At 38.3% G+C, this 72,089-nt stretch overlaps 1 protein-coding gene and 1 non-coding gene across 2 annotated transcripts; both read left to right on the top strand.

Annotated features, from left to right (window-relative positions):
* The first annotated feature begins 30,856 nt into the window (after positions 1-30,856).
* On the top strand, positions 30,857-30,937 carry LOC116739364. The gene has a single exon (XR_004345546.1). It is a non-coding gene; the product is annotated as a small nucleolar RNA SNORD65 (small nucleolar RNA).
* LOC116765005 (heterogeneous nuclear ribonucleoprotein A1-like) lies at positions 30,862-31,754 on the top strand. Its single transcript, XM_032654046.1, has one exon. The coding sequence runs from the start codon at positions 30,862-30,864 to the stop codon at positions 31,549-31,551; it is 690 nt and encodes a 229-aa protein (XP_032509937.1). The 3' UTR covers positions 31,552-31,754.
* The last annotated feature ends 40,335 nt before the right edge of the window (positions 31,755-72,089 follow it).

A 72,089-nucleotide genomic window follows, 5' to 3' on the forward strand; every position in this document is an offset into this window, starting at 1 on the left:
GGAGATCTCTGGGAGGTTTTTGCCATTTGATATTACGTGGAGCTGGGAGGTCTCTTGTGGACCTGAACTTGTGTCTCCCACCTCAGTGGCACAGCCCTGATGCCTGGCTGGAGCACCAAAAGCCTGTCCTCCACATGGCTCAAAATAAAAGATATAAAAAAAAAAAAAGGAGAAGACGAAGATAAAACAAAAATAAAAATAATTATTAAGAAAAAATTTTTTGAGTAATAAAAAAGAAAAACAACAACAAAAAAAACCCGGACAGACAGAACCCTAGGACAAATGGTAAAAGCAAAGCTATACAGGCAAAATCACACAGAGAAGCATACACATACACACTCACAAAAAGAAAGAAAGGGAAAAAAGTATATATATCGGTGCTCCCAAAGTCTACCTTCTCAATTTGGGATGATTCGTTGTGAATTCAGGTATTCCACAGATGCAGGCTACATCAAGTTGACTGTGGAGATTTAATCCGCTGCTTCTGAGGCTGCTGGGAGAGCTTTCCCTTTCTCTCCTTAGTTCGCTCAGCTCCTGGGTTCTGCTTTGAATTTGGACCCGCCTCTGCGTGTAGGTCGCCTGAGGGCATCAGTTCTTCACTCAGACAGGATGGGGTTAAAGGAGCAGCTGATTCTGGGGCTCTGGCTCACTCAGGCCGGGGGGGAGGGAGGGGTACAGATGCGGGGCGAGCCTGAGGTGGCAGAGGCCGGCGTGACATTGCTCCAGCCTGAGGTGCACCGTGCGTTCTCCTGGGGAAGTTGTTCCTGCATCACGGGACCCTGGTAGTGGCGGGCTGCACAGGCTCCCGGGAGGGGAGGTGTGGAGAGTGACATGTGCTTGCACACAGGCTTCTTGGTGGCTGCAGTAGCAGCCTTAGGGTCTCATGCCCGTCTCTGGGGTCCACGCTGATAGCCATGGCTCGAGCCCGTCTCTGGAGCTCCTTTAAGCGTTGCTCTTAATCCCCTCTCCTCGCGCACAGGAAACAAAGAGGCACGAAAAAGTCTTTTGTCTCTTTGGCAGCTCCAGACCTTTTCCTGGGCTCCCTCCCGGCTAGGCGTGGTGCACTAACCCCTTCAGGCTGTGTTCACGCTGCCAACCCCAGGCCTCTCCCAGCGCTCTGACTGTAGCCCGAGCCTCAGCTCCCAGCCCCGCCTGTCCCGGCGGCTGAGCAGACAAGCCTCTCGGGCTGGCGAGTGCTGGACGGCACCGATCCTCTGTGCGGGAATCTCTCCGCTTTGCCCTCTGCACCCCTGTGTCTGCACTCTCCTCCATGGCTCCAAAGCTTCCCCCTGTCCTACAACCGCAGTCTCTGCCCTCGAAGGGCCTTCCTAGTTTGTGGAAACCTTTCCTCCTTCACAGCTCCCTCCCACTACTGCAGGTCCCGTCCCTATTCTTTTGTCTCTGTTTTTCTTTTGCCCTACCCAGGTATATGGGGAGTTTCTTGCCTTTTGGGAGGTCTGAGGCCTTCTGCCAGCCTTCAGTAGGTGTTCTGTAGGAGTTGTTCCAGATGTAGTTGTATTTCTGATGTATTTGTGGGGAGGAAGGTGATCTCTGCGTCTTAACTCTTCCACCATCTTGAAGCTGCCTCCAGATTCTTACTGTACAATTATGTATCAGTCAAGAAGTCTGGTTTTAAAGTGGTGGATGCATGCTTACTCCGTTTTGTTTTTGTTTACTTGCTTCTTTATTTTTCTTTATGCTCTTTATTGGAATTCTGAGAATCTTGACTTCTACACCAACTTCTATACCAACTAGAGTAGTTTGTGAGTTTTATGCAGCAGATATGCCCATCTGTGACATAGCACAACTGTCCTAATAACGTCATCCAACTTGGGCTCACTCAGGAAAATAAAAGGAAAACAAAGGTAATAAATTCAACTTTCTTTCCCAGATATGGCCCTATGGCCCTTGACTGTTCAAGAGTTTGAATTTTCTTTACATAAAGACTGAACTAACTTTTGGTTCTAAATTGTATCAACTTAATTATATCTCTTTATTCATCTCCAGTATTTGACTGCTGACTAATTCATGGTCATATTTGCTGCAGATAATAGTAGCTAACTTTGATATACCACTTAAAATTTCATTTGGTTTTTCCAACAACTTTTTGAGATAGGAATTATTATAAAGTCCATTTTTCATAAGCAAAGAAACTGAGGTTTTAGTACAGTACATTTAGATAACTTGACTAGGTACACCAACAGCAAATTGTAGGGTCAGTATTCAGAATCATGTCTTTTACTCTACTTTAAAGTACCTCATAGACATTTTTTTTCTGTCAGAATACAAGAATAATGGGGAATAAATTGCAGTCAGAGCAAGAGAGACAATATATGCATCCAGATTGGAAAGAAAGTAGTTAACACTTTATTCACAGGTGATATGAGTGTGTAGAAATGTCCAAGGAAATCTATTTAAAAATCTAGTAATACTGTTAAAATAATTAGTAAGAGGATAGCATACAAGCTCAATATACAGAAGTCAACTGTATTTCTAGATACAAATAATCATGTATGAAAATTTTTAGAGTAGTATTTAGTATAGTATCAAACATGAAATACATATGGTTAAGTCTGAAAAAAAGATGTTAAAGACTTGCACACTGAAAAATTCTAAAGCTCTACTGAGAGGAAGTAAAGATCTAAATAAATGGAGAGATGTACCATCTATGGATTGGAAGACAGTATTGTTGAGTTGTAAATTCTCCCCAGATTGAGGTAAAGATTTAACACAATTCTATTCACATACTAGCAGGCATTTTTGTGAAACTTGACAAACTGATTGAAAATTAATGTGGAACTGAAAAGGACCTAGATGGCCAAAATAAATTAGTAAGAGGAAGAACAAAGTTGGAGAACTAATACTACCTAATGTCAAGAGTTATTATAAAGCTACAGCAATCGAGACAGTTTTAATATTGGCAGAGATAGATAAATAGATAAAAACGAACAGAACAGAAAGTCTGGAAATAGACACACACATATATGGACAACTGACTTTTGAAAAGGTGCAAAGTCAATTCAGTGGAGAAAGAACAGCTTTCATCAAAAGTGCTCAAAAAGTTGTATAAACATATGCAAATAAAAGGAAAGAAAACAAAACAAATATGATCCATAACTTACACCATATGTAATAATTTAACTAAAAATGAATTATTGGCCTAAGTATAAAATTTTAAAGCATAAAACTTCTAGCAGAAAAAGTAGAAAAACTCTTGTGACTTTGGGTTAGCAAAGAATTCTTAGATATGACAAGAAAAACACATACATAAGAGAAAAAATGATAAATTAGATTTCATGAAAATTAAGAGTTTCTGTTCTTCAAAAGATGCCGTTAAGTGAATGAAAACATAAGCCACAGCGTGATAGAAAACATTTGCAAAACATATATGTGATAAGGGACTTGTATTTAGAATCTGCAAAGGACACTCAAAACTTAAGAAGAAATCATGCAAACTAAAAAAAAAAAAACTGGGCAAAATATTTGAATAGACACTTTAGTAAAGCATCAGTGGTTGCCAGAGAATGGAATAGAAATTACACAGATGCAGGAAGAAACTTTTGGGAGTGATGAATATGTTTATTACCAATTGTAGTCATGATTTCAAGGGAGTATACATATATATATATATATATATATATATATATATATATAAAGTTATACACTTTAAATACATGCAGTTTATTGTATATAAATTATATTCCAATAAAGCTGTTAAAAATAGAATATTCAAGTCCATAGTTTATTTTGAGGGCTCAAATAAAAGGAGAAAATTATAAATGACTCTAGATGCTACATTTTTATTCTAAGCAAATATTTTCTTCACGTAACATTGCTTATTTTTTATGCCTCGTGATGAGCAGGATTTAGTTTCTGACTTGAAAGATCAATCAAGAGAATTATTATAGCTCTTTCAGGGAAAGAGTACTATATTTTTAGTTCAAAATTACCTTCAGAGAGCTAGGAGTAACCTATCCCAATGACACCTTACACACTGATAGAGAAGCTGATCTGATAGATGTCAAAAACAGGAGGAATTGTGTTGGAAGCATGATTCTACTAGCATGATTTACTTGGGGAGAAAAAAATAAGCCTTCAGTTTCAGCTGAAGTTGCTCATGTATTGTGCTCGCCTATGGGAAGAACATAAGTACTTAGGATAGTTAACACTGATTTATAGATTTCTTCTCTATGTGGGAAGACAGACTCCTCTCCACTGCAGAAAATAAATACTGTAAACTCAGAAGGCATTTCAAGAGCTGGAGTGAATTAAGTAGAAAATAATTTCCATTGGTTCTTTATATAAGGTAAAGAAGAAATATTTACAACATGTAAAGGACAGAAATTTTTAATAGTAATACTGCATGAAGAACATATGAAAGTCCATTAAAAAAGATGAACAGGGCTTCCCTGGTGGCGCAGTGGTTGAGAGTCTGCCTGCCAATGCAGGGGACATGGGTTCAAGCCCTGGTCTGGGAAGATCCCACGTGCCGCGGAGCAGCTGGGCCCGTGAGCTACAAATACTGAGCTCTGCGCGTATGGAGCCTGTGCTCTGCAGCAAGAGAGGCCGCGACAGTGAGAGGCCCGCGCACCGCGATGAAGAGTGGCCCCCGCTTGCCACAACTAGAGAAAGCCCTCGCACAGAAACGAAGCCAAAAATAAATAAATGAATAAATAAATTTAAAAAAAAAAAAAAAAGATGAACAACCAAACAAGAAAAAGATAAAAAGTGTATACATTATATGATTTCTATTAAAGAAGAAATACAAGTAGCTGATACATATATGAGAAAATTCTAAATTTCAAGGGTATATAAATAAAACAATTATATACTCTTTTCTCCTATCTGGCAGAAGGTGAACACAGACACATGCATCGGTGCATATGCGCGCGCGCACACACACACACACACACACACACACACACACACACACACACACAGAGGTGCTGCATTGGCAACAACTGCAATAATCTTTTGTCCGAATGTTACACTCCCCACTGTGCTGTTCAGTTCTGTTGCATGGCTGTCTTTCTTGGACCTATTGCCCCTGTCATGAATAGTAGCCACTGTATCCTGAATCATCTTTTACTAGAATCTGGGAAGGGTTCAATCATGAGGAAACTATGTGTCAAGGCAGAAATCTAGCCTGAAAGTCTCCCTTATTCAGAAAGAATCCTTGATTCCTAAACTGAGGAATATGATTGTTCAAAGTTCTCTACTCTTTAGCAGAGGAGAGCTGCCAGAAAATAAATGCCATTTTTTAAATGATTATAAAAGAGTCTTGCTCTTTACTGCAAGCTTGCCAGATTTGGGAAATAGATGAGAGTGTTCAATGTCCTCTGTGAAATAAGACAAAGGCCAGAATGGGATTTGGGCATGGCCAAAAGCGGTATTAAGCACCTTGATCAGTGTTGCATCTTACGCACCATCATTGACAAGATAAATTCTAAACACTATTTTGGGCTCATGTGGTAATAAAAAGTATTTCTCTACTTTGTAAGCAGTTAAAACATTATAGGATGACTTTCGTTATGGTATAAATCTCCTTTTTGCTCATTTTCTGCTGATTGAGCAGACTTTGATTTTATAAGTGAAAATGTACTGTGTCTTTAGCTAAAAAGATGGAAGTTGAGATGTCAGAAAACATAAGATTATCAAATCATTTCTAATTAATCTTGAGAGTAAAGTTATAAAGGAATAAACAAATAACTTTAAAAAAAATAGTTCAAAAAATCTTTCCATTGCCCTGTATTCCTGATAGTTTCTAAGAAATTGCTCTCTTGAGATTCAATGCAAATGTTGTTTTCAGTTAAGAATTAGTCTCTGTTACATACTAATTCTTTCTCATTAACTTGCCATTCTGTAGCCAGCCAGTCCCCAGTTATTATTTTGTGCTGTTAATTGTACACTAAACTACAATTTGTAACTCACATTTTGATTACTTGTTACACATTTTAGACTTACTTGAGGTTTTACCAGCTTCAAACTAATTTTTTTGTAAATGAAAATAAAGATGAAAACTCCAAACAGTTCTAAGATAATTAAGATTTTTTCCACATTTTTTTGTAAATTAGCTTAAGTAGTTTATTTTTATGAATGTGTTAAGAAAGTAATAATAATTTATTGCTACATGCAAAGCTTACTAACATTGAAGTCCACAGTGCTTTACCTGTTTCCCATTAGTTCACAAAGAATGTTAAATCTTTGAAAAATCATGGATATACACTAACATTAAGCTGGGGAAAGACTGATTGGGGAGAGAAAAGCATATAGGAAGAATTGGAATATCCAAGAGTTAAAATCTGAAATGACTTCTGGACTGACCATCTTCATTCACTCCCCTGTTTCCATCATCTTTACAAATATATCAGATACTTTCAGACTTTTCTTAAGAATGCAGAGAATGCTATCATGAAGAATTGTGAACTGTTTTTAGTTGATTAACAGGGTGATAAAGGGGTGCTTGATCATCTGATCAATAGAAGGGTGTTGAAGACTTTTGTAGAATGGCAACCCTCAAATACTGGTTTTGGAGTCCAGACCAGGATGGTGACATCATGGATACTAGGGAAGTTACATGAAACATAGATTTCTCAGGCTTACTATAAAAGATTTTGAAAGTCTAAGATGGGCCTCATGGATCTCTATTTTTTAAATGTATCCAGGTTACTCTGATCTTTAGAATGCTAATTTTGAGAGATGTTAAACTTCTTTTTAAAACCATATGTTTGTTCAGATACTTCACATAATTTTTCTAAACTTATTTGTCCATAACCTCCTTCATCTCGAAGAATTGATATTTTATGGGACGCATTTTGAGAAAGGCTTCTACGGGGTTAAAAGCCTTTTGTTGTGACTATGAGATTTGGTGGAAAATTGGGAAGTTATAAACAGGTTTGAATATAATAGAGAAGGGGCGTATATGTATGGATACTATTCTTTATATAGTCTAAGGAAAAGAGACCCAGGCAGAACATGAGCAATTAGAAGAATGTGAAGTCAAATAAGGGCCAGAATAGGAATCTGTCTATGAGGCTGACACAATTACAGTCTAGACTTAAAACTAGAATAGGTCATTCCCTCTAGAAGTAATCTCAGGAGGCAACCGATTGAAAGATTCCTCTCCATGCAATAGACTCTGTAGGGATAAATGGAAATCTGTCCCCACTGAGTTTGGAGTAACAGCAGGGGCAGGTGAATTCCAAGTGCAATGGGCAGTACTGGCAAAGCACTGTTGGAATCAAAGGGAAGGAGCCTCAGTCATTGCCGCTCAGCTTGTTTAGAAAGTGCTTCAAGGAAGACCCAGTGTCCAATCATATAAAAATTGCACATATTGTGAAGATAACATTACCATGAGGCAGTATGAAGGGAAGGAGATTGTAGAGCTACATGGTAGAGATTGAGCAGCGGTCCAGTTATTCCAGGAGTTTCCCAAGAAAGCAGGTTCTGGGTTTTGTTTCCTTTTCCTTTCCTTTCATTTTCTCTTCTTTCTTGCCTTCTCCTCTCCTTGTCTCTCCTGCCTTTTGTTTTCTTTCCTTTTTTTTTTTTTACCCCTTTTCTCTTCTTGGTTGTTTTATGTGCCAGAAATATCCCTGAAGTGACCAGGAGAAAATCCACAGGCTGCTACCTCAAGTAAAAGATTCCTTCACGAGGTCTGACTTCTTTTCTGTGGTGTGCCTTCTCCAAACAGGCGGCTGATCTGCCATTTGTTCTCCCAGCCAAGCCCACCACTAAGCACACTTCTCTGCATTCTCACGATGCCCTGTGAAACCTCTGTCTTTGTATTTGCAAATTTGAATTATGATTACACTGTGCATGTTTCCTCCCAAATAGATTTTTAGTGCCTTTAAAACAAGGACTTCACTCTTTCATATTTTATTCCCAGGACAGTGTTTGATACATAATATGTACTCAAAAACTGTAATCGATCAGAACTTGGATACATAAATAAAAAGAATTAAAAGAAAAAATTTTGTGAAGACAGTTCATCCAGATTCTTAGACCAGGAATATATGTCCACAATCAATTATCCATCACTTAGCACATACCTGGTAATGGTTTACTGGGCAGATACATCAGTGTCCCTAGAGAGTCTCAGGTCACTGAATTACGGGGATGATTCTCCTAAAGTATTAGCAGCCCCGAAGAGTAACCTAATTCAGCTTGAAAGCAAACTGCAGAAAACAAGCCTGGCTGAAAAACTGGATGGCAATGGAAGGGTATATATACATGTATATAAATATATTTAAAACAATGAAGCATTCTACTCAGGGTTATTTAAATCCTCTTTTGAGTGTATCTACCTCCACATTAGGACCTCATAACTGAAACAAGATGTGGCCTAACCAGTAGTCTAGAGGAGATCAACTGAGTCCATTTAATGCAATAAATATTTACCAATGACCTATTATGTGCAAGGAGTATAGGTGAATGATTGAAAGATTGAAAATAAGGGAAAAGCTAGAGAAACCTGGGTTACTTTACATGGAGCCAAGTCGACCTCAGGGTTGGAGAACCAAGTAATAGATTTCCAGTCTCTAAAGGGCTGTCATTTGTAAGGAGGACCCGCACGCATTTCCACAGACAAATGGAAAGAAAGAGGGTTTCAGAAGGAAGGGTTTTAGCTTAGAATAACCTTCTAGGTGTCCTTTACCAAATGGGGCTAGGAGGGCTATTTCTTGGGAGATGTTTTTTAAGGTTAAAGTAACTCTTTAGCTGCAATCCTTTCAATAAGTAAGAGGCTAGGTGCCTGGAGCTCTCTTCTGTCTGTGTAATTCTGGGATATTTTAGTTCCTTCTTATGTCTCTCCTTCAGTGACCTTAATTCCTTTCATCAATTTAAAGTTTAAAGCATTTACAAGAAACATGTATCTATTTACAAGAATGAGAAATTCAAAACTTCCCCAGGCAAATCTATTTTCATGAAAATCTCCAATTTTAAGTGACCTCGCGAGTTTCTTCCGAGTAGGCACAGCCATTAAAAGATGTAGTTTCACAGGGTTTCTCTTTGAAGGAGATGATATGAAATACAAAAACACACCTCCCTTTTATAGTGTGTACAGTCATTGTCTTTCTGTGAAAAAGGAAAAAGAAAACATTGGCGATGATGCACAGGCTTCAGAAGCAAAAATAGTTCAAATAACCTTCTCAAGTGTTATCACTGAACGCTGGTTAAAAACTCTCATAAACTTTATATGTGGACATCTATACTTAGTGTTAAACAGCTAACATTGGGAATGGCTGTCAATGGCCTTGATCCTTTTCCCTTGAGGGTTTCTACAGCATTAGGTACCCTCAGATACAACCAGTGTCTAGCTGCTTCTGGAAGATTTGCACGCACGGTGTCTGCTAAATTCATACGTACTCCTTCCCACCTCTTCTATACGCGCTGCTGCTGATACCCCATTACCACTCATTGCACATGTGCTGTGTCTGATGATAATATGCGCTTCGTAATAGTTAGTTATATTTGTGAGTGGCGGCCCTACCCAGACTATGGGAGTGGATATTGTAGTTCTCAGAGAGGTAGAACGAGGAAAGCTTGAGGAACCATTGCCATTTTCCATCAAGCAGATACAGTAGACACAAGATCATGCCATTCACTTGAACATTTTAACTTTCCGTGTATATATTAGGTCCAGATTGTCAATTCTATAATATTTTTATAATTTACACAGTTTTTGCACATATGTAACCCAATAATCCTCAAAACAACCCAGTAAATGAAATGGAGCAGGTTCTTACTATACATTTAAAACTTTTGGTCTTCCTCGTGTGCCGAGATTCTGTAGATTGTGAATTCCTGTTTATGCCTTTCTTCTTTGATCATTTGTTCAAAAACTTGGCCATGCAAATGAGTCTTACACAAACACACAGCTGTGTGCATGCACACACACACACACACACACACACACACACACAGATTGTCAAACCCCATCCATCTTTAGGAACTGTGGTGCATTATGTCTGGGAAGGGGCACCACTCAGGTGGTTCTCATATGTTGGCAAATTTAGGATCTATTGTCCTGGGTCAGTGCTCCTGAACTATGATTGCACATTAGTGAAATTTGAAAATTATGAGTATGTTCTGGCCCCAGGGAAAAAGTAAACAAATGAAGGTCCCTGGGGTGGGAACAGAGCATGAGTGTATTTTTACAGGTGATTCCAGGGTTACAGCCAAAGTTCGGGATCACTGGCCCAGAGGGGCCCCTCTCAAACTTGAATGTGCAAGAAACACCTGGGGATCTTGTTCAAATGCAGATTCTGACTCAGTAGGTCTGGAGTAGGGCCAGAGATTCTGCATTTTACATTTCTTACCAGCTTCCTGATGATGCTGGAGGACAGTGCTTTGAGAAGTTTTAACATAAAGAAGAAATGGCCACCAGTCCCAGTTGCTCAGTAGGTTCATTGCAAACTTCACCACAGAGAGGACCATTCATGCTTAAGGCTTGGACTTCAGTAGCATCTCCTGCCATTGAGCCACAGGGAGACTGTGTTATTCCTACTGGCACCATTATACTTGCAAATCCTCTGTCCAATCAGCTCCTCCTTTATCCCCCTGGCAAGTTTCTAGTTATCTTTGCTTCTCTGCTCAGGTCACATATTCTCTGAAGATCCTTCCAGTTAGCTGCTCTATTTCCAGGACACCATGGACTCTCTACCTGCTTGTGTGCAACTTTAAAACAGGGATTTTGCCTAAATGACCTTTGTATTCCTAACATCTTCAGTATTGCCTGGTAGATAATAATCATTCAATAAATGTGTGTTGTATGAATGAGCACAGCTCTTACAGCATGTAGCCAATTTTTAGCTCCTCTCAACAGATCTCCAAACTCTTTGAAAGTAAAGCTTATGTCTTTTAATATTTGTAGTCCCAGTGCCTGGTACAGGGTAGGCCGTTAATAAATATATGCTATATGTGATGAAAGAATTTATACCTTGGTACTTACAGAGAAAATCACCGTATTACAGAACCATTCAACAATTAATGCTGAGCAAGACTCTTAAATTATTTAGATAATATTAACTCATATTCATCATTCTCTGGGGGAAAACACTGATATTTGTATATATATGTGTATAATAGATACATATAAATGCACACATATATCAGAGCCTGATTAGTATCTTAAAAGATTTCTTAAGAATAAATTGTAAAATTTTGTTATTAGAGGGGTCAATACCCAGTGTCCTTGTCCTCCCCCAACCTAAACTTATGTATTTGGATCATCTCCTTCCTCGCCCACGCTAGATATTCATATAAGGTATCGCTGTGATTGTATCTGATGTAAGCACATGACATTGCTTTGGAGGAACTATGAAATTATTCATTTCGATTCCTTTCTAAGCCTTCTGTGTAATCATTTGTGCAGACTGCCGTGACACTGTTGGCAGGGCCGGTCAGACGTCAGCACCGGAAGCCTCCTGAAGAGGCCTATTGACAGTTCTTGAAGATTATTACACAGTTTTTGCTTCTATTTTTAATGCTTTGGTGAATAACAGGATTGGTTCTGCATTGTTTCCTGACACAGCCAACAGTAGAATATCAACCCCTTGTCTTCTTAACTCATTTGCAGCAGATTTCATTACAAGAAAGACTCAGTGATGAGCTTACTCAGGAGAAACTGCCCCACTGGTTGGACCTATTAATTGAGAGTGTGGGCAATGGAGTGAAAAATGGATGCTTTCAAACCTGCTTTTACCACTTCCTAATATAACATTGGACAAGTCACTTACTTGCTCTGAGCTTCTGTTTACTCACTTGCAAAGTGGAAATAAAAATAGTATACACTTCATGACATAATGAAGTTTGTAATTAATTCATGCCTAAGGCAATGACTGCCATATAAAAAGTACACATTAATACTATCTATTATTTTTTGTTTTATTATTTCTACTGTTTTATTTCTGAGCATTTCAAGGTTTACATGGTGAATTTTTTATCAGTAGCAAGGTAGAATAATGATTATCCTTAAATAGCTCATATGTTGTCAAGCAATTCATTAACCAGTGTATTAATGTTGATCATATGCCTTGATTGATTTCAGAAAAGAGAAAATCAAATTCAGGAAAAATGACTTAATCTATGATCCAGTTGATACCAAGTGACTAGGTTGACTCCCTTTTTTCCAGCAAGTTGCTTAGACTTTGGGTACTACAAGCTAGTCATGTGAGAGATGAAGCCTGTATCTCACCACAAAATGGGGTAAAACCATTCTGTTTGCTAACACTCAGAGAGGCAGTCAGTGATGGTGGGATGAGGAGGTGGGAAGTTCAAGAATGTTGTCATCAGGCTGGCCTGGGTTTGAATGTCAGTTCCATCACCTCACTGGCTGGTGGACTGAATTCCTTTGAAACAGAGGTTCCCAGACTTTGTCTTACGGTTCTTAAGATTCTCAGTGTTTCCTAAGGGACTATTACTTATCACTTTTTTTTTTTATTTCTATGTAGATTGTTAAAGCAATTTCTCTCTGTAGATAATAAGGCAAAAGAGATAGAGGAGACTAAGTCAGGGTGTGAGATGGTTTGAGAGGAGAAAAGCAGGATTTAAGGGAGAGAATTCCAGATTGGACGATTACCTGTGGGGTTTGTTCTAGCACAATTGAAAAGTTAACCAAATGCATCTTGGAAATTGCCTTTTCTAGCCATACTTCTCCCTGATGCTGGGATAACTTACAAAACTCTTCTTGAAGCCTAGAGCCACACATTTCTCCATCTTCTAATAATTCTTAATTGGTATTTTCTCTAGGGTTTTTTTTTTTTTTTTTAAACTGGAAACAAGGTCTATTCCACTTGTCAGGGTTTTTATTTATTTGTTACCTTAGACTGATAAAGGCAACCTTGGAAGTCTTTTCTTTGTTCCTGGAGATATCCAATGTGAGTAGCCTTCACTAGCCCATTTCTACAGTAGTTCCAAGGTTTTTTAAAAATGGAAATTAAAATGTTTTACATTGAGACTATATTCTGGAAAGTAAATTGTTTGATGAGAGTGTGTTTCTTAAAGCAAACAGATGATAGAAGAATGCTAATTAGTGTCTATATTGTTCCATAGAACATGGTGTTCCATTCGCCTCTTGCAAATAAAAAACATAGGATAAAGTAAATGATCAGTTTCTTTTCTTTTCAAAATTGGATTTTGATGGCTTATTTGGGTCTCAATTTCCTTATGCCTCATTTTAGTTAACAGTAGCACTCTGGATCCTAGTAATATATTTTAACCAAAATTTGAATAAAATTGGAAAAGCCATAACTGAACATGTTTGATCTCCTGATTTCTAAGGTCAATCAAAGCTGATTGTTTCAATTAGAAGTTGTATGCCCTTTATTTTTCAAGAGTTAGTGCAAGCTTGCTAGGACTTAGTTGGGATTAATTAAAAGTTGCATTTATTGGGCTTCCCTGGTGGCGCAGTGGTTGAGAGTCCACCTGCCGATGCAGGGGACACGGGTTCGTGCCCCGGTCCGGGCAGATCCCACATGCCGCGGAGCGGCTGGGCCCGTGAGCCATGGCCGCTGAGCCTGTGCATCCGGAGCCTGTGCTCCACAACGGGAGAGGCCACAACAGTGAGAGGCCCACGTACCGCAAAAAAAAAAAAAAAAATAGTTGCATTTATTTGTTTTTTATTTCAGGGTTTCTCAGTGTATGGTCTGCTTTCTATTTCATTAATATTACTTGGGAATGTTTATTAAAACATTTCAGATTCCTGGGCTCCACTCAACACTTACTGATTCAGAATGTCTGGAGGCGGAGCCAAGGAATCCACATTTTTTAAAAAAGGCGTCCCATGTAACACTAAAATTTGATCAGTAACACTATAAATAACCAATGGAGGGACTTCCCTGGGAGTCCAGTGGTTAAGAATCCGCTTGACAATGCATGGGACGTGAGTTCGATCCCTGGTCCGGGAACTAAGATCCCACATGTCCTGGGGCAACTAAGCCCACGCACCACAACTACTGAGCTCGCGTGCCTCAACTAGAGCTCGTGCGCTGCAAACTACAGAGCCCATGCACCCTGGACCCTTTGCACCACAACTAGAGAAGAGAAAACTCGCACACCACAACTAGGGAGAAGCCTGCGCACCACAACGAAGAGCCCACATGCCGCAACTAAGACCCGATGCAGGCAAAAATAAATAATAAAAAATTTTTAAATAAATCTTAAAAAAAAAAAAAGAATCAGTGGAGAGGCCAGCAGCCATTAAATGAGATGTTTTAGAGAGAAGAAAGAAAGAAAAAGGGCAAGGAAAATTCAGGCTGGATTATCGGTGTATAAATGATGGAAAGTCAAATGCTATTTTCTTCCTTTTCATTTGAAAATCTTTTATTTTGTATGAACCACTGATATTCATTAAAATACATAAGAACGAGTCACTTCTTAATTCACGCTAAAGAGATGACTGCAGAAAAGGAGAATGTTTAAAGAGGATCAGTGGATGAGATGTACATATCCACAGGAGACAGCAAAACTGGCAGTAAGGTTGATAAGAAAGACAGATTAAAGGAATGGGACAGAGTGTCATTTCCACTTCCTGTTATAGACTTAGTCCCTTGTCCATTAAAAAATCCTGAAGTCAAGGTTAGTTCCAGCTGATTTATCCCCATCTGTTTATATCGATTTGTTAAAATTGTATACTAAAATGAAACAAACACTTCTGACAGGCATACAAACCTTAAATTTTATTCAGTTAATTGCAAATAGGACTATAGAATCTTCAACATTTGGATTGAAATGACCTCCTTCGTTTTGCGAAATAGTTCTTATCAAATAATCTCCTTTTGGGGAAGATTTCTTTCTATCTCAGTTTTCCTTTGCATTTAATTAAGAAGTTTGTCCGCATTCTCTAAATATTTTTCTCCTAAGAAAGGGAGAAAATAAAAGAATTACCCTTTCAATTTTTGATATACATAAATGGTAAAATATTTGATATAAAGCCAACTTGAGATGATAAATAATTAATGCAGTCTATTGGTAATTGGCAATGTGAGATGGGAACCACGTAAATGAAATGTATCTCTTTGCTATCATTTGCCCAATGTAATGTATTTTACAGACACTAATGATACACAAACAGTAAAGTTTAATGATATTTTGAATGCCGATTATACCTAAAAGGTGCTTCAAATCATACAAATATTCCAGAAGTGATCACACAGTGAGATATTTGTTGAAATAAACATTACAGGAAGGCTTAAGGTCAATTTAATTAAATATATATGGAAATCTTTTAGTAGTTGATGTATCTAGCCATTGCTCAGTCATTTACGTCTGTTTACTTCTCAAATAATCAGTTCTAGAAAAATAGTAAAATACAGCGTGTCACCAATTAGTGCAACTGTTCCTCAGTTAATTAACCTTTGATTCAATCAAAGAACACACTGGCAAGTTTCCATTTATTTGGGGAGTGTTGCTATTTCCCAGTAACTCTGTTAGGACTTAGAACCTTCTAAGCAGGTGCTTAGACAAGGTATATCAGAGAGAACTCAGCTTATCAGAGTAAAAGTAGATAATGGATTAATTAATGAAATTAATGACACTTGAAAAAATGTCACTTTTCCCCTAAACACTTAATTGTACTTAGAGTGCTCTTACACTGTATTGAACATTTAGGAAGAGTTTTTGTTACCACTCAAATTCCTGCTGTTGTTTCATGGAAAAATAGCGACTAGATAAGATAGAATACATTTTAGAAAAGGACAGTTGATTATGCCTTCTCCATAAGTAGAATATTTTAATTTATTCATCTGGTTTGTGGTAAGTCATAACCTTATGAAGTAAAGATTGTTAGATCTCAGCATAGCAAGAAAATATCCATTTTTTATTGGTAAAACTGAATGACGCTGCTTCACTGAAAGGATCTGAGCAGGTTGCTTGTAATACTCAGGGTATTATCATCCAGCTGCAGTTACAGTGACAATCTGAACAGGAAGTGGGATTTCAAAAGCCTTTCACCAGATGGGAGATTTTATTTATTCCTGGCAACCAGATGCCACCAACTTCTCTTTCTGATGAGACTATTTACTTATTTTACAGGGAGAGGTGGTAGTTGTTCCAGGACATGTTTATTGAGAATTTCAACTCCCTGTTGAACAGCTAATTAACACAAAAGCAACTGTGTGTGTGTGTGTGTGTGTGTGTGTGTGTGTGATTTAAGAGAATTATTCAGTGGACTCTTCTTTCCCTGTTTCATTAGCAAACTGCCCTGACTTTGGTTCTCGAGTGTTGGTGGTGAAAGTGCAGAGATGAAGAGGCAGCACCTTAACTGGTCTTACCTACTTGACTCTGGAGCCAACTTAGGGCTCAGAATATGACCCCAGCATAGGGTATAGCTAAAAGGGGGCCATTCAGTCCACAGCAGCCCCAATCCTAGGATCCCACAAGCCTTGGTATAAAGTCCTTATCAGAAGTACTGGAATTCAGTTAAATTGTAGGATTGACAACAGGATCAGTCCGAGAGCTATCTGTCCTGGAGTGGGCTGGGGTGTCGGAGGCTTCCAGTGTTCTCTCAGAGGACAAGTCTCTGAGTATATTTCACTTCTTTCCTGTCTGGCCTGACTCCACATATTATAGCTTATATAAGGTTCTTCTGCCGTCAATCTCTTGGTCAGTGAAGCATTTATTGGGTATTTATGTCTGACCACCTTCTTTATATATGGCTATTTTGCTCACCATCCTCCCTTAAACCAGTCTTATTTGTTAAACAGGATTGGGATAACTGAGTTCACTGTTACTTCATAATTGCTGTCATTGTAGTTCTTATTTTCACATTATTTTCATATTGGTTTGGGTTTCTCACTGATCATTTAAAAGTAATTAAGCTAGTCTACTACATTATGCACAATCTATGATGCCTAAGGTTTTTGCGAATTAGTCTGTTTATATACAAAATAACACCAAGCTGAAACTAATTTATCTACCATGGTTCTTCAGGGGATCAATGATCACTTTTAACACAATTGGAACCAAGCTGCTCAAGAGAATGACACAGAAGGCATCTAATTTGCACTTGCTTAATGTTGATGGAACTGCAGAGGATCCTGGTGTCCTTTTCTATGTGGTCGTCTTGAATGTGGTCATCTGGATGCTTGGCCGCATTGATTATGTGCACTTGTGGGTCTTCTTTGATTACAATCATGTTGTCAAGATTCAATTATGTTTCAATGGTAAAACAAGACATCGCAATTATAACCCGAATTATTTTAGAGCTGGAGTTTGCAACCACTTGAGCAAATTTCTGCTCCTATTATGTTGTGGACAAAAGTTTATACCATAAGCTGTAATTGAACTTCTAATTATATATGGAAAAGCAAATGATGACCCTGATATTGGATTCTTACAGACACTCAGGATTTCAGACTGAAGAACTTTAGGTGGTCAGGAAATACTCTCCAGGGGGTTGATATGTGAGCTGAGGTCTGAACAACAAGAATAAAGCAGCCCTGTCAGAATTTGGGATAGAATATTCCTGGCAGAGGGACAGCAAGGGAAACATCCTAAGGCTAAAATGAACATATTTTTAAGAAACAGAAAGGAGTCCAGGTGTGGCCAGAGCCTAGTGAGCACAGATGAGGGGGATGTAAGATGAGAATGGTGAGACTAAGTGGACAAGACTGTAAGCACAGTGGAACCAACAAAGGGTTTTGTTAGAGAAGGAGCGATATGATTCTACCTGCATTTTGAAAGGATGACTTTGGCTACTGTGTGAAGAATGGACCATGAGGACCAGAAATAGAAGCAGGAAGACAAGAAGGGAAGTTGTGCAGGAAGAAGATGATGACATCTGGACTAGAGTGATAGCAGTAGATACGGACAAAGATGGGGAGAGTCTAGATAAATATGAGAGATGAAGTTGACAGTACTTGGTTGTGATGAGTAAGGACAATAATAGTTTGAAAGATGACTCCTGGAGGTTTGGCTTAAATAACAGTCTGGGTGGACAGTGTGGCCATTTACAGAAATAGGGAGGATTAACAAAGAGGCAGATTTATGTCTTTTTTTGAACATGTGAATTTTGAGAAGCCTGTCAGCTGCAGATATCAGGTCAGCAATAAATAATTAAGACCATCACTTCATGGGGAGGTCTGCGCTAGACCTAACAAAGTTTTAACTATCAGCACGTAGATAGCATTTAAAGCCACAGCAAGAAGTGAAATTAAAATTTAAAAGATAAATTGAAGGAGACATTGAAAACAAATGAGGCACTGGATAACTCCTGAGAGATTCCAATGCTTAGAGTTCTGGTAGGAGGAGTGGAGCAAGTAAGAGATAGGTAAAAAGTGAAAAGTGGGGCTTCCCTGGTGGTGCAGTGGTTGAGAGTCCGCCTGCCGATGCAGGGGGCACGGGTTCGTGCCCCGGTCCGGGAGGATCCCACGTGCCGCGGAGCGGCTGGGCCCGTGAGCCATGGCTGCTGAGCCTGCGCGTCTGGAGCCTGTGCTCCGCAACGGGGGGGAGTGGGGGGGGCACAACAGTGAGAGGCCCGCATACCGCAAAAAAAAAAGTGAAAAGTGGCCAGGTGAAAAGTGAGAAAGTTTCACAGAATGCGAGAGATAAGAGGGAAGTATGGGAGAGCGGACAAGAGTGTTTAACAAGATGAGTACTAGAAAGCCTCCATCTGAATTAACAATAGGGTAGTGGATGTGATGTTGGCCGGAACATCTTTGATTGATGGGGATTAAATTCCAATCGGAGTGTGTAGGAGAGTGATTGGGAGGTGAGGCAGTAGAAAAAGAGTTTTTTAAAAAAAACTGCATCCAAAACTTCAGGAAGGGAAGCAGATTAATGGTGGAGTAGCTAGAAAAAGATATGGAGGCAAGTAAGCTATATTTAAATGTGAAAAATTATGCAGTGGATTTCTACTCTCATTGCAATGATCCAGTTGAAACAGTAGTAATGCAGGAGAAGAGATAACCAAGGAAGTAGAGCCCTGGAAAGGTGAGATAAGGATGATAAGGGGAACAGAGGAAGGCATGAACATTTGCAGGGTATTTCTCCTTTGAAAGAGGAGGAAGGAGAAGATGGGGACAGATTCAGGTTAGGTTTATAGATTTGACCATGAAAATTTGTAGCACATTAGTTTGTGAGGACTAATATTTCAGTGGAATATGATATTAGTGGAATAGTAACTAAAAGTGGAAAGGAGATTAATGAAGGCAGGAGATTAGAAACGATAGAAGAGACGTGAAATCTTTCTTGCTGAGAGTAGGAAAGTACTCGTACTTTAAAAGAAAAAAAACAGCACAGGGTTTCTAGGAAGTACTGAGAACCCCTTTGAAGATCAAGAATTTGTAGTGATACCAAACTGGCCAGTTATAAGGTTTTGTTCTTGCAAAACTTAATTGCATGAATGTAGACACAAAAAAGGATAAACCTTTGGATCTCAGCCTGTGGATTTTCTGGGTGAGTGTAATGGGAGCATAAAGCGTTTGCTGGTTGATGCAAAGGAGTGATTACCTTGATGGATCTTTAAATTAAAGCTGGATCAAGAGGATGTAAAATCTAGAGTAAGTGGTAGAGCCAATGGATTGAGGGTCTAAAAGAGGTGAAAGTCTTGTTTCTATAAGACTACTTGACAAAACCAGCAGTAGCAATAGGACTTTGTATTTTGAGGTAAGATGGTTTCTGGTGAGAGCTAGATCTAGAATGTAACCACCAGAGAATATGGCTGATGTGCCGTGAAACTGAATTTAGGAAACTTATTAATTCATTCAACAAACATGTTTTCAGTGCTTCCTATGTGCCATGCACTGTTTTAAGGCACAAGTTTACAGCAGTGACCAAAACAGCCAAAAACTCCCTGTGCCAAAATGTTTTACAAGCTAGTGGGTAAGAGAGATGACAAATCGAGACATATCATAAAGTGTCAGGTGTGGTGAATGGCAAGGGTGGAGGAAGAACAAGGTGGCCAGAGGCCTGGCCAGGGAGAAGTCCTCATCAGTCATGATAAAGTGTTGGAATTTTCTCTGTAGTGTGATGGGATAGCACTGGAGGATTTTGAGGTGTGCGTGTTTGGGGCGGGAGTGGAGAGAACATAATCAAATTTACATTTGTAAATGGATCTCTAGGGCTACCATCTGGGGAATAGACCTCTTGTGGGCAAGAGAAGAGACCGGCTAAAAAGCTCTGCCCTGATCCAGGCAAGAGAGAAAGGTTCTTCCTATATGAGGGGTGCTGTGGTGGAGGTGAGCAAAAGGGGTTGAATTCAGGGTATATTTTGAAGGTGGAATGTCAAATTCTCAGGTTCTAGAGCAAAAATCTTTGAGAGGTGGCTCCTTGTGATTTGCTCAGCTCATTCAACCCCAAGAGACCACATTTGCACAAAAGCCTGGCATGGTCAAAATTCAAATTTGGCAATTCTCTTCACACGATTGCACTTAGTCATTACAAGAGATTTATGAGGTAGGTTTCATTAACCACCTTGCAAATTACTGTACATCGTGGATGTTGTAGATTCTATAGGAGGTATTCAATTTATAGATACCAAGAGAGTACTGTACTTATTTTCTATTACTTAGCTCTCTTTGATTTATTGGCAGCCCAGAGTTGAATTCTGTTTTGAGAAATTCACAAAAGAGAATACACATTTTTGGTTAAAATTCATAACAGTCTGTAGTTTTGTTCCATGAGAAATTCAAGAGATAAATATGACTTATTTAAAACCTCACAAAATGTTTTCTACCCATGGAAAGGCGCCACTTTTGTTCCACAGGTCAGTGTTTTCCTGTGTCCCCAGTTCTTGATCTTGTACCCAGATTGTAAGACCTGTCAAAAATAGAATAGTTGTAGTTGAGCCAAGTAGTCTTGTTTTGAAATTACTTTTGAAATATTCTTCTGCATTTAACACATGCAATTTTGGCACAAAGCAATCACTGTTATTAGCTCTCATCCCTGTTTCCCCAAGCACTAGCCTCTCTTCTGGCTGAGCCACAGGAGCAATTAAAAGCATCCTGAGAGATTAATCAAAATGATGTTGGAAGAAGATCAAGGGCTCAAGGAGCTGAGAAGTCAGGGTATTAGAGCTGTTCTTATAAATATTAAAGTTACTTAAAATACTGTCAGGAAAGGTGTGAGGAGATTGTGACCCAGGTCTTGAAGAATCAATAAAGGAAGGGAATTGACAAGGAGGTCAGTAGAAGCCAGTGATGTTGAGAGCAAAGTGCTAAATGCTAATGGCATGGATAGACCTCCTAGTAAGAAGGGCTCTTAGAAGAGCAAGGGGAGGAGGCAATGGTATGGTAGTGTCTGGATAGGAGGAAGCTGGTCACCCACTATCCAGGTGTGAGCTTAAAGAATATGTGAAAATAGATACCTCTACCTGATAGCAAGTATTCCTGGGAGATGGCCAGCATTCAGTTAGAGTAAGGAGGTGGAGGGACCTTTCAGAAAAAATACTGAGAAAATAGGAGAGTGTGCTGGTCATGGAGTAGGAATTCAGAGGACACAGTGCAAATTGTTATTACCCTTATCTACAGTGTTCAGCTAAACTGAAACTCAGAAAGGCTCATTTATCCAGTCACAGGGCTTCTAAGTGGCAGTGGAATTTGGCTCCTTATACAATTTTATGACTCCAAAACCTATGTTCTTTATAGGGTATATGAAGCTAATTCAATATACTGTCAGAGAAATGTTATTATTTACCATGTTTTAGCCAGCAAAGCATTGCAACACAGACACGTAACAATGCTTTTGATGGTAATAGAGAGATAAATTCTCTACCCGCACTTATGAGAGGTCTCAGTGTTCTGAAAGATATGTTGATCACCTCTAAGAAGTTTGTTCAAGTGCTGATAAGGGTGAGCTCTGGACTTGATAGCCTCTAATGCCTGCTTTAGAACAGACCTGGAAAACAAGCAAGAAAAAATGAATTTGGTTGTTGAATAATGTTTGGCCAATTCACAGTGTGATTAAGGGCCAACTATGCACCCAGCTCTGAAAATATGCTCTGCAGAGCCATGAAAAATAGAGCTTCCTATCATTTATGTCTTTCCTGTATCAATTTTCATTTTTCAGTTTTGCTCTTCTTATTCAACCATCCAAGTATTTAAATGTTAATTTTTACCATAACATAAAATAAAAATTTTCCTTTTAAAAAATGTTATCTGGTCAAAGGATGGTTGATAGAGTGGGTAGGGTTCCCTTAGCAACTACCACATACAACAATAAGTAGAAATCTCTATGCATTTTGGGGGCAAAGGTTTTCTATGGTTCAGAATATAAATTATTTTTGAAAACACACCTGTGACCTCTTTCTCCAACTATTTGAAAAAAAGAAATAATTTATATAGTAGTTCTTATTTTAATAACTTTTTATTCCCCAACTAGTAGAACAGAGAAAGCTAAAACCTAAGTGCCTGGAGGGAGGAATAAAGATAAAGTCATGATTTACTCCAGAGGGTCCCAGAACAGCTTGAAATTTGGATGCATCAGAGGCGTGTGAGGTGGGCTGAGTCTTGGACCTAAGACCCAAGTGGGGACTGATTGTCTACAGTGAAGGTGAAACCTTGGATCTCTTCCTCATCAAGCAAAGCACCAAGAGACTCTCCTTTCCCCAACCCTAGCAGGTAGAAGATGTCTGTTCTCTGAAGAAATTAAACTCAAGGCTTGGAATGTGGTGGTGAGGCTTATTGAAGATGCAGGGAGTAAGTGAAAAGGTGCACAAGAATCACGAGACTGTTGGGCTCACTTGTCATCCCTGCTCCAAGAACAGAGGCCATCAAATATGTGCCCTTCCAGTCACCAAAGCAAGAAAATGAAGTATTATTTTTCTGGAGTGACTGCTCTAGAAAAAGACATTTCTCACTTTTGAGGTGGCGGACATTTGGGGTCACCTCAGGAAAGAGGTACCTCTGCTAGATCACGTTGCAATGCTGTCTATCCACTTGCTAAAAAGTTGTGTCATGCACCTGAATCTCCTGCGTGACTGTTAGTGCCTCACTCAAATGGGAATTTAAAGGCTGGGGTCTCAGGATATTTCAAAAAACCTCCAAAATCAAGGTCAAAGCCTAAATTAACAGGAAGAAATGGAGATAACGCTATTTTAAATGATGTAATCAAGAGGTTCCATAATTGAAGGAGGGAAGTTTTCAAATTTAAATTTTGTTTGCCCAGATCAGTATGAAAGACATCCATCAAACCACCTCATCTTGAGATTTTACAATAAAGAAAAAAAGATTAGATTAAAAAATCTCCCAGAAAGAAAAGATGGTACGCAGTTAAACAAATGGGAGTAAGAATGACCAATAGCAACATACTGTATGTAAACATGAAAAAAAGAAAATGCAAGCTTTCAAACCAGCCTCAGTGTCTGGCCCTGAGCCAAATTCTTAATCTCTGTGTTCATTTTTATTACCTGTAACCTGCAGATAATAATACTCCCTTCATGAGGTTGTTGAGAGAATTAAATGAGATAAAGCCCAGAGTGAGTTCTCAATACTAGCTGTTTTTATACTGATAATATGACTACCATACTTTACAACAAGCTCTTCTGACTAGGAAGAAATGTCTGGGAAACCATAGGTGCAGAACATCATCTTTTAAGTTATTATGAAATGAATAAGGACTTTCTAAGCATGGGATAATAATGGAGGAAAGATTGAAATGTTTAATTTAGATATTTGAATGTATAAAAATCAAAGCCACACATAATAATTGCAAATATTATCCTCAAAAGATAAATTGGCAAACTAAAATATAATTGCTGCAATCATGTGACAAAAGGTAATGTCATTAATATATAAGGAACAAATTTAGTCAATCAAAAATCTATATATTCTATATATAGGATTCTATCTATAAAGGATCTGAACAAATTATAGGGGAGATTTAAAAAATATGTGAAACCAATGATTAGCTATAAAAATAATCCAAATAAAAAAATAATGAGCTGAAAGTACGGAGAATAGTATAGAGATTCCTTAAAAAACTAAAAATAGAACTACCATACGACCCAGCAATCCCACTACTGGGCATATACCCTGAGAAAACCATAATTCAAGAAGACTCATGTACCACAATGTTCATTGCAACTCTATTTACAATAGCCAGGACATGGAAGCAACCTAAGTGTCCATCGACAGATGAATGGATAAAGAAGATGTGGCACATATATATACAATGGAATATTACTCAGCCATACAAAGAAACGAAATTGAGTTATTTGCAGTGAGGTGGATGGACCTAGAGACTGTCATACAGAGTGAAGTAAGTCAGAAAGAGAAAAACAAATACCGTATGCTAACACATATATATGTAATCTAAAAAAAACCCAAAAAACAAAAAGGTCTGAAGAACCTAGGGGCAGGACAGGAATAAAGACGCAGATGTAGAGAATTGACTTGAGGACACAGGGAGGGGGGCAGGGTAAGGATGAAGTAAGAGAGTAGCATGGACTTATATATATTAACAAATGTAAAATAGATAGCTAGCGGGAAGCAGCTGCATAGCACAGGGAGATCAGTTTGGTGCTTTGTGACCACGTAGAGGGGTGGGATAGGGAGGGTGAGAGGGAGACGCAAGAGGGAGGAGATATGGGGATATATGTATATGTATAGCTGATTTACTTTGTTACGAAGCAGAAAGTGACACACCATTGTAAAGCAGTTATACTCCAATGGAGTTGTTAAAAAAAAATAATAATGAGCTGATATTTTTGGTCTAGGAATTTGGCAAAAACAACATCAGCAACTTATTACTTTCCTAATTATATCTTCATTATACTTTATTTTATTATTTGCTTCATATGTCTCTTTGTTTTATACATACCATCCCAATTAGGCTCTAGGCGTTGTTAGAACAGAGACCTTGATTGTTTTGTTCGATGCATCTTTCTCAGTGTAGTGGAATCTGGAGTCGAACTGCCTGCCCCAGACTCAGTTCCCTCAGTCCTGTGACATGAATGGGAGTTCAGCCTGAGGGCTGATTTGCAACCCTGCCCAAGAAAGGCTAGGTAGCAGGCAGGGTAGTGAGGGGTCCAGTGCAAGGCAGAGGTTCCAGGCAACAGGAGTGATGGTGGCTGAGTGAGAGGCTGCAGTGAGTTGACCCCTAGTGCCAGGGACAGGGAGGTGTGGCTACCACGCAGATGCTTCTCAGCAGGTAGAAGGCTATTTGGGGGACACAGACCACCCCAGAGGGTTAACACAGCCCAGCACATAGATGTACATTAGGTGCTTAGTAAGTATTTGGTGAGGAAATGCAATTGTAGGGCACAGAGCAGTCAATCAGTATTGTTTGTGTTTGGTCTTTAAAACATTTTGGAAATCTGTAAGTCTATATATCGAAAACCATTCATAACCTTTGGAACAACAATTTTTTCTTGTTTGAATCTATCCCAACAATATCATCAAACATTTATCTATAAGTGTGTTCACTTCAGGTTTTTAATAATAATCAAAATATAAAAATCACTTAAATGACTAACAACAGGGGAAAAATTAAAGAAATTATGTTAGGGTAGAATATTATGTAGCTGTTAAAATCAACAATTTCAAAAACTACTGAATGATTGGGAACGTACTAATGAGATTAAATGAAATTTGCAAAATGTGAAATTATACAGTGAGGCAAATGTTTAAAAACACAAGCATTTTAGTAAGGAATGGCACTAAATTTGTTAGTAGTAATTGTCGCTAGATGTTGGAATGATGGTTGATTTAATTTCTGTATTTTATAAAGCACTGTAAACGATTAAAAAAAAATTAGAGCCATACAGTAAGAAGTATTAACTCAGTAGGAGACAGATAAAGACAATAAGTTATAAACATGGTTTTCACTATGGATGGGTGAATAAACATGGTTTTCACCATGGATCCCCTCTGGGGATCTTTAGGTTTTAAATTGTTTATGTAACAAGCAAGGGACAAATGTTTTCCTAATAGAAATGGTAATGTGCCTGTCAGCAGCCCAGTGCTTGGGCACCTGCAGCTGTTCTCCTAGAAGAGGGAAGACTGGCTGGTTCCCACGCAGCTAAGCCAGCTCCTGGGACTGCTTGCAGACAGAGCAAAGCCCCCCTCTTTAATGGCACAAGGGTGGCCTCGAGCAGAGAGGGAGGTCTGCCCACCATTCTTGTTCAATCAGAATGTAGCAGTGGCCAGCTCTCCAGCAGTCACCAGATTCTAGCAAGGAAGACAAGAAAGTGAAATTCAGAAGAAGCAAGGCTAGCATGAAGTCAGTTGCTAACTGTAGAATTCTATGGAGTTGCCATGAACAGTAAGACAGGCTCATGCACAGCACAGATGAGATAGTACAAGGTAATTCAAGGACAAAACTTTATATTCCAACCATTTAAAATTCCTGAAACCATCAGGCTAGGCATTCTCTGGTTAATTCACTGTCTAGGCTCTTGAGTCCCCAAATGTCACTAAATAGTTACCAAAAATGTGGTGTTCAAATAAGTTTGGTAAGCACTGGGCTTCAAAACTATTAACGCTTCTAGGAGCCCTTCATATGCTAAAGGGTCTTATAGATCCTTATAGAAGTCTTATAGAAGCCAAAGCTGGATCATAAAGAACAAGTAAACAAAATGTCGGAGAAGGTCATTCAAAGCAGAGGAACCAAACAAAATAGAGGTACCCAGCTGAGAAAAAACATGCCATAGTTATTCACTGATTCAACAAATATTTAATGGGAACCACTATGTGTCAGGCACTAAAAGAGTTACTGGGGAGATAGGGCTGAAGGAAACAAACATATCCCCCTAAAATCCAAATCCATGGGTACCAGACATTGAGCATGGAATTACAATGTGATAAATGACATAAAGGAGAATACTGTAGGAGACTTAATCTTGTGTAAATGGGGTGAGATATGACAAAAGCTTTTTTGATAAATTTTCTTAAGCAGATTTCTATGATAAATAGGAATTCATGAGGGGTGAGATGGGGAGTAAGGAGAAAAAAGTGGAGGGAAGTCAAAAATAGCTGTTTGACTAGAATAGCTCCCATGAAGAGTGGGGAGAACTGTACAACTCTGATGCAGTACAGAATATGGTACATTTGAGAAGCCTAAATAAGTAAAGTATGGCTTCAGAGTAGAGTGCAAATTAAGGTTAGAGAGGCAGGCAGGGGCCTGATTTTGCAAGGCTTTTTTGTTTGTTTGTTTTTCCCTAAAAACAATTAGATGACAAAAACAGAGTCTAGAATAGATGTACCCGTATATAAAATAAGTGTTATATATGAGATTCTAGAAATATATCTAGGTAGATAGTTAAATATAGGTAGATAGAAGATAGATAGGTAGTGACAGATAGATGACACTTACATAGGCACCTGGATAGATAGATAGACACCTAAAGACAGACCCTAGAGCATAGAAAAGAAAGTGGGCATGTCCACCTTTTTTGGGATGGGGGTTATGTCATTATGGATTCACATAAAAAACTTGCTGAGGATTTGAGTCTTGAAAGAGAAGGTATCTTCTAGGAGTCAAGCAGTTCATTCCTTACCATTTTAATTTGGCTATTCTCTACCACTCCTGGAGAAAAACTACTCCTTCTGCTAGTCTATCATCAGCTGCATGCCTCTTTGTAAGTTAATTTGATGCTCATTTGATATTCCTTTTCCCAAAACAATGACACAAAATAATGAGCCCATGTTCAGCAGGAGCTGTCAAATTAGCAATATCACAAAACAATAATCAGAGAAAATGGATTGTGGTGTTCATGCTCTAGTAATGACTATTCCTCTGTGGAGCTATTAGCAAAACCAAGGGATTGGATCAGTATGCAATTTTAATGAAGTCAAGAGTACACAAATGGAAAATTACGTGGACGGTGTTTTATTTCCTTTTTGCCCTTCTTTTTTACAACCACTAAACCCTTTACCACAGTGAGTGTTTGGAGTCAAGTCACAGAAATCATTAGCACTAGAATTTTTGGAAGGTGATATTTGCCAGTGATCCCACAGGACAGATCACCTACAGTTGTCACAGATCAGCACCCCTGGCTTATTTTAATTTTATTTTTAAATAAAAAAGGAACAACTTAGTTAACCAAAAGAAAAGGTAATACTTAATTTCCCAGGCATGAATTAGGAGCAATCCCAGCATTTGCTTTTAAGGGACATGCATAACCTCGCTTTTTTTCAGTTTCCTCACATGTAAAAAGGGCTGGATGAAGGATTAAAATATATGATTCTTTCATAGTGCTGTATTTTTAAAGCCTGCTATAAAATACAGATAAACTGATTCATTAAACCTAAGGGAATGCATGTTTATTACTCTTTCTTTCCTTTTTTAGTGTGAGGTCTTGCACATCAATCCTTGAAAACTTCCACTAAACAGAGCATCAACCTCTTTCATCATTAAATAGAACTGGAACCAAAGTGCTTTCTAGGCATCAAACTGTCAATAACTATTTATTTGAAACTAACAAGTGGCAGGCACTTTTCCAGGTTCTGCAGATATTTCAGTAAATGAGACACACTGATTCTATCTCCATTATATGAGAAAACCAATGGGAAAACAAAACAAAAGAAACAAAGACATGAATTGATTCTTGAAAAAGGAAGGAAAAAGAAAGAGAATAATGGAAAAAAATAGAACATATAGAAAATAGCAAGGAAGGCTATATAATCGAGTCCAAATATACTAATAATCACAATAAATGTAAATGGACTAAATTGGCTAGTTGAAAGATTTTCAGATTGGATAAAAAGAAAATCCAGCAACATGACATTTAAAAAGGACATGACTGGTGGCGCAGTAGTTGAGAGTCCGCCTGCCGATGCAGGGGACACAGGTTCGTGCCCTGGTCTGGCAAAATCCCACATGCCGCGGAGCGGCTGGGCCCGTGAGCCATGGCCGCTGAGCCTGCGTGTCCAGAGCCTGTGCTCCGCAACGGGAGAGGCCACAACAGTGAGAGGCCCGCGTACCGCAAAAAAAAAAAAAAAAAAAAAAAAAAAAAAGGACATGACTAAAATATAAGGATACAGAAAGGTTGAAATTAAAAGGACGAAAAAAGATTTTCCAGATAAATATAAAATCTTTAATAAAGTGTGAGTCACCATTTGCATCAAACCATATAGTCTGTGATAACAAAAAGCATCATTAAGGATAGAGAGGGAAACTATACAAGTAGTACTTTAGTTCAATAGGAAGATATAAAAATTCCAAATTAGTACACATATAACAAAATCTCAAATTTTGCTAGGACAATTGGACAGCCACAGGCAAAAGAATGAACCCTTATCTAAGACTACAAAGAAAAATTAAATAAGAAGGGATCAAAGACCTAAATGTAAGAGCAAAAACTATAAACCTCTTGGAAGAAAGCATAGGAGTAAATATTCATGATCTGAATTTGGCAAAAGATTCATACAAGTGATACCAAAAAGCATGAGTAACAGAAGAAAAAACAAGTTGGATTCAATCAAAATTTAAGGTTTTTATGCTTCAAAGCATTCCATCAAGAGAGTAAAATGACAACCCACAGAATTGGAAAAAATACTTGCAAATTATCTTAAGTAAGTGAGACAGGATGAGCACTAATGGGCAAGTGGAAGACTTGGCTTTGGATAGATGTCCCTACTAAAGTGCAGAAAGAGGATATGGATACAGATGTGGAGGTGGGAGTGTGTATTTCTTTTTTGATTGCTTCATTTTTCTTTACAAGGAAGTGTGTGTGTGAGTGTGTGTGTCTGTGTCTGTGTGTGTGCTGTTTTTATTAGGAAGCTAAGGATATTTAAGCCATATGTTGGTAAAACAAGACCATTCTCAGTCTGGATATGAGTGAGTATTAGAGAAGACTATCCTCAAAAAAGGTTGATTCTTGAATATAAAATACTTTTATTTGGGTAGTTAGGCTTGTTTCTAAGTGCTCTTTGGAATCTTTCTCACAGAGAAAGTTTCACACCTTCTTTTTAAAGCTCAGTGCCACATGTGACTACATGGTACAGGGGTTAAGAGCAAAGAGTGAAGTCAGACTTATTTGAATTCGACAGTTTGCAACTCACTGGTTGAGAAAAAAATCTTTGGAATAGTGGAAGAGTCCAGTAACTTCACTTAGCTCATTTAAAAAGCACCTACCCTATAGGGCTGCTGGAAATATTAGACAATGTTCAATCAGGAAACAGAAGCCATACTATGTATGTACTATGTATGTAGGAGTTTAACATATATAATGGGGGTTAATGACTTGTGGAAATGCTGGGGAAGTAGTGGTCAGAGAAGCTGCTTCTGAAATTAGTAAAGTTGATACCAAAGATCTCAGGTGTAAATGCCAAACTAGATGTTTCTCTCCATCTCACCAGGAAGCTGCTGTAATTCTTGAGATTCTCTGATATGATGTTACCAATTGTTTCAGTCTTCTGTGGCAAAGTGGGTGGGAAAAGCTACTATGGATTTCCTGTCCTTCTTTATTTTCACTTTGCAAATCTCCTGGGAGTTCCTCTCACTGATAAACTCTAAGCCAAAACACTACAGGGAAGGAGATTCTGGGAAACATAATTCACAGTCTTAGAAGAGGTGGTGGTGGTGCTAGCCCAGTGCTTACTTAACATTGTAAATTATAAAAGAAAAATTTACAAAGAAACTGGATATAAAATAAATTGCTGAATATATAGTATCTCCCTTATAATTCCCATGTTTTGTCTGTTTCACAACTTCATTGTACACTCAATTTCAATTAGTGAAATTAAGAAAAAGGATTGTAATATATAGTCGTGTCAAGTTTAAGAGTTTGAGAGATTCCATTCAGACCATTAGCCTGTTTTTATGTGCCAGAGAAAATCACCTCTGATCATGATTACTATATGACGGTCTACTGCACACGTTAAAGGTTTGATTCTTAAAGTGTTTACTGTGCATCCAGTGTATAAGCATTGCATTATATGACTGGAGGAATACTGAGATAAATGTAAAACACAGTCCTTTCAAATGATGAAATCACCTAAAAAAGCTGGAATTACCGGCAGATTGTGTGGTGGTGAACCTACGGTTAAAGAAGACACTGAAGAACATCATCTAAGAGATTATTTTGAACAGTGTGGGGGGAAAATTGAAGTGATTGAAATCATGACTGATCGAGGCAGTGGCAAGAAGAGAGGCTTTGCTTTCGTAACCTTTGATGACCATGACTCTGTAGACAAGATTGTCATTCAGAAATACCACACTGTGAATAGCCACAACTGTGAAGTAAGGAAAGTCCTATCTAAGCAAGAGATGGCTAGTGCCTCATCCAGCCAAAGAGGTCAAAGTGGTTCTGGAAACTTTGGTGGTGGTCGTGGAGGTGGTTTTGGTGGGAATGGCAGCTTTGGTCGTGGAAGAAACTTTAGTGGTCGAGGTGGCTTTGGTGGTAGCCGCAGTGGTGGTGGATATGGTGGCAGTGGGGATGGCTATAATGGATTTGGTAATGACGGAAGCAATTTTGGAGGTGGTGGAAGCTACAATGATTCTGGCAGTTACAACAATCAATCTTCAAATTTTGGACCCATGAAAGGAGGAAGCTTTGGAGGCAGAAATTCTGGCCCCTATGGCGGTGGAGGCCAATACTTTGCCAAACCCCGAAACCAAGGTGGCTGTGGTGGTTCCAGTAGCAGCAGTAGCTATGGCAGTGGCAGAAGGTTTTGATTACTGCCAGGAAACAAAGCTTAGCGGGAGAAGAGAGCCAGAGAAGTGACAGGGAAGCTACAGGTTACAACAGATTTGTGAACTCAGCCAAGCACAGTGGTGTCAGGGCCTAGCTGCTACAAAGAAGACATGTTTTAGACAATACTCATGTGTATGGGCAAAAAAACCTCGAGGACTGTATTTGTGACTAATTGTATAACAGGTTATTTGTTTCTGTTCTGTGGAAAGTGTAAAGCATTCCAACAAAGGGTTTTAATGTAGATTTTTTTTTCTGCACCCATGCTGTTGATTGCTAAATGTAATAGTCTGATCATGACGCTGAATAAATGTGTCTTTTTAAAAAATGTGCTGTGTAAAGTTAGTCTACTCTGAAGCCATTTTGGTAAACTACCCCAACAGTGTGAAGTTAGTATTCCTTCAGGGTGATGCCAGGTTCCATTCAAAATTTATTTACAACCTGCTTTGGTGGAGAAGCTACTGTCTTCTGAAACCTTGGTGTAGTTGAACTGACAGTTACTGTGTTGTGACCTGGAGTTCACCGTGAAAAGGGTCACCCAAGCCAAGTCATGGAGTTTTTTGATTATTAATATATGATTGTTGGCACATCCTATGCAATATATCTAAATTGGATTATGGTACCAGATATAGATGGGAATGAAGCTTGTGTATCATCCATTATCGTGTGTAATAAATAAGCAATTTAATACCCTCTTTAAAAAAAAAAAAACCACAGTCCTTGCCATCAAGAAACTTGCAGACTTAACAGAGGGCAAATGGCTAAATGATAAGGACAAATTCAATTGCTAATTTCTGTTGGCATTCCAGTATCAATCTGTTTATTCTCATTTTCCTCTTGAGTCCTCTTAATTTATCTGTATTTTTAGTTTGGAGATCTTATAGTCAGGGTATAAAATGCCAAACATGCTTAGATGAATTCACATATGTGAAGTAAGCATTCCTGCCATATCGTGATGAGAACTTGAATGTTCCATAAAACTTCTATTTAAATAAAGATAACATTTTCTCCCTAAACTACCTCTAACAGTTATAAAAACTTTTGGCTCCTTTATTTCTAGAATATTGAGACTTGCTAAACAAATTCTTATTCACTCGAATATGGATTTTCCAGTCTGAGTGCTTTGATTTTTGCAGGCATTTGGTCTCTCAGCCTGGAATGAATTTCCCTCTTTTGTCTGCCAGGCAGGACCCTACCCATCTTTTGAGACTTATCTTGAGCATTGTCTTTTGTAAGGGAACCCACTTCATCTCTCCCAGCTAGAATTAGATGCTTCCTTTACTGGGTCAGAGTCTATTTCTATCACACTGTTACAGTTGTGCATGCTTTTCAAACAGTGTGTTGTCACTGTGTAATCCACATCACCACCACTGCACACTGATCTCCTTAATCTATTGATGGGGTCTGATTCATCTTTGTGTCCTCCGTGCTTACTTCATTACAGTCCCTGTATTAGTTTCCCGTTGCTATAGAAGAAAATTACCTCAAGTTTAATGGCTCAAAACAACACAGACTGGGCTTCCCGGGTGGCGCAGTGATTGAGAGTCCGCCTGCCGATGCAGGGGACACGGGCTCGTGCCCCGGTCTGGGAAGATCCCACATGCCGCGGAGCGGCTGGGCCCGTGAGCCATGGCCGCTGAGCCTGCGCGTCCGGAGCCTGTGCTGCGCAAGGGGAAAGGCCACAACAGTGAGAGGCCCACGCACCACAAAAAAAACCCCCAAAAAAACCAAACAAAAAAAACCCACAGACTTATTATTTTATAGTTCTGGAAGTCAGAAGTTTGAAATGGATCTGACTAGGCTAAAAATCAGCAGTGCTGTGTTCCTTCTAAAGCCTCCAGGGGAGAATCTGTTTTCTTGCCTTTTCCAGCTTCCACAGGCTGTGTCCATTCCTGCAGTCCTGGCTCTTTCTCCATCTTCAAAACCAGAGTAGCTCTTCAATCTCCCTCTACCTCTTACAAGGATCCTGGTGGTTACATTAATCCAGGATGATCTCCCAAATCAAAATCCTTAACTTAATCCTATCTGCCAGGTCTCTTTGCTATGTTCACAGGTTCTGAGGATTAGGATGTAGACATCTTTGGTTGTTGAGGGGGTACCTTGTGCTGCTTATCACAGTGTCCAAACAACATCTGCTCAATTAGCGAGGCATCCACATATCTGAGCGCCATCCATTCCCTGAATAATGATTTCTTTGCACTCCCTGGACCTCTTTCAGCTCTGTACAATCTTGTGGCATGGAGTACAGACCTTTGTATTTTTCTGTGTGTGTATGCTCTGTATTTTTTTAGATACATTCCTATAGGTGATGATTTCAATTATGCTTCCGATAGAAACAGTGCCATTTGACTCACCTAAGGAATAAAAATATTGTAAAGTTTAGATTTTTATTTTTTTATAAAACTATTAGGCTTTCTCAAATCCCATTTTTTACACAGCCCCTCTCCTGTAGTACAACGTGGAAATACTTTGTCTGACTTAGGAAGAGGGAGAGTGAAGAGGTACAGTTAATGTTTGGTGAGAAAGACAAAATATGCCATTATTGTCACATGAAATAGACTGAGATTTGCCTTTAGATCTTAAAATTAACAAATGAAAAAGGAAAGATAACAGTATAGTTTCCAAACTGGTTTGCCTTTATTCTGACGCTTTTAAAATCTTTTTTCCTCTCATCTACTTTGTCTTCCTTTTATTATTCTTTATTTCCTATTGGGTCATGTTTGATTTAGAATGACCCTATACAATGTTTCTTTTGAATTCTCTTATCCATTTTTAAAAATTTCATTTTGGGATTTGTGTTATTATTTATCCACTGTCTATTTTAATCTCTTAAGGAACCCAAATCAAAAATTCTCTTACCACCTTTATTTAAAATAAATTTGAAATCCACATTTTATTGCAAAGACATTCGTTGACTTTATGTTGCTGCCGTCAGTATTAATGCTGTCACTTGAAGTCTTATAAATTGTCGGCATAAGTGTCAAAGAAGATGCCAATAAAAAGGTGTCATTGATTTGCATTCAAATCACCTGAGAAATAGTGACAAGTTGGCATAGGAGAGAAAAGCATATGAATGCCATAAGGATATGTAAGTCTCATTGATGTCAGTTTAAAACCAATTCAAATTTTAGCAGAAATTATTATTTGAAGTCCCTGAATTTATATTTGGCAATTGCAAGAAAGCTTTGAGGTCATAGAAGGAACCCAAGGTAGGATAAAGAAACAAAAAATCACAGCAGAAAAAATAAGTAATTCTATGGCAGGTATCCTATTGATTTTCAATGATTCTGGGGGATTTATTCAACCTTCCTAACACTCTGATTCTCTACCTTCAACACTGTGGTGGGGATGACTAAGTAATTTAGGACACAGAAACAAGTGCCACGAACACAAAAATCACAACACAGAGTATAATGAATTACAAATCACTAATTTTGGTTGTTGGTAAAATAAGAAGCTAAAAATACCCCATATGGCCACTAATATTAAACATGATATTGGAAGAATTAGGCAATGCAACTAAAAGAAAGCAAATGGGCATAAACATTAGAAAAGAAGAGGTAAGATTATTTCTAGTTGCAAAATGTATGATTCTCTTTCAAGAAAACTCAAGACAGTCCATTGATATGTGCTCTGTTCTGAAATCTTCTCATTTTATCCCAACTCCCCAAATACTAACAAAAAGTTGACCATTTCCCAAGGAATTGTTTTATAAAAGCAAATTGGATTTATCATAATATTATATTTTGCTGAAAGAAGCTCATAGCTTTCATTTTTACAGTTTACCATTACACAGAACTTTTGAACATGAAAATATTACCCATCCAGGATTAGTATATTTGAAATTTTAGAGTTTGATATTTTGAAAAATATCAAAGTTAGCTTTAAAAAAGGTTGTAGAGTTGTCTGGATTTACATAAAATTATATAGAGTCTTATATAAAAATGATAAGAGGGAAATGTTTTTCAACCTGATTCTTAGACTAAGATACTCATAACATGTGTCATACCTGTAGCTTCACAGAGACTACCTGAGAGAGCCTTTTTACCTAGTCAACGTCTTGTTTTAAATCCACACTAGCAGTATGGACTTTGAATTTCTGCTCAGACCTATATACAAGGGAAAAGCATGTATAACATTCACCTTAATTTTTCCTGCCTTACATATAAATTCAAAATTATTGAGAGCAGAGATAGCATAATAGAATAATTTGAGAACTAGGTAGAGCTTAGTGAATTATTTTAAGAGTTACTTCTAATAAATCAACTGTAAATTCTTAAACTTATCCTAAATATACAAAATTAATGTCATCTTGTTATATATAGTAGACACATAACCAGGAAAATTCAGATGTAAATAAGCAAGTTCTTTGTTGGCTATTTATTATATGCAATATTGTCTTCTAGATGTTTTCTTCAGTTGCTGAATTTAGCTACTTGATTTTCAGTTATTATGACTTTTAAATGATTCAAATGAAATAAACTGAAACAAAATGATATATTCTTTTTATATTCAGTTCTGGACTGGTCTGAGCATATAAATATTTGTATAAAAATTAATTTAACAACTCTGTTCAGCTTTGCAACCTCTATCTGACTTTACTGTCATTTAAAATAATTTTATTTACATGTCTTATTAATATACCATCGCATAAATTGAAATTTTAAAATGTTACTAAAGGGCTTCCCTGGTGGTGCAGTGGTTAAGAATCCACCTGCCAATACAGGGGACGCGGGTGCGAGCCCTGGTCTGGAAAGATCCCACATGCCGCGGAGCAACTAAGCCCATGCACCACAGCTACTGAGCTTGCGCTCTAGAGCCCGCGAACCACAACTACTGAAGCCCACACACCTAGAGCCCGTGCTACACAACAGGAGAAGCCACCACAATGAGAAGCCCGCGGGCCGCAGCGAAGAGTAGCCCCTGCTTATTGCAACTGGAGAAAGCCCACGCAGCAATGAAGACCCAATGCAGCCAAAAATAAATAAATAAATAAATTTATAAAAAAAAAAAAAAACCCTTATTTTAAAAAAAGTTACTAAAGCCTTAACAATTAAAATTATAGATATTTTCTTTACCTTATTGTACATTATTTGAAATATATTAGTGTCATATTTTAACAATGGAGCACTTTCATTATTTGTGATGTTAGAAAAAGATCACTGCTATCAATTTAATTCCACACTTAAAATACTATAGTAACAACCCAGAAATGTTTTTTTCCCCCTCTTTTTCCCAGTTTTTGATAATTCCCTCAATTACTTGCTCTAGAAACTTTCTGGAAACTGCTATGTAATTTGATGTCATTAAAATATAAAGGTTAATTTGCTCAATTGCTAAGACTTTAATTACAACACATCAGTTATTTAGACTGTTTGACATTTCCTGTAAATTCCTTTAATTAGGAAACCCTTAGAGAGTCTTATGAAAGGAGATGAAATCACTAAAATATGTTGACAGAGATAGGTATATTTCCTCTTACTGAATGAGCTCAAAACATCATAAACATTTGGAAAAACCCAAGATATACCCAATTATAATTTTACAGTTAAAATGTTGAGTGGTGTGACCTCAAATGCTTTCTGGGTTTGTTGTGATTGCTTTATTGCCCATGTATTTGTTGGGAAGGAGAATGAGCTTGCATTGATAGGGAAAAAAATTGTGATTAAAGAAAGGGTACTCGTTAAAGTGTGTTACAAGAGAGGGTCTATAAATTGTTAAGCTGGAAATTCAGAACCTCAGAGTTTACAATCAGGAGGGGAAAAAGAAATCCTTAGATTTCAAAGTTGTGTAATTTAATTGCATTTTATGTTTAAGTGTTTACCAAGAGTGGAAGAGTGGTTCAGCCTGTAACATAATTGTGTAATGTCAAGAACAAAACAAAAATGCAGATTGAAAACCAGCCCACCTTTTATGCTACTCAGTGTGAAACATATGTAGACTTCCTCATGGACAGTAACCCCATAATCACAGAACCCTGTCAAACCAGCTATGCCGTATGTGTGTATATAGAAAAAGGAAATTGCCTCAACGTATCCAGGTACCATAAAAAAGTGTACATTTAATCATGGATAAGAAGCAAATATTGAAATGTTAAATTCAAAGAGATTCTTAACTCACTCCCACTTTGACCCTATTTCTGAGTCATTTCCTATATGAATAAGAGAATACATGCGAAGGCCTACTTTATTAGGATTAAGACACTTTTCTAACAAATAAATAGGTTTTAAGTACAAACCAGTATCTACTGCAAAGTTGAAAGAGAGAAATGGGGTGGTGTGATGCTCATGGTCAGAACTGAGGTTGAGAAAGCAAAAGACTAGAGAAGCTCTGGAACGGGGCATCTTCATACCTGGAGCTGGTGTCACGAGCCTGTGTTGTCTGGCAAATCTGAAAAACAAGACCAGGTTAGGTTTCTAAGTAACAACATTACTAATAACGATAACTAAAGTTTATTACAAATGTAATATATTCCAGGTGGAATTGAGTCCGTAATCCTCATCTTGAGCCTGTGGTATATGCACCTGTATTATCCTTACTTACATGTAGGAAAGGTGAAACTTCAGGAGTCTGAGGATATTGTCAAGGGCACATGGCAAGCTGGTATCAGAGCTTTATCTCCTGCTAGCTTCTTTCACCTTTGGGAAGGTACTAGGAGGAACTAAAATGAGATTATCAGGCTGGAGGCCACTGTCCAGAAATTTGAAACACTGAGCAGAGTCCACTTATCCTTTCTTAAGTCTCACACTTAAGAAGTGAGAAATTATACTCTACCTCCTTGAAGGTGAACTATCTACACAAATTAGAATTCTTCTATTTGGGATATTTGTTTCTTCTCCCCAGTTATTTATTTGTTCAATAATTTGTTTATACAGTCTGGCCTTGTGGATGCTTCTTATACACTTTGGATTATAATATATTTATTTATTTTTTTAAAAAAATTATTTATTTTATTTTTGGCTGTGTTGGGTCTTTGTTGCTGCACGCGGGCTTTTCTCTAGTCGCAGCTAGCGGGGGCTACTCTTCGTTGCGGTGCACGGGCTTCTCATTGCAGCGACTTCTCTTGTTGTGGAGCACGGGCTCTAGGCGCATGGGCTTCAGTAGTTTTGGCATGTGGGCTCTAGAGCGCAGCCTCAGTAGTTGTGGCGCATGGGCTTAGTTGCTCTGCGGCATGTGGCATCTTCCCAGACCAGGGCTCGAACCTGTGTCGCCTGCATTGGCAGGCGAATTCTTAACCACTGCGCCACCAGGGAAGCCCTCTTTATTTATTATGTTGCTCAAATTATACCAAAATTTGGCCTTGGGAGCCCTTTTAGTTGGCATCTGTGTCCCTTTGACATACCCTATCATTGTGGGGGGGTTTTGCTTTGGTTTTTTGGTTCATTTTGGTTTTGTTTATTTTTTAGTAATTCATTACTTTCTAACACCACAAAGTGGTTTAGGCTCATCTTATATATTCTCTTCCCTAGTCCTAGATTCAACTATTTCTCCAAGGAGCCCTTATTCCTTTCATTACTACTAGAGTGTCATTTCTACTAGGACCTGTCAGCTGACAGAGAAGCAACTACATGACTATGTATTCTAACTCATGTACATACATTTATCTATAAATGTTTCTATATTTAGCCATCTGTTTCAGTATTAAGCTAAACATGACTTCACACTGTTTCCCAACTCTAATGCATTACCACATGGATCCCTCTAGCTCCCTTTCCTTGCTTTTCTGGAACCCCCCCCCCCACCTCCGCTGAGAAATGAAGCTCCCACCATCCGTAATCCATTCACTAAATTGTTCAGTGCTAACATACACGACAGTGATTTCTACATTGCTAACTCAACACCCATGGGAAACAACTTTATTAGCTAGAATACAGTGCTTATCTACAGTTCCTTTTCCCTTTAATTTTTTAGACTTTGTTCATTTCCAAAGATACTTAGTCAGCACCTTTTTCTCCCACCATCTTCAGCAAAGTTGTTTCGTACATGAATAATACAGTTAGATTCTTTTGTCACATTATGTTTTCTTTCCTGGAGTCCTCAGACCTGCTAAATGATATTTTTAAATTTGTATGCATTAAAGTTATAGCTCTCTTCATCCTGTAAAGTTCTGTGAGTTTTGACCAAAGCATAGTGCCATTATCATCCATGATATTTTACAGAATAGTTTCACCATCCTAAAAAACGCTTGTGCTTCATGTACTCAGTCTCCACTCAATGAGCCCCTGATAACAACTGATCTTTTTATTGTCTCCTTAAGTTTTGCCTTTTCCAGAATGTCTACAGTTGGAATCATATACTATGTAGCTTTTTCAGGGTGGCTTCTTTCACTTACTGATAAGCGTTTACGGGTCCTCCATGTCTTTTCATGGCTTGAGAGCTCATTTATTTTTAGTGCTGAACAATATTCCATTGTCTTGGTGTACCACAGTTTATTTATCCATTCACCTATTAGAGAACATCTTAGTTGTGCAGGTTTTTATGTGGGCATAATTATTAGATTGTATGGTAAGAGTACGTTTAGTACTGTAAAAAAAAAAAACAACAAAAAACTGCCAAACTGTCTTCCAAAGTGGTTGTACCATTTAGCATTCCCACCAGCAATGAATGAGAGTTCCTATTGTTTCACGTTTTCACCAGCATTTGGTGTTGTCAGTGTTATGGATTTTTGCCATTCTCATTATTGTGTAGTGGTTTCTCATTCATTGTTGTTTTAATTTGCATTTTCCTGACAACATATGATTTAGACCATCTTTTCATATGCTTATTTACCATATGTATATCTTCTTTGGTGAGGTCAGTTCAGGACTTCTAAAAAATCTGTTTTTTTTTTTTTTTATTGCTGAGTTTTGAGAGTTCTTTGTATATTTTAGATAACACTCCTTCATAAGATATGTCTTTAGCAAATATTTTCTCCCAGTCTGTAGCTTGTCTTTTTATTCTCTTGACATGGCTTTCACAGAGTAGCAAATTTTAATTCTAATGAAATCTAGGTAATTAGTTGTTTCTTTCATGTATCATGCCTTTGGTGTTGTATCTAAAAAGTCATCACCAAACCCAAGGTCATCTCAGTTTTCTCCCAGATTCTTCTAGGAGTTTTATAGTTTTGTGTTTCACATTTAGGTCTGTGATCCAGTTTGAGTTAACTTTTTGTAAAGAGTGTAAGGTCTTGTCTAGATTGTTATTATTTTTTTGCATGTGGATATCCAGTAGTTCCAGCATTATTTGTTGAAAAGACCATCTTTTCTCCATTGTATTATACTTGTTCCTTTGTCAAAGATCAGTTGACTATATTTATGTAGGTCTCTTTCTGGACTTTTTTTTTTTTTTTTGGCGGTACGCGGGCCTCTCACTGTTGTGGCCTCTCCCGTTGCGGAGCACAGACTCCGGACGCGCAGGCTCAGCGGCCATGGCTCACGGGCCCAGCCGCTCGCTCCCCGGCATGTGGGATCTTCCTGGACCGGGGCACGAACTCGTGTTCCCTGCATCGGCAGGCGGGCTCTCAACCACTGCGCCACCAGGGTAGCCCCTCTTTCTGGACTTTTTATTCAGTTCTAATGACCTATTCTTTCACCAACACCAAACTTGATTACTGTATCTTTATAGTAAGTCTTGAAGTTGAGTGGTGTCAGTTCTAAAACTTTATTCTTTTCCTTCAATATTGTGTTGGTTATTCTGGGTCTTTTACTTCTCTATATAAACTTTAGAATCAGTTTGTTGATATCCCCAAAATAACTTGCTGGCGTTTTGATTGGGAAGAACTGACATCTTGATAAAATTGAGTCTTTCTATTCTTGAACATGGAATATATCTCTATCTATTTAGCTTTCACTTGATTTTATTCATTAGGTTTTTGGTTTTCTTCATACAGATCTGTACATATTTTGTTAGATTTATGTCTACATCTTTCATTTTTATGGGTGCTAGTAAATAGTACTGTATTTTAAATTTCAGATTCCACTTAGTCAACACTGGTATATAGGAAAGCAATTGACTTTTTTTTTTTTTTTTTTTAAACATCTTTATTGGGGTATAATTGCTTTACAATGGTGTGTTAGTTTCTGCTTTACAACAAAGTGAATCAGCTATACATATACATATGTTCCCATATGTCTTCCCTCTTGCGTCTCCCTCCCTCCCACTCTCCCCATCCCACCCTTCCAGGCTGTCACAAAGCACCGAGCTAATATCCCTGTGCCTTGCGGCTGCTTCCCCCCAGCTATCTACCTTACTACGTTTGTTAGTGTGTATATGTCCATGACTCTCTCTCGCCCTGTCAAAACTCACCCTTCCCCCTCCCCATATCCTTAAGTCCGTTCTCCAGTAGGTCTGCGTCTTTATTCCTATCTTACCCCTAGGTTCTTCATGACATTTTTTTCCCTTAAATTCCATATATATGTGTTAGCATACGGTATTTGTCTTTTTCTTTCTGACTTACTTCACTCTGTATGACAGACTCTAGGTCTATCCATCTCATTACAAATAGCTCAATTTCATTTCTTTTTAAGGCTGAGTAATATTCCATTGTGTATATGTGCCACATCTTCTTTATCCATTCATCCGATGATGGGCGCTTAGGTTGTTTCCATGTCCTGGCTATTGTAAATAGAGCTGCAATGAACATTTTGGTACATGACTCTCTTTGAATTTTGGTTTTCTCAGGGTATATGCCAAGTAGTGGGATTGCTGGGTCATATGGTAATTCTATTTGTAGTTTTTTAAGGAACCTCCATACTGTTCTCCACAGTGGCTGAACCAATTCACATTCCCACCAGCAGTGCAAGAGTGTCCCCTTTTCTCCACACCCTCTCCAGCATTTATTGTTTCTGGATTTTTTGATGATGGCCATTCTGACTGGTGTGAGATGATATCTCATTGTAGTTTTGATTTGCATTTCTCTAATGATTAATGATGTTGAGCATTCTTTCATGTGTTTGTTGGCATTCTGTATATCTTCTTTGGAGAAATGTCTATTTAGGTCTTCTGCCCATTTTTGGATGGGGTTGTTTGTTTTTTTGTTATTGAGCTGCATGAGCTGCTTGTAAATTTTGGAGATTAATCCTTTGTCAGTTGCTTCATTTGCAAATGTTTTCTCCCATTCTGAGGGTTGTCTTTTGGTCTTGGTTATGGTTTCCTTTGCTGTGCAAAAGCTTTGAAGTTTCATTAGGTCCCATTTGTTTATTTTTGTTTTTATTTCCATTACTCTAGGAGGTGGGTCAGAAAGGATCTTGCTGTGATTTATGTCATAGAGTGTTCTTCCTATGTTTTCTTCTAAGAGTTTGATAGTTTCTGGCCTTACAGTTAGGTCTTTAATCCATTTTGAGCTTATTTTTGTGTATGGTGTTAGGGAGTGATCTAATCTCATACTTTTACATGTACCTGTCCAGTTTTCCCAGCACCATTTATTGAAGAGGCTGTCCTTTCTCCACTGTACATTCCTGCCTCCTTTATCAAAGATAAGGTGTCCATATGTGCGTGGGTTTATCTCTGGGCTTTCTATCCTGTTCCACTGATCTATCTTTCTGTTTTTGTGCCAGTACCATACTGTCTTGATTACTGTTGCTTTGTAATATAGTCTGAAGTCAGGGAGCCTTATTCCTCCAGCTCCTTTCTTCGTTCTAAAGATTGCTTTGGCTATTCGGGGTCTTTTGTGTTTCCATACAAATTGCGAAATTTTTTGTTCTAGTTCTGTGAAAAATGCCAGTGGTAGTTTGATAGGGATTGCATTGAATCTGTAGATTGCTTTGGGTAGTAGAGTCATTTTCACAATGTTGATTCTTCCCATCCAAGAACATGGTATATCTCTCCATCTATTTGTATCATCTTTAATTTCTTTCATCAGTGTCTTATAATTTTCTGCATACAGGTCTTTCGTATCCTTAGGTAGGTTTATTCCTAGATATTTTATTCTTTTTGTTGCAATGGTAAATGGGAGTGTTTTCTTGATTCCACTTTCAGATTTTTCATCATTAGTATATAGGAATGCCAGAGATTTCTGTGCATTAATTTTGTATCCTGCTACTTTACCAAATTCATTGATTAGCTCTAGTAGTTTTCTGGTAGCATCTTTAGGATTCTCTATGTATAGTATCATGTCATCTGCAAACAGTGACAGCTTTACTTCTTCTTTTCCGATTTGGATTCCTTTTATTTCCTTTTCTTCTCTGATTGCTGTGGCTAAAACTTCCAAAACTATGTTGAATAAGAGTGGTGAGAGTGGGCAACCTTGTCTTGTTCCTGATCTTAGTGGAAATGCTTTCAGTTTTTCACCATTGAGGATGATGTTTGCTGTGGGCTTGTCATATATGGCTTTTATTATGTTTAGGAAAGTTCCCTCTATGCCTACTTTCTGGAGGGTTTTTATCATAAATGGGTGTTGAATTTTGTCGAAAGCTTTCTCTGCATCTATTGAGATGATCATATGGTTTTTCTCCTTCAATTTGTTAATATGGTTTATCACATTGATAGATTTGCGTATATTGAAGAATCCTTGCATTCCTGGAATAAACCCCACTTGATCATGGTGTATGATCCTTTTAATGTGCTGTTGGATTCTGTTTGCTAGTATTTTGTTGAGGATTTTTGCATCTATGTTCATCAGTGATATTGGCCTGTAGTTTTCTTTCTTTGTGACATCCTTGTCTGGTTTTGGTATCAAGGTGATGGTGGCCTCGTAGAAGGAATTTGGGAGTGTTCCTCCCTCTGCTATATTTTGGAAGAGTTTGAGAAGGATAGGTGTTAGCTCTTCTCTAAACGTTTGATAGAATTCACCTGTGAAGCCATCTGGTCCTGGGCTTTTGTTTGTTGGAAGGTTTTTAATCACAGTTTCAATTTCAGTGCTTGTGATTGGTCTGTTCATATTTTCTATTTCTTCCTGATTCAGTCTTGGCAGGTTGTGCATTTCTAAGAATTTGTCCATTTCTTCCAGATTGTCCATTTTATTGGCATAGAGTTGCTTGTAGTAATCTCTCATGATTTTTTTTATTTCTGCAGTGTCAGTTGTTACTTCTCCTTTTTCATTTCTAATTCTATTGATTTGAGTCTTCTCCCTTTTTTTCTTGATGAGTCTGGCTAGTGGTTTATCTATTTTGTTTATCTTCTCAAAGAACCAGCTTTTAGTTTTATTGATCTTTGCTATTGTTTCCTTCATTTCTTTTTCATTTATTTCTGATCTGATATTTATGATTTCTTTCCTTCTGCTAGCTTTGGGGTTTTTTTGTTCTTCTTTCTCTAATTGCTTGAGGTGCAAGGTTAGGTTGTTTATTCGAGATGTTTCCTGCTTCTTAAGGTGGGCTTGTATTGCTATAAACTTCCCCCTTAGAACTGCTTTTGCTGCATCCCATAGGTTTTGGGTCGTTGTGTCTCCATTGTCATTTGTTTCTAGGTATTTTTTTATTTCCTCTTTGATTTCTTCAGTGATCACTTCATGATTAAGTAGTGTATTGTTTAGCCTCCATGTGTTTGTATTTTTTAAAGATCTTTTCCTGTAATTGATATCTAGTCTCATGGCGTTGTGGTCGGAAAAGATACTTGATACAATTTCAGTTTTCTTAAATTTACCAAGGCTTGATTTGTGACCCAAGATATGATCTATCCTGGGGAATGTTCCATGAGCACTTGAGAAAAATGTGTATTCTGTTGTTTTTGGATGGAGTGTCCTATAAATATCAATTAAGTCCATCTTGTTTAATGTATCATTTAAAGCTGTGTTTCCTTATTTATTTTCATTTTGGATGATCTGTCCATGGGTGAAAGTGGGGTGTTAAAGTCCCCTACTATGAATGTGTTACTGTTGATCTCCCCTTTTATGGTTGTTAGTATTTGCCTTATGTATTGAGGTGCTCCTATGTTGGGTGCATAAATATTTACAATTGTTATATCTTCTTCTTGGATCGATCCCTTGATCATTATGTAGTGTCCTTCTTTGTCCCTTTTAATAGTCCTTATTTTAAAGTCTATTTTGTCTGATATGAGAATTGCTACTCCAGCTTTCTTTTGGTTTCCATTTGCATGGAATATCTTTTTCCATCCCCTTACTTTCAGTCTGTATGTGTCTCTAGTTCTGAAGTGGGTCTCTTGTAGACAGCATATATAAGGGTCTTGTTTTTGTATCCATTCAGCCAATCTGTGTCTTTTGGTGGGAGCATTTAGTCCATTTACATTTAAGGTAATTATCGATATGTATGTTCCTATTTCCATTTTATATATTGTTTTGGGTTCGCTACTATAGGTCATTTCCTTCTCTTGTGTTTCGTGTCTAGAGAAGTTCCTTTAGCATTTGTTGTAAAGCTGGTTTGGTGGTGCTGAACTCTCTCAGCTTTTGCTTGTCTGTAAAGGTTTTAATTTCTCCATCAAATGTGAATGAGATCCTTGCTGGGTAGAGTAGTCTTGGTTGCAGGCTTTTCTCCTTCATCACTTTCAGTATGTCCTGCCACTCCCTTCTGGCTTGTAGGGTTTCTGCTGAGAGATCAGCTGTTAACCTTATGGGGATTCCCTTGTGTATTATTTGTTGTTTTTCCCTTGCTGCTTTTAATATGCTTTCTTTGTATTTAATTTTTGACAGTTTGATTAATATGTGTCTTGGCGTGTTTCTCCTTGTATTTATCCTGTATGGGACCCTCTGTGCTTCCTGGACTTGATTAACTATTTCCTTTCCCATATTAGGGAAGTTTTCAACTATAATCTCTTCAAATATTTTCTCAGTCCCTTTCTTTCTTTCTTCTTCTTCTGGAACCCCTATAATTCGAATGTTGGTGCGTTTCATGTTGTCCCAGAGGTCTCTGAGACTGTCCTCAGTTCTTTTCATTCTTTTTTCTTTATTCTGCTCTGCAGTAGTTATTTCCACTACTTTATCTTCCAGGTCACTTATCCGTTCTTCTGCCTCAGTTATTCTGCTATTGATCCTATCTAGAGTGATTTTAATTTCATTTATTGCATTGTTCATCGTTGCTTGTTTCATCTTTAGTTCTTGTAGGTCCTTGTTAACTGTTTCTTGCATTTTGTCCATTCTACTTCCAAGATTTCGGATCATCCTTACTATCATTATTCTGAATTCTTTTTCAGGTAGATTGCCTATTTCCTCTTCATTTGTTAGGTCTGGTGGGTTTTTATCTTGCTCCTTCATCTGCTGTGTGTTTTTCTGTCTTCTCATTTTGCTTATCTTACTGTGTTTGGGGTCTCCTTTTTGCAGGCTGCACTTTCGTAGTTCCCGTTGTTTTTGATGTCTGTCTCCAGTGGCTAAGGTTGTTTCAGTGGGTTGTGTAGGCTTCCTGGTGGAGGGGACTAGTGCCTGTGTTGTGCTGGATGAGGCTGGATCTTGTCTCTCTAGTGGGCAGGTTCACGTCTGGTGGTGTGTTTTGGGGTGTCTGTGGCCTTATTATGATTTTAGGCAGCCTCTCTGCTAATGGGTGGGGTTGTGTTCCTGTTTTGCTAGCTGTTTGGCATAGGTTGTCCAGCACTGTGGCTTGCTGGTCGTTGAGTGAAGCTGGGTGCTGGTGTTAAGATGGAGGTCTCTGGGAGATTTCCGCTGTTTAATATTCTGTGGAGCTGGGAGGTCTCTTGTTGACCAGTGACCTGAAGTTGGCTCTCCTACCTCAGAGGCAGAGCCCTGACTCCTGGCTGGAGCACCAAGAGCCTTTCATCCACACGGCTCAGAATAAAAGGGAGAAAAAGTAGAGAGAATTAGTAGAAGTATGAGGAAAGAAAGAAGGAAAGGAGGAAAGGAAGGAAGGAAGAAAGAAGCAAAGAAGGAAAGAAAGGAGGGAGGGAGGGAGGGAGGAAGGAAGGAAGGAGGGAAAGAAGGAAAAAAAGACAGAAAGAAAGATGATGCAGTAAAAATAAAATAAAGTATAATATAGTTATTGAATTAAAAAATATTTAGAAAAAAAAAAGGGACGGATAGAACCTTAGGACAAATGTTGGAAGCAAAGCTATACAGAGAAAATCTTACACAGAAGCATACACATACACCTTCACAAAAAGAGGTAAAGGGGGAAAAATCATAAATCCTGCTCCCTGAGACCACCTCCTCAATTTGGGGTGATTCGTTGTCTAAAGGAGGGAGGGAAGGAAGGAAAGAAAGAAAGAACGAAGGTAAAGTATAATAAAGTTATTACAATTAAACTTAATTATTAAGAAAAAGAATTTTTTAAAAAAAAGTCATGGACGGATAGAGCCCTAGGACAAATGGTGGAAGCTAGAGTATACAGACTAGATGTCACACAGGAGCATACACGTACACCTTCACAAAAAGAGGAAAAGGGAAAAAAATCATAGATTTCGCTCCTAAATTCCACCTCTTCAATTTGGGATCATTCCTTGTCTATTCAGGTATTCCACAGATGCAGGGTATATCAAGTTGATTGTGGAGCTTTAATCCGCTGCTTCTGTGGCTGCTGGGAGAGATTTCCCTTTCTCTTCTTTGTTTTCACAGCTCACAGGAGCTCAGCTTTGGATTTGGCCCTGCCTCTGCGTGTAGGTCGCTGGAGGGCGTCTGTTTTTTTCGCTCAGACAGGACGGGGTTAAAGGAGCCGCTGATTCGGGGCCCCCGGCTCACTCAGGCCGGGGGTTGGGGGATGGGGGAAGGAGGGGCACTGCGTGCGGGGCGGGCCTGCGGCGGCAGAGGCAGCGTGACGTTGCGGCAGAGGCCGGCGTGACGTTGCACCAGCCTGAGGCCCGCCGTGCGTTGTCCCGGGGAAGTTGTCCCTGGATCCCGGGAACCTGGCAGTGGCGGGCTGCACAGGCTCCGCGGAAGAGGGGTGTGGAGAGTGACCTGTGCTCGCACACAGGCCCCTTGGTGGCGGCAGCAGCAGCCTTAGCGTCTCCCGCCCGTCTCTGGGGTCCACGGTTTTAGCCGCGGCTCGCGCCCGTCTCTGGGGTTTGCGGTTTCAGCCGCGGCTCGCGCCCGTCTCGGGGGCTCGCGCCCTCAGCCGCGGCTCGCGCCCGTCTCTGGGGTTTGCGCTTTCAGCCGCGGCTCGCGCCCGTCTCGGGGGCTCGCGCCCTCAGCCGCGGCTCGCGCCCGTCTCTGGGGTTCGCGCTTTTAGCCGCGGCTCGCGCCCGTCTCTGGAGTTCCTTTAAGCAGCGCTCTTAAACCCCTCTCCTCGCGCACCAGGAAACAAAGAGGGAAGAAAAAGTCTCTTGCCTCTTCGGCCGGTGCAGGCTTTTCCCCGAACTCCCTCCCGGCTAGTCGTGGTGCACTAACCCCTTCAGGCTATGTTCAAGCCGCCAACCCCAGTCCTCTCCCTGAGCTCCGTCCAAAACCAAAACCCGAGCCTCAGCTCGCAGCCCCGCCCGCCCTGGCGGGTGAGCAGACAAGCCACTCGGGCTGGTGAGTGCCGGTCAGCACCGATCGTCTGTGCAGGAATCTCCCCGCTTTGCCCTCCGCACCCGTCGCTGTGCACTACTCCGCGGTCCCGAAACTCCCCCCTCTGCCTCCCGCAGTCTCCGCCCGCGGAGGGGCTTCCTAGTGTGTGGAAACTTTTCCTCCTTCACAGCTCCCTCCCACTGGTGCAGGTGCCGTCCTTATTCTTTTGTCTCTGTTTTTTCTTTTGCCCTACCCAGTTACGTGGGGAGTTTCTTGCCTTTTGGGAGGTCTGAGGTCTTCTGCCAGCCTTCAGTAGGAGTTCTGTAGGAGTTGTTCCACGTGTGGATGTATTTCTGGTGTATCCGTGGGGAGGAAGGCGATCTCCGCGTCTTACTCTTCCGCCATCTTCAAGGTCCCCCCACAGAATCAGCAATTGACTTTTGTCTATTAACCTTGAATCCTGCAACCCTGCTATAATTGCCTATTAGTTCCAGGAGTTTTGCTTTTTTTTTTTGCTAATTCTTTCAGATTTTCTACATAAGCAGTTATGTCATCTGTGAACAAAGGCAGTTTATTTCTTCCTTGCTGATCTTCTTTTTTCCCCTATATTTTATTTTCTTTTATTGTCTTACTGCATTTACTAGGGTTCATTTTTTAAAACTTGTTTTAATGTGTAATTCTTTAATCACAAATGATGTTGAGTATCTTTTCATATGCTTATTTATCATTTTCATGGTTTCACTGGACTTTACCATGAGAACATGATGGGCTTTCTGGAGGTAAAACTGATGAATTGTGGGATCCCCCCGAATAATGCAGCCATCCTCCAGAAGTTTCCTACTCTCATGTTCATCCACACTCAACTTGCAACAGTTTGTAAAAATTACCTTTTAATTGTTCTTACCAGTTTATGATGCTAGCAACTTCTGCATCAAGTAAGCAAATCTCAGATTTGTCTCTGGATTTACCTATCTCTCCAGATTTCCAGATGGCAGTTGGCCTTGCAACCTCAGTAATCTGCTGGTTTCAAGAAAAGTCACTGATTTGCAGCTTCTCCAGCTTTTTCTCTTGCAAAGATAGGAGTGATGAGTTCCAAGCTCTCTACATATTGATTCTAAATCTAGAAGTCACCAAAAATCCTTTTAAATATGTCTTTTCTTCTCTCAATTTCCATTTTAGATTTTTAAAAAAATCAAATTAGCAGAAATTATATTCATTTATTTTAAGAACTAACAATTTATGTAGAAAGATGATACATACATATAGGATTTTCATAACTACAGAGAAGTCAATGTCTGGCTTCAAAGCCTCAAAGGACAGGATGACTTTTGTTAGGGGCTAATGCATCTGGTGACTTTAAGTTGAAGTCAATGCTCATTTACCGTTCTGAAAATCCTAGGACCCTTAAGAATTATGTTAAATCTACTCTGTGCTTTATAAATGGAGCCACAAAGCCTGGATAACAGCACATCTGTTTACAACATGGATTACTACATATTTTAAGCCCACTGTTGACACCCACTGCTCATAAAAAAATATTCCTTTCAAAATATTACTGTTCATTGACAATGCACCTCGTCACCCAGGAGCTCTGATGGAGATGCACATGAGATTAATGTTGTTTTCATGCCTGCTAATGACACAACATCCATTCTGCAGCCCATGAATCAAGGAGTCATTTCAACTTTCAAGTCTTACTATTTGAGAAATACATTTCATAAGGCTATAGCTGCCATAGATAGCATTGATAATTCCTCTGATGGATCTGGGCAAAGTAAATAAAAACCTTCTGAAAAGTATTTACCATTCTAGACGTCATTAAGAACATTTGTGATTCATGGGAAAAGGTCAAAGAATCAACTTTAACAGTAGTTTAGAAATTGATTCCAGCCCTCATGAGTGACATTGAGGGGTTCAAGACTTCAGTAGAGGAAGTAACTGCAGATTTGGTCAAAATAGCAAGAGAACTAGAATTAGAAGTGGAGCCTAAAGATGTGATTGAATTGTTGCAATCTCATAATAAACTTCAACGGCTGAAGAATTGTTTCTTATGGGTGAGCAAAGAAAGTGGTTTCTAGAGATGGAAACTACTCCTGGTGAAGATGCTGTAAAGATTGTTGAAATGACAGCAAAATGACTTAGAATACTACATAAGTTTAGTGGTGGGGTTTGAGAGGATTGATTGCAGTTTACAAAAACATTTTTTAAAACATTTTTTATTGGCTAACATTATTTTTTTAAGTAAGGCTTATTGAGATATAATCTTCATACACTGAAATCTTATTTATTTATTTAAAATTGAAGTATAGTTGACTTACAACATTATGTTAGTTTCAGGTATACAACATAGTGATTCAATATCTCTATATAGATTATACTCCATATAAAGTTATTATAAAATATTGGCTATATTCCCAGTGCTGTGCATTATATATATCCTTTTATATGGACAGGAAAACCAAAAACATTTGTGTGACTCACTTTATTGTGATGTTCACTTTATTGTAGTGGACTTGTACCAAACCTGCACTACCTCTGAGGTATGCATATATATGTGTGTATATATATATATATATATATATAAGCTTATTTGCCTTTATGTTGTCTTTCCAGACTACTGTGTATTCTCCATTTTATATTCTGAGTTATTGGCTTTCATATTATTTAGTTTTCTTATTTATTTCAGGTTTCAGTTGATACTTCTTCAAGCCACCAGTTTGCTTCCATCAGGGGCAAGGCTGTGAAATCTGTGTATAAAATATAGTACACTGCCTTTAATATGTCCTGAATGATCATTCCATCAGCAAATTAATAAATTTGAGATGTATATTATGGCTATTCCTGGACACTTTTGCTAATTTTCAAGTTCTCAGCTTTGTCCTGAAAAAGTGTAATTGTCTAGGTTAAGAAATGTCTGGATAAATTAGGTGTTACTAACTCTCATATCAAGTGTTATAAGCTGCTTCAAATTCCTTGTGGGATAAGCAAAATAACTCTGAAGACTTACAAAATAAGACCCTTACAATTGTGGTTAATATTCAACGTCTGCTCATTAATTCTCTACAATTTGCTTCATAAATTTGTGAGAATCTGAATCCTTATGCTTTACTATATGCATGGTTTGACTTTATGGATTTAATTAAAGAAAATTATTTACTATCCAGTCTTTGAAAGAAAGCATAATTTTCTCAGTAATTCGTGTAAGACACATTTTCTATACTATCTCTTTCAATATTATTCATAAAACAAAGAAATTGCCACGGAGCATATTTTTAAACACACACTGGGCTCTCAGTGATTGCTCTAATTTCCTTCAATGAATTAGAATACAGATGTGAATCTCGATTTCTTTAAAAGACGGTGTAACAGGATACTCAGATTCATTCTTCCAAATTTTATTTTTCTTGGCAATGATTAAGTTTTCTAATATTCTCCATTTCCCTCACTTCATGATGTTTTGCTAAGAGCATCACTGAAGTCCACTTGGACAGAAGTAGTACTTGATGAAATTAGATGGCTCCACATTAAATTGATGAGGAGGCAAAGTGAAGGAGACAGGAGATGCTCAAGGTTATATATCTGGATATGTATTTTAGATTCAGTCATTTTCTTTCAAAATGTTGAAGACTATTCCATTTTCTTTTTTTTTTTTTTTTTTTTTTTTTTTGACTATTCCATTTTCTTATAGTCTCCAGGATTACTAACAAGGTGTCGGACACCCATCTGACCTTCATTCCTTTACAGGCAATCTGTTGTGTTTTGCATTACCTCTTGGGAAATTTTTGGATAGTCTTTTGATCTTTGAGGCCCTGACATTTCACCAGGAGATACTGCATTGTGTGTCTTTTGTCATTCCTCCAGATAATGAAGACTTATCTTTCTTCATCACTGGGAAAATGTAAACTGCTGTTTCTTTCATTATTGCCTCTCTCCACTTTCTGAGAATTCTTTGTGTAGTGGTCCAGTTACTAGATAAATACTGAATTTCCTAGATTGATCTTCCAACTCTTTACTCATCTTTAATATTCTCCATCTCTTTGTTTGATTCTATATCCTAGAGTCCTTTTCTGTGTCCTGTATATAATCTCTTTCCTTCCAGATTCAGTTCTTTAATTTATTTATGTTGGTCCTTCTCTTTTGTGCTATCTTTCTCAACTGTCTGGTAATCCTGTTCATCCAACCATATTTAAGGATGAAGAATTATGCTGAAAATCATAGGAGCTGTTTTGGATTTCCTCAGGACACTTTTAGACCTATTTCCTCCTGGCTTGCACACTGACTGTCAGCAATGTGTACAAGGAATGAAAGCATCTACTTGCTGCCTTTGCTTTAGGGAGAACAGACTTGGATCTTAGACACACTGCACTCCGCTTTCAGTGCCAGAATTAAGATGTCTTTATCCTAGAGTCTTGGTTCCCAACCTAGAAGCTTAGCTTTCCCCAGGCAGATTATCCCATGTTATTTTTGTCAGTATCATTCCAGATTTACCGTTGGAACCCCTTATCCTGTAGTCACTCTGTAAGTGTGGCGGCCAGGGGGCTAGTCGGCATGAGAGGTCTTTTGCAGAGTGCCTTTCAATCATTGGTCTGAATGCATCCTCCCTGCGCTTGTTCTGTGAATCTCCAAACTGAGCTTGGTGCCTGAGAGATATAATTCCCACCTTTACTTTGGATTTCTCCGCAGTGTTTCCTGGACGGTGGTCTCTCCTTTACAGATTGTCTCTATACTTCCATCTGCTTTGCTTTTCCAGAAATTCATAAAATTATCTCTGCTCTTCTAGACCTTTTTTTCCCAATGTTGTTACAGTTTTTTTTCTTCTCATTCATTTTCACTGTATTTTCATTGGGATTTTATAAGGGAGAGGGGGTAAGTGTTGATGTTCAGTCACTCCTTTTGAATGGGAAATGCAAAATCAATATTTTAGTTTTATGTAGAGGCACTATTCGGTGGTATTTAAGAGAATAGACTCTAGAACCTGATTGCCTGGGTTTGCATCCTGACTCTACCCCTTTGGTGTTTGACATTGTGCAAATCACTTAATTCCTTAATTAAATATCTTTGTCTGTAAAATGTACAGGTCCTAATAGTACTTATCTCATAGGGTTGTTTTTTTAATGTATACATGTTACATATTTACAAAATGCTTATTGTACAAAAATTATCAATAAATGTTATTATGAAGGCATTCATGTTACACGAGCTCGCATACATTCTGTGAATTTTATACCTCCTTAAGAAGAGTGTCAAATATGATGCTAAAATAATACACCATAGTATGTAATAATATTTTTTGTTTTTTTCTTATTATGTCTTTTCTTTTCTTTTTTAGTACTTAAGAGGGTACCAAACATATCACCTCTACGAATCCCTTTGGCCAGCTGTTCCAGTATTCAAAGGTCATGATTTATGAAGTGAGTACATTGTATCTTCTTATGAGTGAATATTTATGGGCTGTTAGTTATCTTAAAGAGAAAGACATAATGAGTCATCTGCCATGGCTTTTATGCATCAAAACTGGGTCGATATGAACAGATACGGAGTGAGAGGTCTATTATGTAGATGCAGTTCATCTCTAAGGGATGCAGCACTCTGGTAAAGATTAACAGATTTCTGGTAGAGAAACAAATTGAACCACAAGTCTGGAAATATGGTTTATACACCCTGTATTGCTAACTAACCCAGTTCATAACCGTTTTTTTCTGTTGCTGACAACTGAATGCCTGCTCCCTGTACTCTGTATTTTGAAATGACTCAGTAGGTTGTGCCTTGCACAGCAGCTCCATTCAAGGTACAGGTGCTTAGGATATAGGGCAGTAAACACATTCAGCAGGCTCCAAAGTTAAGCTGCATTGGAACGTTCATGATTTTTGAAAACTGTAAAGCCATCTGAAGCAATGCTCTGATGAAAATACCACTGAGAAGTTATTTCCTATGAAACGAGCAGCACAAGGTGATCCAGAAGAGAACATGAGTCCACAATTTTATGTGATATATTAATATCTCTACGTAATGAAGTAATTTGAAATTTGCAAAAATGAAGAGAATGGCTAAAGAAAAGAACTATTATTATCTTCTAAGCATGGCCTAGTGTTAAAATCAAACCATTTGCTATGGGGAAGTCTTTTTTAGTAGCTTACATGCAATAATTTTATTTGCAGCAAGATAAATATCTGTTTATATCCAAGTTTTCAGCATTCTTATTCTGTTTAAAGTTCCACACTGATTTGCCTGAGTTGGAAGCTGGAATTCAATTTATTCATATCACTGTGTTTAGACAGAATCATATTCAGGGAATTTGAAATGCAAAAAAGCACTAAAGTTATGCAAATTAAAACCACAATGAGATACCACTTCACACCATTAGGATGATTATAATAAAAAAGGACAGACAATAACAACTGTTGAGTTGTTATAACTGTTATGGATGTGGAGAACTTGGAATCTTCATACTTTGCTGGTGAGAATGTAAATTGGTGCAGCCATTCTGGAAAGCAGTTTGGCAGTCCTTCAACATGTTAAACCCATGACCCAGCATTACACTCTTTGAGATCCCATTCCTAAGACAAATGAAAAGACATGTCTACACAAAACTTGCACCTTAATGTTCATAACAGTATTACCTCATAATAGCCAAAAGGTGGAAACAACCTAAATGTCCACCAATAGATGAATGGATAAATAAAACTGGTACATCCATACAACAGAATACTACTCAACAATAAAAACGGATGGACATTGAAAAGATTATGCTCAGTAAAAGAGCTACAAGAGACCACATGTTACATGATTACATTTATGAGATGTTCAGAATAGGCAAATCTATAGAGAAGAAAGTAGATTAGTGGTTGCCAAGGGCTTGGGGGTGGGAGAATGGGGGGCGACTGCTAATTAGTCTGTGATAATGTTACACAATTCTGTGAATATACTAGAAGCATTTGAATTATATACTTTAAATTGCTAAATTTTATGGTACATGAATGATATCTCAGTAAAGATGTTAAATAACATTATACTTTAAAAAGACAAGTTAGTTTTTAGATACATCAGATGAAATTGTTCCACACTATGAATTTCACTCTGAGAAAAGAGACAACTCAGAATCTTCACTATTGTCTTGCAAAAAATGAGCTGTTATTCAATGGTGATTTTCCTCAGAAGAAATAATAACTATTACCTTACTGCTTAGTTCACTCTGCTTATAGGCACTCAGTTTATTGCTTTTAGCTGACCTGAGACCTATTACATTAAAATGTTTACATATCTACAGCAAGGATATCCCCTAATTGATATCTCTCATATCTATTGACTAGCCTAGGACTAAACATTCTAAACTCCATTCAAGCAGTCTTAGAGTTCTTTATAAGTACCATGCAGGTCAGACAGCTACCTTGTGGCATTCTATATCTGCCTTTCTAATTATCAATCCATTTTAAAATTGAAAATGAAATTATTTAAAATAATAAGCAGACTATTAAACAGGGAGCAAGAACTAACTCCAGCCTCCCTGCCTCCATCTGGGATGTATAAGCATTCTTTATAAACTCAACATGCATCATGTTTCTTCCTTACTTGTTGGTAGTTGTGGATTTGGAACATGAATTACTACTGATGTCTAAAATGGTCATTGGGGTGATTTTATCATATATCCAGTGTTATGTTACACACTGTGTTGTCTATTATACGTAAATGATATTATCAGAATTTACTATTATTGAAATGGAGATCACATCCAAGCATTTGAGAGAATTTGAGAGTGAGTAGGTGGTCTATGGAGTGCCCTAAATTTACAGAGGTTGAAAAAAATCTTTATGGGCCGTGAGGTCATGTCTGTAATAATCTGATCCCATTAATTCTGATTGGATACAAGTGTGATCCTCTGTCAGCGAATTTAGCATCATGGAAATTTACCATGTGAGAAACAAACTTGTCATTAAAGGACTTGTGCATCTAGAAAACTCTTAGTGCTTCAATTTGCTCTCTGGTCAAATAAGACATCCTATAGCTCTGAGGTTCTTTTAATATAAAAAGAAGTGCCCTAGACATTGTCACAGCATACAGATCCTTGCAAGTACATGTCATTCAGATTAATTAAAAATCTCAACACTCTGAGATACATTTATTACCAGCATTGGTTTATGTTCTGACAATATTAATGTTTGTTAACTCTTCGTTAAGTACAAGTCCATCATAATTGCTCAGTTCTAGTCCATGAAGCTGTAAAATGAAGTAATGCAGGATACAGTCAGAAGAATGTAGTTCTATTCCCAAGTTGTTTAATCAATTGAAGATGATAATTACCATGTTATTTTATTAATTAATTCAACAAATATTTAATAAGTACCTACCACAAATCAAGCGTGGGTCTTGGTACAAGGGACACAATGGTAAATAAAACAGATTTGTTCTCTCTCCTTGTGGATAATGGGTTAATGAGATTTTTTAAAAGGTTGATGTTTATTTGGTTTATGATTTGTGTGGACCATAGCAAGAGTCATAGCCTCAGAATTTTATAATTAGAAGAAACCTTAGAGTTTATATATTTCTGCCACTTTATTTAACAAATGTGGACCCTGAGACCCTACAGAAGTAAACAGGCTTGTCCAAGGTAAAAAAAGTGATGAAAGATTTAGGAAAAGCAGATAGAAATTCTGATGATTAGCCATATCCTCACTGTTTATTTATATTAGTTGTATGAATAACATGTCCTCAAGAGCAATAAGCACCACATGTGACTAAGTTACCCTCTGGCATTTAGGATAATCTTAATTTGCTTGTTAGGTGGCATCTTTGGGAAACGTGAACAAGATAAAACATCACAATACCTAAGAGTGAAATCTGATTCACTTCTCATGTATTGCTCCAGACTATTTATCTTCTAAGGGTGCTACTTTGAAAGGTAGTTTCCTCAGGAATATTTCCCTCATATTTTATGTTAATTATTTTATATTTTCTTCTTGTGAAGATCTACCATGAATGAATTACTTTCTTAAATTGAAGATTAGAATTTCTAAGCAAGCATCTTGGAAATGACCTTTCTATTTGTTGCCAACTAGACAGATCTGAGCACAGGGCCTCATTCTTTTGTTGAGGTCCTGTAATCTAGAGGGTCCTTGGACAGTCTTTACAACTTTCTAGATTTACTATGTGGTATAGTGTACCAGTCTGAGTGTCCGAAGAACTGGGATTTAGCCCCAAAGCTATCCACGTAATCTTGGGCAAGTCACAAAATGTCTCTATACCCAAGCTTACTAATCTGTAACATGAGGGAAATTGGTACTAAGCTTTAAGCACCTTTCAATTCTGAATACTGCACCATTGTGGTTAGAAAAACGAGGGTAAATGCCTATTCAGTGAACAATTTTGCATAATTCTTATCCTGGCAGTCAATAGTTCTGTCACTGAGTTGTCTATTTCCACCTCTGGGTACATCATAGCTTTGTTCTTCCTCATCCCCTTGATGTTATACATTGCTGAGAGACTTGTTTGACCAATAAAATGTAAATGGAAGTTCAGTAGGACATGAGAATCATAACCATCAGATACAAGTTTCAGGGCATCAAATAAACTCTGGAGAAAATTCTGCAGGCAGTGAGGCTTTGCATATATTTTATGCCGATTTGTGTGTATGCGTGGAATACTGTTTGTAAATTTGCTCGTTTTGCTGCAAAGCTAGATATGCTTTACCTCTGGAAGGCAGTGTTCAGGACCCATGATTAGGTAAGTGTAGAGATCAAGCAGAGACTGCTTCCATTTAAGAGGACTCTGCTTCACAAAAGAGAATTTGTGGCCAAACAAGGAAAAAAATCTTGTTTTAGAAAATCAAGGATTAGACTTAGTCAATAAGGAAAGGGTTAAAATTTGAAAATAATTTGCTAAATAGTTGGTTTCTAGAGAAAATAAAAGAGCAAATGGTCAGCTGGAACTGAGAAAAGAACATAGAATTCTTGGGCAGTTTAGCAAACAAAACAGAGAAGCCAGAACAGAAGTTTTCAGAAAATAAAAATCAACAAGTACAATCTATTAAAATTGTAGAATTCTGATGTTTCTTTATTTTATGTTCAAGAAACATCAAACATATGTCTAGTAAACACTTTCTTATAAATCCATTGTTTAGAACCCAGTATATATTTACAGAATGTATTTATAAATGGTTCCCCAATATACTTTGGCAACACACATATTTAAATACTGATATCAAAGTACTCCATTTGTAAGCATTTTTTTCTCCTATGTGAAATAGTTACAATACAGAATACATACAGGAAAATCGAGACCAGCGCCTCCTTGACCTGCCAGGGGGAAAGCAAACAGTCTTCTACTGTTAAGTATGTCAGCTATGGGTTTTCTGTAAACGTCCTATATAAAGTAAACTTTGGTGCAGTAAACCCATGGAGCATTGGGTCTCAAGATGTGGCTCTTGAATCAGCAACATCAGCATTACGTGGGGGGACCTTGAAGATGGCGGAAGAGTAAGACGCGGAGATCGCCTTCCTCCCCACGGATACACCAGAAATACATCCACACGTGGAACAACTCCTACAGAACTCCTACTGAAGGCTGGCAGAAGACCTCAGACCTCCCAAAAGGCAAGAAACTCCCCACGTAACTGGGTAGGGCAAAAGAAAAAACAGAGACAAAAGAATAAGGACGGCACCTGCACCAGTGGGAGGGAGCTGTGAAGGAGGAAAAGTTTCCACACACTAGGAAGCCCCTCCGCGGGCGGAGACTGCGGGAGGCAGAGGGGGGAGTTTCGGGACCGCGGAGTAGTGCACAGCGACGGGTGCGGAGGGCAAAGCGGGGAGATTCCTGCACAGACGATCGGTGCTGACCGGCACTCACCAGCCCGAGTGGCTTGTCTGCTCACCCGCCGGGGCGGGCGGGGCTGCGAGCTGAGGCTCGGGTTTTGGTTTTGGACGGAGCTCAGGGAGAGGACTGGGGTTGGCGGCTTGAACATAGCCTGAAGGGGTTAGTGCACCACGACTAGCCGGGAGGGAGTTCGGGGAAAAGCCTGCACCGGCCGAAGAGGCAAGAGACTTTTTCTTCCCTCTTTGTCTCCTGGTGCGCGAGGAGAGGGGTTTAAGAGCGCTGCTTAAAGGAACTCCAGAGACGGGCGCGAGCCGCGGCTAAAAGCGCGAACCCCAGAGACGGGCGCGAGCCGCGGCTGAGGGCGCGAGCCCCCGAGACGGGCGCGAGCCGCGGCTGAAAGCGCAAACCCCAGAGACGGGCGCGAGCCGCGGCTAAAACCGCGGACCCCAGAGACGGGCGGGAGACGCTAAGGCTGCTGCTGCCGCCACCAAGGGGCCTGTGTGCGAGCACAGGTCACTCTCCACACCCCTCTTCCGCGGAGCCTGTGCAGCCCGCCACTGCCAAGTTCCCGGGATCCAGGGACAACTTCCCCGGGACAACGCACGGCGGGCCTCAGGCTGGTGCAACGTCACGCCGGCCTCTGCCGCAACGTCACGCTGCCTCTGCCGCCGCAGGCCCGCCCCGCACGCAGTGCCCCTCCTTCCCCCATCCCCCAACCCCCGGCCTGAGTGAGCCGGGGGCCCCGAATCAGCGGCTCCTTTAACCCCGTCCTGTCTGAGCGAAAAAACAGAGGCCCTCCAGCGACCTACACGCAGAGGCAGGGCCAAATCCAAAGCTGAGCTCCTGTGAGCTGTGAGAACAAAGAAGAGAAAGGGAAATCTCTCCCAGCAGCCACAGAAGCAGCGGATTAAAGCTCCACAATCAACTTGATATACCCTGCATCTGTGGAATACCTGAATAGACAAGGAATGATCCCAAATTGAAGAGGGGGAATTTAGGAGCGAGATCTATGATTTTTTTCCCTTTTCCTCTTTTTGTGAATGTGTACGTGTATGCTTCTGTGTGAGATCCTGTCTGTATACTCTTGCTTCCACCATTTGTCCTAGGGCTCTATCCGTCCATGACTTTTTTTTAAAAATTCTTTTTCTTAATAATTAAGTTTAATTGTAATAACTATATTATACTTTACCTTCGTTCTTTCTTTCTTTCCTTCCTTCCTTCCCTCCTTTAGACAACGAATCACCCCAAATTGAGGAGGTGGTCTCAGGGAGCAGGATTTATGATTTTTCCCCCTTTACCTCTTTTTGTGAAGGTGTATGTGTATGCTTCTGTGTAAGATTTTCTCTGTATAGCTTTGCTTCCAACATTTGTCCTAAGGTTCTATCCGTCCCTTTTTTTTTTTTTTCTAAATATTTTTTAATTCAATAACTATATTATACTTTATTTTATTTTTACTGTATCATCTTTCTTTCTGTCTTTTTTTCCTTCTTTCCCTCCTTCCTTCCTCCCTCCCTCCCTCCCTCCCTCCCTCCTTTCTTTCCTTCTTTGCTTCTTTCTTCCTTCCTTCCTTTCCTCCTTTCCTTCTTTCTTTACTCATACTTCTACTAATTCTCCCTACTTTTTCTCCCTTTTATTCTGAGCTGTGTGGATGAAAGGCTCTTGGTGCTCCAGCCAAGAGTCAGGGCTCTGCCTCTGAGGTAGGAGAGCCAACTTCAGGACACTGGTCAACAAGAGACCTCCCAGCTCCACATAATATTAAACGGTGGAAATATCCCAGAGACCTCCATCTTAACACCAGCACCCAGCTTCACTCAACGACCAGCAAGCCACAGTGCTGGACAACCTATGCCAAACAGCTAGCAAAACAGGAACACAACCCCACCCATTAGCAGAGAGGCTGCCTAAAATCATAATAAGGCCACAGACACCCCAAAACACACCACCAGACGTGAACCTGCCCACTAGAGAGACAAGATCCAGCCTCATCCAGCACAACACAGGCACTAGTCCCCTCCACCAGGAAGCCTACACAACCCACTGAAACAACCTTAGCCACTGGAGACAGACATCAAAAACAACGGGAACTACGAAAGTGCAGCCTGCAAAAAGGAGACCCCAAACACAGTAAGATAAGCAAAATGAGAAGACAGAAAAACACACAGCAGATGAAGGAGCAAGATAAAAACCCACCAGACCTAACAAATGAAGAGGAAATAGGCAATCTACCTGAAAAAGAATTCAGAATAATGATAGTAAGGATGATCCGAAATCTTGGAAGTAGAATGGACAAAATGCAAGAAACAGTTAACAAGGACCTACAAGAACTAAAGATGAAACAAGCAACGATGAACAATGCAATAAATGAAATTAAAATCACTCTAGATAGGATCAATAGCAGAATAACTGAGGCAGAAGAACGGATAAGTGACCTGGAAGATAAAGTAGTGGAAATAACTACTGCAGAGCAGAATAAAGAAAAAAGAATGAAAAGAACTGAGGACAGTCTCAGAGACCTCTGGGACAACATGAAACGCACCAACATTCGAATTATAGGGGTTCCAGAAGAAGAAGAAAGAAAGAAAGGGACTGAGAAAATATTTGAAGAGATTATAGTTGAAAACTTCCCTAATATGGGAAAGGAAATAGTTAATCAAGTCCAGGAAGCACAGAGGGTCCCATACAGGATAAATACAAGGAGAAACACGCCAAGACACATATTAATCAAACTGTCAAAAATTAAATACAAAGAAAGCATATTAAAAGCAGCAAGGGAAAAACAACAAATAATACACAAGGGAATCCCCATAAGGTTAACAGCTGATCTCTCAGCAGAAACCCTACAAGCCAGAAGGGAGTGGCAGGACATACTGAAAGTGATGAAGGAGAAAAGCCTGCAACCAAGACTACTCTACCCAGCAAGGATCTCATTCACATTTGATGGAGAAATTAAAACCTTTACAGACAAGCAAAAGCTGAGAGAGTTCAGCACCACCAAACCAGCTTTACAACAAATGCTAAAGGAACTTCTCTAGACACGAAACACAAGAGAAGGAAATGACCTATAGTAGCGAACCCAAAACAATATATAAAATGGAAATAGGAACATACATATCGATAATTACCTTAAATGTAAATGGACTAAATGCTCCCACCAAAAGACACAGATTGGCTGAATGGATACAAAAACAAGACCCTTATATATGCTGTCTACAAGTGACCCACTTCAGAACTAGAGACACATACAGACTGAAAGTAAGGGGATGGAAAAAGATATTCCATGCAAATGGAAACCAAAAGAAAGCTGGAGTAGCAATTCTCATATCAGACAAAATAGACTTTAAAATAAGGACTATTAAAAGGGACAAAGAAGGACACTACATAATGATCAAGGGATCGATCCAAGAAGAAGATATAACAATTGTAAATATTTATGCACCCAACATAGGAGCACCTCAATACATAAGGCAAATACTAACAACCATAAAAGGGGAGATCAACAGTAACACATTCATAGTAGGGGACTTTAACACCCCACTTTCACCCATGGACAGATCATCCAAAATGAAAATAAATAAGGAAACACAAGCTTTAAATGATACATTAAACAAGATGGACTTAATTGATATTTATAGGACACTCCATCCAAAAACAACAGAATACACATTTTTCTCAAGTGCTCATGGAACATTCTCCAGGATAGATCATATCTTGGGTCACAAATCAAGCCTTGGTAAATTTAAGAAAACTGAAATTGTATCAAGTATCTTTTCCGACCACAACGCCATGAGACTAGATATCAATTACAGGAAAAGATCTTTAAAAAATACAAACACATGGAGGCTAAACAATACACTACTTAATAATGAAGTGATCACTGAAGAAATCAAAGAGGAAATAAAAAAATACCTAGAAACAAATGACAATGGAGACACAACGACCCAAAACCTATGGGATGCAGCAAAAGCAGTTCTAAGGGGGAAGTTTATAGCAATACAAGCCCACCTTAAGAAGCAGGAAGCATCTCGAATAAACAACCTAACCTTGCACCTCAAGCAATTAGAGAAAGAAGAACAAAAAAACCCCAAAGCTAGCAGAAGGAAAGAAATCATAAAAATCAGATCAGAAATAAATGAAAAAGAAATGAAGGAAACAATAGCAAAGATCAATAAAACTAAAAGCTGGTTCTTTGAGAAGATAAACAAAATAGATAAACCACTAGCCAGACTCATCAAGAAAAAAAGGGAGAAGACTCAAATCAATAGAATTAGAAATGAAAAAGGAGAAGTAACAACTGACACTGCAGAAATAAAAAAAATCATGAGAGATTACTACAAGCAACTCTATGCCAATAAAATGGACAATCTGGAAGAAATGGACAAATTCTTAGAAATGCACAACCTGCCAAGACTGAATCAGGAAGAAATAGAAAATATGAACAGACCAATCACAAGCACTGAAATTGAAACTGTGATTAAAAACCTTCCAACAAACAAAAGCCCAGGACCAGATGGCTTCACAGGTGAATTCTATCAAACGTTTAGAGAAGAGCTAACACCTATCCTTCTCAAACTCTTCCAAAATATAGCAGAGGGAGGAACACTCCCAAATTCCTTCTACGAAGCCACCATCACCTTGATACCAAAACCAGACAAGGATGTCACAAAGAAAGAAAACTACAGGCCAATATCACTGATGAACATAGATGCAAAAATCCTCAACAAAATACTAGCAAACAGAATCCAACAGCACATTAAAAGGATCATACACCATGATCAAGTGGGGTTTATTCCAGGAATGCAAGGATTCTTCAATATACGCATATCTATCAATGTGATAAACCATATTAACAAATTGAAGGAGAAAAACCATATGATCATCTCAATAGATGCAGAGAAAGCTTTCGACAAAATTCAACACCCATTTACGATAAAAACCCTCCAGAAAGTAGGCATAGAGGGAACTTTCCTAAACATAATAAAAGCCATATATGACAAGCCCACAGCAAACATCATCCTCAATGGTGAAAAACTGAAAGCATTTCCACTAAGATCAGGAACAAGACAAGGTTGCCCACTCTCACCACTCTTATTCAACATAGTTTTGGAAGTTTTAGCCACAGCAATCAGAGAAGAAAAGGAAATAAAAGGAATCCAAATCGGAAAAGAAGAAGTAAAGCTGTCACTGTTTGCAGATGACATGATACTATACATAGAGAATCCTAAAGATGCTACCAGAAAACTACTAGAGCTAATCAATGAATTTGGTAAAGTAGCAGGATACAAAATTAATGCACAGAAATCTCTGGCATTCCTATATACTAATGATGAAAAATCTGAAAGTGAAATCAAGAAAACACTCCCATTTACCATTGCAACAAAAAGAATAAAATATCTAGGAATAAACCTACCTAAGGATACGAAAGACCTGTATGCAGAAAATTATAAGACACTGATGAAAGAAATTAAAGATGATACAAATAGATGGAGGGATATACCATGTTCTTGGATGGGAAGAATCAACATTGTGAAAATGACTCTACTACCCAAAGCAATCTACAGATTCAATGCAATCCCTATCAAACTACCACTGGCATTTTTCACAGAACTAGAACAAAAAATTTCGCAATTTGTATGGAAACACAAAAGACCCCGAATAGCCAAAGCAATCTTGAGAACGAAAAAAGGAGCTGGAGGAATAAGGCTCCCTGACTTCAGACTATATTACAAAGCAACAGTAATCAAGACAGTATGGTACTGGCACAAAAACAGAAAGATAGATCAGTGGAACAGGATAGAAAGCCCAGAGATAAACCCACGCACATATGGACACCTTATCTTTGATAAAGGAGGCAGGAATGTACAGTGGAGAAAGGACAGCCTCTTCAGTAAATGGTGCTGGGAAAACTGGACAGGTACATGTAAAAGTATGAGATTAGATCACTCCCTAACACCATACACAAAAATAAGCTCAAAATGGATTAAAGACCTAAATGTAAGGCCAGAAACTATCAAACTCTTAGAAGAAAACATAGGAAGAACACTCTATGACATAAATCACAGCAAGATCCTTTCTGACCCACCTCCTAGAGTAATGGAAATAAAAACAAAAATAAACAAATGGGACCTAATGAAACTTCAAAGCTTTTGCACAGCAAAGGAAACCATAACCAAGACCAAAAGACAACCCTCAGAATGGGAGAAAACATTTGCAAATGAAGCAACTGACAAAGGATTAATCTCCAAAATTTACAAGCAGCTCATGCAGCTCAATAACAAAAAAACAAACAACCCCATCCAAAAATGGGCAGAAGACCTAAATAGACATTTCTCCAAAGAAGATATACAGAATGCCAACAAACACATGAAAGAATGCTTAACATCATTAATCATTAGAGAAATGCAAATCAAAACTACAATGAGATATCATCTCACACCAGTCAGAATGGCCATCATCAAAAAATCCAGAAACAATAAATGCTGGAGAGGGTGTGGAGAAAAGGGGACACTCTTGCACTGCTGGTGGGAATGTGAATTGGTTCAGCCACTGTGGAGAACAGTATGGAGGTTCCTTAAAAAACTACAAATAGAATTACCATATGACCCAGCAATCCCACTACTTGGCATATACCCTGAGAAAACCAAAATTCAAAAAGAGTCATGTACTAAAATGTTCATTGCAGCTCTATTTACAATAGCCAGGACATGGAAACAACCTAAGCGCCCATCATCGGATGAATGGATAAAGAAGATGTGGCACATATACACAATGGAATATTACTCAGCCTTAAAAAGAAATGAAATTGAGCTATTTGTAATGAGATGGATAGACCTAGAGTCTGTCATACAGAGTGAAGTAAGTCAGAAAGAAAAAGACAAATACCGTATGCTAACACATATATATGAATTTAAGGGAAAAAAATGTCATGAAGAACCTAGGGGTAAGATAGGAATAAAGACGCAGACCTACTGGAGAACGGACTTGAGGGTATGGGGAGGGGGAGGGGTGAGTTTTGACAGGGCGAGAGAGAGTCATGGACATATACACACTAACAAACGTAGTAAGGTAGATAGCTGGGGGGAAGCAGCCGCAAGGCACAGGGATATTAGCTCGGTGCTTTGTGACAGCCTGGAAGGGTGGGATGGGGAGAGTGGGAGGGAGGGAGACGCAAGAGGGAAGACATATGGGAACATATGTATATGTATAGTTGATTCACTTTGTTATAAAGCAGAAACTAACACACCATTGTAAAGCAATTATACCCCAATAAAGATGTTTAAAAAAAAAAAAAAAGAATACATACAGGAACGATAAAATAAACAAACAAACAAAAAGCCTGTGTCTGCAGTTTCTGAAATAATAGAACAAAGTTAGCCATGATTCAGAATGAAAAAGGGGAAATAATAGACAAAGATATCTGTATAGATTTCTGACATTATTTTGCCAAATTATATGGAAATAAATCTGAGAATAATAATGAAACATTACTTTTTAAGGAAAATATGTAAATAAAAATCAAATCAAAAGGGTTAGAAGTCTTAAACAATCAATAATAGAAGGAAGAGACCGAGAATGTTATCCTTCTCTGGACTTGAAGCTAAAGAAAATCAAGCCAGGCAGAGAAGAAATTAGAAGTAAATTCTTTCTTAAATCAACAAATAGAAATTTACCAATACCATGTTCAACATAGTTTTAAATTTAAGAAAGAGAAAAATAACACTGATATTAAAACCTAATAAAGAGAGCGATAATCTAGTCTCATTTTAAAATGTTATAAAATATTAAACAAAATATTAACTAATACAATTTGGCAGTATGTTAAAATGAAAAATAAAATTAAAATAACTTCAACCTCAAAATACAAGTGTTATTTAAATTTATGAATTAAGGAACGTTTTTCATTAATAGGTCAAGGTAAATGAACACATGATCATCTCAAAAATGATGAAAGAGGGGAAAAATGTTATTCATAAACACTGTATTATCTATTTTATCCCCATATTATCTATACATTTGTTATACATTTAGTTAACTGGTATATATCTCAAAGTACTCAGAAAATGTTTAATAATGAAATGTAGAATCATTATAATCAAAGCAATAAAGATATTATGATTTAACAGTATGTTGGATTTGTCACAGGCTTTGTTGAATCTTCTAAGTTAATTGTGTTGTTCCGTCGTTTATCCTACGGATATGGTACACGATCTTAATTGATTTCAGATTGTAAACCAGCTTTACATTCCTGTGATAACAAATACTTAAATGTGGTGTAAAATCTTTTTTATATGTCTCAGGACTTGTTTTACAATATTTGTTAAGCACTTTTGTGTCTGTTCATTCAGGAGGAGTATTGATCTACACTTTTCTTTTCTTGTGATATGCTTATCTAGCTTTTTCATCAGGTAATATTGATTTATTTTGTTATTCAAATTGTACCAGCATTGACCATTGGGAGCTCCTTTAGGTTATGTCTGTGTTCTTTTTTTTTTTTTTTTAACATCTTCATTGGAGTGTAATTGCTTTACAATGGTGTGTTAGTTTCTGTTGTATAACAAAGTGAAACAGCTATACGTATACATATATCCCCATATCCCCTCCCTCTTAAGGCTCCCTCCCACCCTCCCTATCCCACCCCTCTAGGTGGTCACAAAGCATGGAGCTGATCTCCCTGTGCTATGTGGCTGCTTCCCACTAGCTATCGATTTTACACTTGGTGGTGTATATATGGCCGTGCCACTCTCTCACTTCATCCCAGGGTACCTTTTCCCCTCCCTGGGTCCTCAAGTCCATTCTCTATGTCTGTGTCTTTATTCCTGTCCTGCCCTTAGGTTCTTCAGAACCATTTTTTTATTTTTATTTTTTTTAGGTTCCATATATATATGTGTTAGCATACAGTATATGTTTTTCGCTTTCTGACTTACTTCACTTTATATGACAGACTCTAGGTCCATCCACCTCACAACAAATAATTAATTTCATTTCTTTTTATGGCTGATAATATTCTATTGTAGATATGTGCCACATAGTCTTTATCCATTCATCTGTCGATGGACACTTAGGTTGCTTCCACGTCCTGGCTATTGTAAATAGTGCTACAAAGAACATTGTGGTACATGACTCTTTTTGGATTATGGTTTTCTCTGGGTGTATGCCCAGTAGTGGGATTACTGGGTCGTATGGTAGTTCTATTTTTAGTTTTTTAAGGAAAAATCTAAAAATAGAACTGTTCTCCATAGTGGCTATATCAACTTACATTCCCACCAACAGTGCAAGAGGGTTCCCTTTTCTCCACACCCTCTCCAGCATTTATTGTCTGTAGACATTTTGATGATGGCCATTCTGACTTGTGTGAGGTGATGCCTCATTGTAGTTTTGGGTAGCGACTCTACTATATTATAAGGAGGATTCAGGGACGGTCTCTTTTGATAAGCTGATATTTGAGCAGAGTTTTAATTGAAATGAGAGAGTGAACCATGTAGATAATTGAGAGAAGACATTTCAGGCAGAAGGAACACTGAGGACAGACTCCGTGCCAAGAATGCGTTGGTGGTTCTGTGGTCAGTGACAAGGTCTGAGAGGTTGGAACAGAAGGAAAGAAGGGAAGGTCTGTAGAAAGTGATGTTAGCAAGTCACTCAGACACACGACAGCATGAGACTTAGTTTTAATACATCCGAACTTTGGGTTTCATTCCAGGTGAAATGATATGTTATCTGAGGGATTTGAGCAAAAGATTATCATGATTGGGTACGATATTTAAAAATTTTTTTAAAGATGTAAAAGATGTGGCTTCAGAGGCCACATGTGGAAGCAAGCATGTCATTAAGGAGCCATCACAACAACCCAAGCAAGCGATGATAATCAGATAGAGATGGGGCTTGATTGATGTAGGAGATGATAAATGGAGAAAAGTGATGAGATGGTCTGTTTTTAATATGCTTATTAAGCCATAGGATTTGGATGTGAAAGATGAGAAAAAGGAAGGAAGAGTTATAGATGATTTTTCAATTTTCAGCCTGAACAATTATCATTGAGATTGGAAAAGTAGATTGGGAAAATTCAGAGCTTGTTTGAGGGCATGTTCAAGTCGAGATGCCTATTAGGCATCCAAGAAGAGATGTGGGGATACAGTGACATACATAAAGATGGTCATCTCCCTTAAACACTTATAGTTACAGATTTCACTACTTTTGAGTTAGTCTAATCCCCTGCAGCCAATCCTAATTGTTAAAAAATTTCATTAATCCAAAATTATCCTACTTCTGCCTCGTACCTAATGATCATCATTCTATTTTCTGGAAAGCAAATTAAGGAAACAGTTTCTCTTCCATTACAGCATATGCAAATTTGCAAACAGACCATTTTACCCTATTGATCTTTTCTTGTCCAGGCTGAGCATTCCACTCCTACCATCCCTTATCTCAAATAGTGTCCTAGTCATGGTTGTTTTGAGAAGAGATTTCCCCATTCCCTCCCCAGGACTTAACAAACATGAATATCAAAAGATCTGGCTAGAATATGACATGGTGTTTCTCTGTGCATCTTTTTTGGAAATAAATTTGTCTGTACCTTCTTTCTCTTTCTTGGTTCATTCTTGAGCTAGTAATATTGTACAGACTACACAGTATTTAATTTTCTGCACCAAAGCATTCAAAACTGATTATTATAACTGCGATTCTTTTTTTCTTCTTTTCTGGTTAGCATTTATCTCTAACTTTAAATATTCCTAGGAAGGCCACCATTCTTTTTTAAGACTACTATTCCTGTGCAGTAGATTTTTAAAAGGGAAGTATTAGCATGGTTGCTTAGAAACCATAAAGGCATTCAAAATAATAGGAAGAACAGGGAAAATAATGAAAATATCATCTATGATGACATTTGATTTAGGTGAGAAAACAGCTGAAGTATTTTGTGCAGCCTTGATTTGATGAAACAATCTTTTTCACCAAAGAATTCTCTGTGCAAATGTGAACTTACCTGAAGATTAGTCACTGTATTGGTCAAGTAGTTGTACATCTTCCACATATTTACTCTGTGTCCTTTATTTTATTTAGCAATTCTCTTGTTTACGTCACTAGAAAAGATCAGTGTTTATCTCCACATGTTTTATTTGATACCTATTTATGTATGAAAAACTATTCATAGATTTTAAAGATTTTTAGTAGCAAATAATTGACTGATATTAAGTCAACAGTTACTTAATTTTGAAAGAGAGGGGATTTGCTGTATAATATTGACAACAGTTTAAACCTGTGATTGAACACTCTTCCTTTCCTTATATGCTTTAAAATTCTTTAATCCAGTGAGTTTGCAACACTTAGTGTTAGGAATAAGGAATTGAATAAAGAGATTTGGTTTGCTGAGTTTAAAACGGAATAATATACATTCAGATGTCCACTTTTCAAAGCTGCTTTGTGTCTCTGAAATCACTCGTGCCATACTTTCAACTTTAAATTTCTCTGAAAAGTAAAATTACTAAAGTTAAAGTTTGGCTGTATTTAACAACAAAAGGCCATAAAGAATTTTTTGTTTTGCAACTTAACGTTATGCATTTTCTAGAGACTGTTCTTTATATATTTTTTGTTTTTGTTTTTGTCTTATCTCACTTATTCTTAAATATTTCCAGAGTTGTTGCTCATTCACTTGATTCACTGTTTGTTTTACAGACTATTAAGAATGTTTAATAGCTGAAATATTTCCGTTATCCGTTTCTAACTGCACAATGTCACTAAGTAAAGGATCAATAATCCAAAATATTTTGATATGACACAGTAGAGTATAGTAAATAAAAATCCTATTAGAGTGCTTTAAAGAGAATAAGAGATAAAAAGAGGACAAAGATAAGGAATTCTAATTATTTTTATTAAAGCATTAGGTAAAGTAATGATTATACGATGTCATAGAATGATGGAACTGTAAAATTTTTAAGTACAATTTAAATTGATAAGTTTCAGGGAAAATAAGCAGTCCATTCACTCACAGCCTCTTTTTCTGGAAGATGTTCATTCCCAAAGCCACTGATGCTTGGGCAGAATGCTATGTGATCCCAACCACAACTGTGGATAGAGGAGAGGACAATAGATTTTTTTCCTTTCAAGAATTACAAGTATGAGGTCAGGTGGTAGTAAGCTGATTATGGCTTGTTGAGCTCAGTCACATATAGTCAGGGCTGGAGTTGATAACATGGCAATCTATTACATAAGCTGGTCATCTTTATCAGTTCCTGAAGGGAAATTTTGTAAAAAACACAAAAGGGATAATTGAGTGACTCTCCTCTAATGGATTGATCTCTATTAGGTTATTAAACGTTACTTTAGATAAACATATTTGCAGCAAACTCCAGCCAGATTGTAGACTCCATGAAGGTAGAATCCTTGATCTGAAGTTTCTGCAAAGTCTACCAAAATAATTAGCACCTA

Source organism: Phocoena sinus, chromosome 14 (assembly GCF_008692025.1).
Source record: "Phocoena sinus isolate mPhoSin1 chromosome 14, mPhoSin1.pri, whole genome shotgun sequence".
In the NCBI taxonomy this organism is placed as follows: domain Eukaryota; kingdom Metazoa; phylum Chordata; class Mammalia; order Artiodactyla; family Phocoenidae; genus Phocoena; species Phocoena sinus.

Coding starts and splice junctions, on each gene's coding strand:
- LOC116765005 (XM_032654046.1), top strand. CDS start 30,862: ATGAAATCACCTAAAAAAGCTGGAATTACCGGCAGATTGTGTGGTGGT.